The 72,089-nt window shown below is 33.6% G+C and overlaps 4 protein-coding genes and 1 long non-coding RNA gene across 6 annotated transcripts; 3 read left to right on the plus strand and 2 right to left on the minus strand.

Annotated features, from left to right (window-relative positions):
* The first annotated feature begins 11,536 nt into the window (after positions 1 to 11,536).
* Positions 11,537 to 14,532, plus strand: LOC107928653 (glycine cleavage system H protein 2, mitochondrial). The gene is made up of 3 exons (XM_016859912.2): positions 11,537 to 12,096; positions 13,439 to 13,698; positions 14,124 to 14,532. The coding sequence occupies exons 1-3, from the start codon at positions 12,018 to 12,020 to the stop codon at positions 14,250 to 14,252; spliced, it is 468 nt and encodes a 155-aa protein (XP_016715401.1). The 5' UTR covers positions 11,537 to 12,017; the 3' UTR covers positions 14,253 to 14,532.
* Positions 14,533 to 22,794: 8,262 nt separating this feature from the next.
* Positions 22,795 to 26,990, plus strand: LOC107928659 (chaperonin 60 subunit alpha 2, chloroplastic). Of its 2 annotated transcripts, XM_016859919.2 has the most exons (9): positions 22,795 to 23,037; positions 23,115 to 23,289; positions 23,778 to 23,899; positions 23,996 to 24,203; positions 24,299 to 24,444; positions 24,972 to 25,278; positions 25,675 to 25,925; positions 26,039 to 26,239; positions 26,389 to 26,990. In XM_016859919.2, exons 1-9 carry the CDS (start codon positions 22,996 to 22,998, stop codon positions 26,674 to 26,676), a joined length of 1,740 nt encoding a protein of 579 aa, XP_016715408.2. In that variant the 5' UTR covers positions 22,795 to 22,995; the 3' UTR covers positions 26,677 to 26,990. The 2 variants fall into 2 exon arrangements, with proteins under 2 accessions (XP_016715408.2, XP_016715414.2); XM_016859925.2 differs by lacking the exon at positions 22,795 to 23,037 and having other exon boundaries at positions 23,272 to 23,289; positions 23,778 to 23,909.
* Positions 26,991 to 27,224: 234 nt separating this feature from the next.
* On the minus strand, positions 27,225 to 28,731 carry LOC107928688 (sulfiredoxin, chloroplastic/mitochondrial). Its single transcript, XM_016859942.2, has 5 exons — positions 28,592 to 28,731; positions 28,274 to 28,431; positions 27,855 to 27,888; positions 27,543 to 27,636; positions 27,225 to 27,451 (listed from the first exon to the last, which is right to left on the minus strand). Exons 1-5 carry the CDS (start codon positions 28,659 to 28,661, stop codon positions 27,436 to 27,438), a joined length of 372 nt encoding a protein of 123 aa, XP_016715431.1. The 5' UTR covers positions 28,662 to 28,731; the 3' UTR covers positions 27,225 to 27,435.
* On the plus strand, positions 28,694 to 30,680 carry LOC107928675 (14 kDa zinc-binding protein). Its single transcript, XM_016859932.2, has 6 exons — positions 28,694 to 29,005; positions 29,087 to 29,191; positions 29,373 to 29,459; positions 29,775 to 29,922; positions 30,213 to 30,330; positions 30,415 to 30,680. The coding sequence occupies exons 1-6, from the start codon at positions 28,953 to 28,955 to the stop codon at positions 30,480 to 30,482; spliced, it is 579 nt and encodes a 192-aa protein (XP_016715421.1). The 5' UTR covers positions 28,694 to 28,952; the 3' UTR covers positions 30,483 to 30,680.
* A 20,553-nt stretch (positions 30,681 to 51,233) lies between these two features.
* On the minus strand, positions 51,234 to 52,520 carry LOC107928695 (uncharacterized). The gene is made up of 2 exons (XR_001692678.2): positions 51,945 to 52,520; positions 51,234 to 51,607 (listed from the first exon to the last, which is right to left on the minus strand). It is a non-coding gene; the product is annotated as an uncharacterized lncRNA (long non-coding RNA).
* Positions 52,521 to 72,089: the final 19,569 nt, after the last annotated feature.

Here is a 72,089-nt window from a genome sequence, read left to right on the forward strand (position 1 = left end):
AATCCAGCAAAATCTTGTCACCCTATATCTAGGCGTGCAATCAACTCTGCTTAATTATGACAAATTTACTTTTAGACAGGGACTTTTGCTCCTCTGAATAAGCGCATTAACTTGAATCAATATCCTAGGATACTAAAACAAGAATTAAGAACACATAATTAAGAATAAGTCAAATATTTATCATACAATTCAGATAATAATAACAAGATCCATCTTAGGTTTCATTCCCATTAAGTATTTAGGGGGTTTAGTTTATAATTATAAAAGAAAACATCTCAGAAGAATAATGAATACAAAACATAAAGAAAACCCAAAACCCCTTAATGGAAATTGAAGGGAGATCTTCAGTCTTAATGATGAATCCGGCTTCTGAGATGGATCAATCGGCTTTCTTCGAGTAATTCCTTGCCTCCTACTCCGCGTGTGTGTTCTAAGTGCCTCCTCAAGTGTTTAAATAGGCTTTAGAATGCCTAAGAGCCCTTAAAAGTGGCCTTTTCCAAATAAGACTATACTTGGGCTTGACAGGGACACGCCCGTGTGCGATTGCTCCAGACCGTGGTCAAGGCTGTTAAATAGGCACGGGCGTGTAGTCTACCATTGTAAGTCGTGCTTCGATCCTGCCAAATGGACATGGCAGTGTGCTTACCCGTGTGAGGAAGTCCAGGCCGTGTTGATTTCCCATGTGGGTCTATTTTCTTCGTTTTCGGTCCGTTTCTCACTCTTTTTACTCTCCTATACTTACCTAAGTATAAAACATGAAATTAAAGAATTAAGAGCATCGAATTCACCAAATATAAGGAGAAACCATCCATAAATGTGCTAAGCATGAGATAAAAATATGTATAAATTATGGTTTATCATGATGCATATGTTACCAAAAGTCACTTGAGAGTTGACTGAGATCTTACAATGCGATACCTTGTAAATAAATCATAAGCAAATATCAAGGGTGGGAACCTCATCTCTCTTTATTCTTTTGTGCACTAGTATCCCACTAGTTCTCATTTCCCATTTGATTTTTACTTCTATGATTGTGGACGATGATGTGTTCTTTGAGCTTTACTCATTCTGCCATTTACATTGGATTTTATCTTCATCATCTTGGTGTCAAACTAAAATTTTGTTGCAAGAAAATTTTCTTAGCTAAATTTTTAAGAGAAAATAAAGGAAAAGCAACTCTAAGACATTGGATCAAATATATGAGTTTAGCTTTCTTTACTGATAATGAACACGAGAATTATATTTATAAAATGAGAAAAAAATGATAAGAATGTGTATGTTGAGGCAAGTTTTTAAAGTAGCTTCCTATGTGCCAATAGAAGTGACCACTCCGGCTATCATTGTGCTAGACATATAGCTTGCCCTATTTATTGGCATGTTTGATCGAAATATGTTGAGTATTTACTTGCATCTTTTTTGAATTTTGTATAACTAATCTCGTGTTTAGTTTTGGAAAAGAGATTGGATCAAACAAGATTATTTTTCAAAGATTCTTATTGTGATCTACTTCTCTTATATACTGAGATATGCAATCCAAGAAGATATGGGTTGACTTTATGATATTTTATATCCTGAATAATTGATAATTTGATGAGATTTGGAAAAATTAAGATGGATTAAAGGTTACTTTGTGAAGATGAATTTATACTCTAAATATAAAAGGATTGATCAACCTTGAAAGATGTTTTATTATTAAAGAAATTTTTTTAAGCTGCTGTTAAAGTGCCAACGGAAATGGCCATTTTAGCTAACACTTTGATAAGTAGCATAACTCGCATTAGTTGAAGTTGGAAATCTTTTCAACTAAATTAGCTGAGCAATGGCTTAAATATTTTGTGGATGAGTGTGTGCTCATATTTGAATATTCATCTTATAAAGCAACAAGCCTTTGAAGATTGGATCGAATCTGATCAAGAAATAGAATCCTTTCAAATAACAAGTTTAGATTAGAACATCATTGAAAATTTATCTTGGAAATATTTGATTTATTCTAGACTTTATGAGGCTATTTTTATGGTATCTTGATTGTAATTGACCTTTATCTTATCAAGTCTTATACTCTTATATATTAGAGGCTTCTGTAAGTTAGTACTAACTAGAGTTGATAGCACTTATATTTTTATTGAGGAATTCTTATTTAAGAGTGCATTGAGAGTGTAAAACAAATTTGTTGTTTGATTTTATAGCCCAAGTTCTCTACTTAAATGTGAGTTATCTAGCTTTTTAGATGCAAAAGTAAGATTGTTATATCGGGGCGTGATAGGACATATATATTACAACTCATTTTTCGTTTGTGTCAAAAATTTGATTTTAGTTTTGGAATCCGATTGTAGCTAAAAAATAATATTTAAACAAGCATAAAAGTAAACACAACAGAAAATGAAAACATACAGTGAATCAAATTCCACCAAGGATCAGTTTGAACAATTTTATCATGTCTTCATGCAAAAAAAATACAATAGAAGAATCAATACCTTGAATGAGTGTGGTTACCATTCTCATTCAATTATTGCTCCGGTTTCGTATGAACACCGGGCTCGATTTTCAAAAACCAACAGTTGCCCAAATGTCTGGCCTCTAACGGTGATCCACATTAGGAATTTAGAAAACCTTCTAAGATCTAGATTCACTTTGCAAAGATAGTGTTAGCTATTTGATCATGCATATCCAAACCCTTTTTGGTCTTAATCTCAATACTAAAAAGAAAATTAGAAGCAAAAATTCAAAAAAAAAATTATTCTGTTATCTTTTTGTTTTTCCATGAGAAAAATGGGAGACCAAAAGAAAACAACAACTACTAGAGATGTGTGGCTAACTTAGAATTCATAGGCTAGGTTTTTAATCAACTTTTGATTAATAACACTTTGGCCCTTGGACTTTGTTGAACTATTCAATTTAGTCTTTTCTCATTTTAATTTCCAAATTCCGTTATCGTGTGTGACCCATTAGACTTCCTATTATGTTGGCAATAATAATTATATTCGTAAATCATGAATAGGACCTAGTAACCTGTAACGCCCTCAACTCGACCATTCAAACCAAAGCACTTAACCATTTAAATTACCATTCAAACCTCTTATAGTAATTTATTGGCTCATTCGTATTCAACTCGACCCCGAAGGCTCGGTTCTCAATGGATCGCATAATATTTTATATACATTCACATCACATTACATATATGCAACCCCATGGCTTTTTTTTCCAACTTAGATGGTGGAAGAAGATGTTATCATTTTTCCTTCCACTAATGTTTTTTTATATAATTAACCTTTTATTAATCAAATTTAATCAAATTAATTATGTTTTATTATATAATTTTATCTTTTAATCAAAACCAAATTAATATCATCATTACTGTTTACTAGTTACTATTTATTAATGGTCTATTTACTATTTTGGTCTATTAGATAATTTCCCTCTAGGTCCCCAAGTCTTTTTTAATTAAAACTCAATAGCAATTAAAATTTTACAATTTAGTCCCTGAGTTTTAATTAACTGCATTTTAGCTTAATTTCTTAATAGAACTTCAATACATTTTCATAATAACTCTGCAAATATTTTTATTTTATATTTACAGACTTGGTTTACGGAAATAGGGTTCTGATACCGTATTTTTTGACACCACGAAATTCTAGTCGTTACAAAGAAAGTATAACATTAGTTATTTTCATCCTTTTGGTTGCAAATATTTTTTTAAATAATGGAAAAGATAATTTATAAAAATTTGATGTCAAAAGTGATGAAGACATTTTTCTTGGATATTCCACTAATTCTAAAGCTTATAAAGTTTTTAACAAGAGAACCGTGATAGTAGAAGAGTCTATACATGTGAATTATTTTGAATCTAACTCTTTTTTATTAAAGGATTCTATTAGTCTCTATGAGGTAGAGATTTATCAAGCAGGTCCTAACAAAGCATCACTTAAAGAATAAGCACTAGATGAGATGGTTCAAGAACTCAAAATTGATTATCTACAAGAACCAACTCAAGTTGAGAAGGAAACTAACCACCCAAGACAGTTATCACATGTTAAAGATGGTCATATTATTGATGATCCATTTACAGGGGTAACTACAATATTTTCAGTAAGGAATAAGTGTAATTATGTTGCTTTCATTTCTTGCATAGAACCTAAAAATATTAATGACGATTTTTGGATAATAGTTATGCAAGAAGAACTAAATAAATTTGAAAGAAATCAAGTATGGACCCTAGTTGAAAGACCTGGTCATCACCCAACTATAAGAGCAAAATGGGCATTTAGAAACAAACTTGATCAAAATGGAAATATTTTTGGAACTAAGGCTAGGCTAATTGCTCTAGGATATAGCCAAGTGGAATGAATAAACTATGATGAAACTTATGCACCAGTAGCTAGGTTAGAAGCAATTAGAATGTTGTTAACTTTTGCATGCTTTCATAGTTTTAAACTTTTTCAAATGGATGTCAAGAGTGCATTTTTAAATGGTTTTATAAATGAAGAGGTTTAAAACAGGCTCTTAGAGCTTGGTATTAAAAGCTTTCTAAAATTTTGATTGAAAAAGGTTTTAATAGAGGAAAAGTTAACACCACCTTATTTATAAAATCTAAAAGAAAAGATATTCTAGTAGTACAAATTTATGTTGATGATATTGTATTCAGTGCTACTAATGAATAACTTTGTCAAGATTTTTTAAGATTATGCAAGGTGAGTTTGAGATGAGCATGATGGGTGAGCTCAATTTCTTCTTGGGGTTCCAAATTAAGCAAACTAAAAATGACATCTTTATCCACCAAGCTAAGTACATCAAGGAAATGCTCAACAAGTTCAAAATGGAGGACTTAAAACCTTAATGAACACCAATAAGAACCTCAACAAAGCTTGACAAAGATGTCGGGGGTAAATGTATATATACTAAACTTTATAGGTCTATGGTAGGATCATTACTTTATCTTACTGCAAGTAGACCGGATATAATATTTAATGTATACTTGTACTCTAGATATCAATCATTTCCTAAGGGTCATATTTATAAGCCATTACGAGAATATTTAGGTACCTTAAGGACACTCCAAACTTAATACTTTGGTAACAAAATGATTCATCTTTTAGTTTGCATGCTTACTCCGATGAAGATTTGGAGGATGCAAGTTAGATAGAAAAAAACACTTCCAGGACATGTAAATTCTTATGGAATATGCTTGTTTTTTTGTTCTCCAAGAAACAAAATAATGTTGCTTTATTCATCATCGAGGCAGAATATGTTGCCGTCGGTAGTTGTTGTTCCCAAATTCTTTGGTTGAAGCAACAATTAGTAGATTATGGAATTGACATGGATCACATTCCAATCAAATGTGATAACACTAGTGCAATATGGTTGACCAAAAATATCATCCACTCTAGAACAAAGTACATAGAAATTAAAAACCAATTCACCCTTTCTTAGTGATTATCGAGCTTAACACATTATTGTCGAGGAAAAGGTAATAGTGGGTTTAATACTATACTTGACCTTAGTGTCAATTGTGTAACAAACTTAGCCATTTCAAGTGCTTTTACTAGTTTAACCTTTTTTTTTTGGTTTATCTACCATATCTCCTAGTCAATTTTAAAACCCATCTCATACCATAAATGCAAACACTTGCACCTATGTCCCTTCTTCAGCTAACACTTACATTCCCTTTAGCAAATTTTTAGCTCCACCTAACACCATTCAGTTTCCTTGCCCCATGCCACTTATTCCACGATCTAATCCTTCTTTTGTAGCAATTTTGTGTGTTCCTATTGTCTTTGATTAGTCTAATTAATTTTCCCTTTTCATATACACCACCTTAACTTAAATCATCTTTTGATCCTACACATTCAATTTGTAACATCTCGTTTTTTAGTGATATCAGAAATAGTAGTCTCGGGACCACAAATCCAACGAGTAAGTTCGTATAATTAATATTGAATTATGCGAGTAAATGATAATTTTATATTGAATTTTGATTTGATGATTTTAAACAATTGAATTAAAAGTTAGTTTAAATGATTTGGTTCAAAAGTCAAGTGGTTATTGAAAATAAGGTAATAGGACCTCATTTCCATATTTTAAAGTTGTAAATATTTTTATTAAATATTTATAGAGTCGTATTATAGGTGAATTGAAGTTTGGTCCGGTAATTTTGACGATTATTGCTTAATTTAGGCAAAATGACTAAATTGTGAAAGAGGTGAAAGTTGATCGTTATAGATTTAAAATACAAAAAGGATCAAAATGGTAATTAGACCATGGTCAAAAAGTCCAGGTGGTGGTGGATATGATTAATCCACTAGCTTTTGGGCTATTTTCTCTTTTAGTCCTAATTAGTTTAGGGTTAAATTGTAATTAAGTTTATTAAGTTGAAATTTAATTTAATTGAAGGATTAATTGTGCAATTAAACCCTCCTTAAATAGTAATTATACCATTTTTATAGTAGTGGACGGTTTTAGACTTAAAAATGTTAAAGATTTGAATGTAAATTAAAAGGGATATAATTGTAATTAGGTAAATAAATAATTTATAACTAAAATAAAGCCAAATTAAAAGTGATTTTTTCTTTTTTCTTCTTCCTAAAAACCCGAAACACCATGGTTGAAGCTAGGAAAACATTCGGCCAAGCTTAGGCCCTTTGATTTGGTAAGCAAACCTTGCTTGTTTTTAGTAATTTTGATGTTTTTGAGTTCGTATTAGCTTAATTTGGCTAATCTGGTGACTAATTTGTAAAAACATCAAATGCTTTAGATTATTCCATTGATGAATTTGAGTTATTCTTGAAGTTTTGTGATGGATTATTAAGCTTGGTTGTTAAATAGGACTATTTTATAAAGTAGTTTTGTTAATTTTATTGTTTAAGGACTAAAATGTTAATTTGATAAAAGTACAAGGACTTGATGTGAAATAACATGTATTGGTTGTAGAGAAATAGTGAATAATTCGGCTGAAATGATATTAGAATAAAAATGGTTAAATTACATGTTTTGGGGTTGTATAAAAGTAAAATATTTGGGGCAATTTTGTAAAAATGTTAAAAAGGACTTAATTGTATAAAATGAATTAATTTTTCCATTAGAATTAGTGAATTGAATGGAATTATTATTTTAGATCAAGAACGAGTGGAAAATCAAGGATAAGAGAAAATTACCAAATAGCCATTGTACTTTGTCGTTGCTGCAATTCTGTCTGGTAAGTTCATATGGTTTAATTTTAGTACATTTTTTAAATGTATTAAATGAACATAATTGCATAATTTTGGATTATATTGAGGTGTGTAATTGAAAATGGAAATAATGAATTGACTTAGTGTCAATCACTGACTGAGCTACTCTAGACCGTTACTGCAAATCAGTCCTGTAAGTTTGTTCGGTTTAATTCTAATGCATTTAAATGTATATTGAATGAATTAAATTGTTTTGGATTGAACATTTTAATAATGTTATGTCTATGATTAATGAAGTAATGGATCGTTATAGGTGAGCATACATGAGATATTTTGAGCGATGAATGTTTGGTTGATGAACTAATGACTGTATATGGAATATGAGATAGTGAATTATTCATATATTTATTTGTGTTGGAATACTGTGAACTGATGAACATAGGATAAAGTACGGTTGGCATGTCGATGAATGTTTGGCGCGCAGTACAGGTTGATCTGAGTAGTGGAGATAATTTTTGTATTTTCTCTGTTCACTAGATAAACCGAGGTCCTACATTTGTTGCAAAATATCATGTTATATTACAATGTTATCTAGTGTGTTGGCTGGTTTGGCTCACACGACCATTTGGTGTGTTGGTTGGTTGGCTCATACGAGCTTCTGGTGTGCTGAATGGTTAACCTTGTATTCGTATCCATTTATCGTTCATCAAGCTATGTTTTATTGATCTCTAAATGTTACTGAAATGTGGAAACTAATTTGTACTATTGTATTTAGCATTATTCACCTATTGTGAGATGTGATTGATATGAATTCTTTTAATAGTCTCGTGATAGGAACTCTGTTCATTAATCTTTTTATTTGAATTATTATGTTGAATTCAATAAGCTCATTCATTTAATCAAAAAACTTACTAAGCTTTATAAAAGCTTACTTGTGTTTTGTATGCTTCTTGTAGATAATATTTTATGGATAATTGGGTGATTGGATCAAAAGGATCACACTATCTGAGGTTCTCTAGTAGATTACAAATTTGATTAGGCTTCTATGGCATGTAATAGGAAAATTATGTTCTGTAATGTTTTGTAAGTACATGTATTGTGTTTGATGGTGCATTTTGATGTTGTGGTATGATAGATTAAATGTAGTATGTATGTTTAGTTCCATGTTAAAGTATAAGTGAACAATCATGAAAATGGTAAGTGTGGCTTGAATTAGGTATGGTATAAGCGAATTGAAGGTAAGTTAAAATTGAGTATGTTGAAACTTGTGTGATAAAACTAAAGTAGTGAAATGTTGGGTGTTTGGGATGTGGTGTCATTATTGGCCCATTAGTTAGGTCTTAAATGGATTGAATTAGCATGTTTTGGATGTTCTTGAATGTGTTTAAAGCCTTGTGATCACATGTTATGTATTGATTTAGGTACCTATGCAATTGGGTGAAAAATGAGTATGAATTTAGTCATTTTGGAGCACACACGACTTGGGACACGGGCTGTCACACAGCCGTGTGATGTATACAGGCAACCCACACGAGCGTGTGCCCAGAGCGTGTTTAAAAATAGTATGGTGCAGTTTTCACACGGGCAAACACACGGCCTGTAACATGATCGTGTGAGGGTATTTTGAATGTTATACGGGCTAGCACACGGCCTACGACACCCTTGTGTGATCCAAATCAAAGAGTTACATGGTCCATGCACACGGGTGTGTGAGGTTGCACATGGGCGTGTAGGATAGCCACACGAGTTAGGCTCTAGCACACGGCCTGGACACACGGCCGTGTGACCCCTAACTTTAAAATTTTTAAATTTTTCCTGAAAGTTCTAATTTGTTTCGATTTGGTCCTTAAATGTTCATAACTTATTTCTAGAGCTTCAAAAGCTTGATTTAAGACCCAAAATTGAATGATCTCTTTCATATTGAACATTACTTGTAATTATGGAATTGAATTGATTATTGAATGTAAATTGTTATAAAATGTTCTAACTTGTACGATAACACTCCGTAACCCTAATTCCGGTAATAGAACTGGATATGGGTGTTACGCAATTAATATTGTAACAACCTTAGCCACACTAAAAATGGTTAGGATGTAGCTTGGTATCTAGATACAGGGAGCATCAATTACATAACGAGTGACCTTAGTTCTTTGTCCAATAGGTCTTCATATAGGGTTCAGGTATGGTTTAAGTTGGAAATGGTGTTTATATTCCTATGACTCATATAGGGTACATGTATGGTTCAAGTTGGAAATGGTGCTTATATTCCTATTACTCATATAGGCCAATTAGCATTACTCACTACTCGGGTTTTGAATATAAATATCCGATTCATGAACCCAATATTACTAAAAATCTCTTGTTTGTCTCTTAGTTCACAAAGGATAATGGAATTGCTTGATAACAATAACATTTCAATAAAGGAAATCGAGAGGAAAGATGACTAACTCTTTTTTAGATAATTAAAAGTGAGCCACTAAGGATTCAACTAAGGGATGAAACAGGAACTTAGTTGAATGTTAGTATTGGGTTGTGCATGTTTTTTAGGTTGTTATTGGCTGGTTACTGGATTAAGTTTTTTTTTTGGGGGGAGTGGTTTGGGATTGCATTATCTAGAGTAAGAGACCATGCCTACCTATACTATTACGTCATAGTTTTTGCAATGGCTGCTTTGCCCAAAGAATATGGGCATTACTACCTTTCATAAAAGTCATTGAAGATTGTCCAAGTAGGGTTGATACCTTCATTTTTTTGGTGTGCTCAATTGTTTAAATTTTGCAGAGTGTTTTTACTCAAATTTGGATGATTATATCCAAGCATTGTCAACGTATAAAATCACTACTAATGGTTGAGCCTGCAACAAAACACAACCTTTACCTTGGATTGATTCTCATTTGATCATAGAAAACATGTTAAATCGCTTGCCTTTGGGAGATTTTTAGTAGATCATACTTTGTTGTTTCATATGATGTTGGCCTCTATTCTTTTGGTTGTTTTGTTGTAATTACTAATGGTCGTGGATCAATCCTTATTTTGCTAGTTCTTGTTGATTGCTAATTTGGACTGGTTCTAGGTTGTGGCCTTTTTGAATCATTGACATGTTTTTTTGCAGTCTGAGTGACTAATAAATTTATTTCATGATTGGCAAAAAAATGAATTATGCTTTATTGAAGAAGAAATTATTTGTTTCACAATTGTGAAAAAAATGTGAATAAGTTAAGTAAAAATATTTAATTTAATTTTTATTTAGCATGCTTTGAAAAAAAATATTTACTTAACTCTTTAAATAATATGTTAGCTTTCTCTTCTTCTTTTTTCCAAAGGTATTTCAAAAATCTAATAATTTACTGTTCACATTTTATCCAAAAATCAAAATATATTTCAAGTAAATTTAAATTAAATTTTGAGAATGTGAAATTCTAAGTCGGTTTCAGCAAATTAAGAACGAGGCCTATGTCATATAGTTCATTTGAGCTTTCCTGGAACCTAATGATAGATGGACTTAAACTTACACGTTTATAAATAAATCTCCTAGCCCACTGCATTAAAATTTTAATCTATTTGTGGAGTTTTTCTTATTTAATTCCATTTAAGAATCAACAATATAATAATACTTCTTAATTCTTATGATTATTATACTCTTACACCATCTGGACATGTGGCGTCCTGGGAAGTTATTTGAGAAAGACTCTTGAATGGCTCCCCATTCCACAACGCTCGATTGGTCTCCAACCTTGCATTGTCCAACTGGTCACTTAAGGATTAACTACTTGTGCACTCCATTCACCATCAGGTCACCAACTTTTAGCAAAAATGCACTTACCATCAAAAGGGGACAACCAAGGACCACTGAGGCATAACAACTTTGTACTACCCCATCCAAGGAAAAGTCAGAGTAGTACCAAACTTGAGGACAACCGGCCTGCCACCTGGCTGACCATACGAGTGAGCCACCACCCATACTGTCACTGATGTGGCACAACCAAGATGAGACTAGGCATGAGATCTTCCCCTGTAGATACCCTGAAGAACAATGAAGGAATGATTTTTTACTCTCAACAACCTTAAGCATTTATATACAACACTCAGTCTCCCTTGCCTTCAAGGATACTTTACTCTTCTACTTTCTTAATTTTTTTGATTCTTTATCTGTCTAGATGAATTCGCCTCCTCGTCACCAATTTTCTCTTTTATCCCCTTCTTTATTGTACACTTACATAAACTTTCATTAAGAATAAACGCACAAAATAACAAAAGAAATTGGTTGGACATGGACATGGACATGCGTATAATATATAATAACTTAATATGGCCTTGAAATTAGACGAAAGGCAAGCATAAATAAATAAATAAATCAACACGTGAAGCGTTGTATGGCAAAGAGGCAGAACATAAGGCAAAGCCCAAAGGCATCTCTAAATTCTAAAAAAACTAATAAGAGTGTCAAGTCCACCACCAACCTCCATCAAGTGCGGTTTGTTGTTGATACATTGACTTACTACCATCTTTGATACCGAAGCTGAAACTACACCCTTGTATGCTCTCGACGCCCCCTTTCTCTTTTTTTTTTTAAAAAAAAACTTATTTCTTTTTTCTGTTTAATATCGCACGGTCCCCTTTTTATTGATCTCATAAATATATTAATAAAATAATTCTTTATTTTAATTAAAAAAACCACAACAGTGGTACACTACACTCCGGACTCACCAACCCCACCAAAAATATAAACAAAACCCTATTGTATGTAGTTGCACTCCATAATACGAGGTGTCCAACACAGAAGCAAGCAGCTAGCAGTTTGCTTTGAATTATACTACTATAACTCCACCACTTTCCACCAGATTTACATTGCAGATGGCTTCATCAATGCTGTGGGCTTCAAGGGCGGCTTCTTATCTTAGGATCTCTGTCTTCCACAGAGGCTTTTCCACTGGTATTTACTTAACTTTTCTCCTCTCTGTTATTTTCATGGTTTCTTAAATAATCGTGAAGACCCTGTTATCTATAGGATGGTTTTGGGTTTGGATCGAAATCGGGATCTCGTGTCTGGGATTGATCCAAGGCTTTACCTTTCAGAAACAAATAAAAAAAATCAAATCGATTTATGTGACTGGCTTTTTCTTTTCTTTTGCTATACATGGTGTCAAGATGTTTTGGATTTTTGTTTTGTGATCGATATATACATGTCCCAAATTTCCGTAATTTAGGATTGTGTATCTGATCGATCATTTTCATAACTTTTTCTTTCAGTTTGATTTAGAAAAAAAAAATCATAAAGATTAAAGTAGGCTAAAGCCTTTCATTTGTAGGGATTCAAACAACCTTTCATAGTTTGTTCTCCATGTATCACTTGTACGGCTAGAGATATGTTTAATACTTGAGCATTAGAGCATTTGGACTAATGGTGATTACATCAGTGAAACGGTGAAGGGTATAGCGTATAGTGTATAGTGTACGGTGACACCTTACAACTATTGCTGCCGTTGCTTGAAGCAATGGTGGTTCGTTTCTCATCAAAATGATGATGTTAGAGTTTTGACTGAATTGTTTGCCTTATTTGTTAATGAAAAAAAAAAGTGAAGAAATCAGGAAATAGCAGTCAAAATTACAGAAACTGTATGCGCAACTTTTGTTGGTGTATCAAAACAAATAGAACCAAGCACGAGGATTTGGTATTGCTGCAACACCAATATACTGCAACTGATTAATGGGATGTAATGTGCATGCAGAGACATGGAATTGTTTTTTATCCCTGATATTCATTCTGATTCCTTGTACTAATATGCTATGCAGTCCAATTGCCATTAGTTGCAGTTTTTTGTCAAACAGAGATATGGAATTGTCTTGGATTTTTGCCTACTAATAGCAAATTAGCAGACACTGATAGGATTCTTAACATGTTTATGCTTTCAACCTTTGGCGGCTATCTTATATGTGATCTTACAGTTCATGGTGATTTTCTGTATCATTGAGCTTCACATCTGGAGCTAATATTAGCAGTATGCAACTGTTTTCACTATGATATAACTTCATATTTTGCTTTCTGTGGAAGCATGGTTCCTTGTTCCTTAAAAGAACAGGAAAGCACCTAAGAGGCTAAGACCAGTTATATGATGCCTGTATTTAACTGGATATTCAATTGTTTTAATCCCTTAGTCAGCTGCAATTTATGGTTTAATTTGTGTCTAGAGTTGTAAGTACTTTATCCCATTTTCATTGTTATTGCTTATTGTTTGTATTACAGTAGCTAATGCATCTCTTCTGTTTTCTTCCAGTTCTAAAGGATCTGAAATATGCGGATTCTCATGAGTGGGTGAAGGTTGAGGGTAACTCTGCCACTATTGGTATTACTGATCATGCTCAAGATCATTTAGGTGATGTTGTGTATGTTGAATTACCCGAAGTGGGAGCTGCTGTAAAGCAAGGTGAAAGTTTTGGAGCAGTTGAAAGTGTTAAGGCTACTAGTGATGTTAATTCTCCTGTTTCAGGAAAAGTGGTTGAAGTTAATGAAGAGCTCAGTGGCTCTCCTGCTAAGGTTAGCTCTTCCATCCTGTCATAGACTATTCCTTTTGAAATTTCATTAATTCAATTATATTAATTTTGTAATGGTGTCTGCTAAACTGGGTTAAGCTTTTCACCGTGTGAAATATCCTCCACTATGCATGTGCTTGTGTCTTTCCCATGGTGCCCGTGTTCTTCCATACATCAATGTCTGTTTCATAAGGATTTTAGTACCCAACATTTCATTAATATTGATCGTGAATGCTACTAGTGGTCCATCCAATTCTTCATTCTTTTCGCCTTTTGGTTGAGCTTAACTACCTGCAGCTGCCTTATGTTGAGATGTAGCCAGAGTCTTGATTGGATCATTTGAATGTTTTAAGTGTTTCTTTTAATTGCTTTTAGTAATATATCCTTCACTTTTGCTTATGTCTGCAATCTTTGTTCACTGCAATTTAGGTTAACTCAAGTCCATATGAGGATGGATGGATTATAAAGGTTGAGATGAAAGATGCTGGGGAGTTGAGGAACTTGATGGACTCAGAAGAATACTCTAAGTTCTGCGAGGAAGAAGATTCAAAGCACTGAGAGCGGATGCCCTGGCGATGTTGGATGTCGGGTTCTATGCAAAGAGAGATAACCGGGAAGCCGACTGGTTGAGAATTGTAGCTTTCTTCTTGATGTTTCCAAACTATTATCAGACTATGTAGTTTAATGTCCCCGTATTTGGGTTTTGATTTGGTGTCATGTTTTCTTGGAATAAATGATTGGTTTTGGGTTTGGAATTAAGTGATTTACTATCACTAGTGTACCAAATTTGGGTTTTGATAAGGAAATGACGCTGAAAAGTGAAAAGCATTTCAAACAATTCGAGGTTAATGCTGGCTGATATATTTATGTATCCGTTCAAATTACGATGATGGTTAATGGTTGAGGCCTGAAGTTCTTTACTCTTGTTTCCTCAGCATTAGGCCTTTCATCTATTCCTATCCTTCCAAAGGCAGAGTTATCCATTAGACTTTGAGGTCTTTCATTTTCATCTCTTGTTATCCATTTAAACATTATCGATATTTAGAAAAGTTTAGATAAAAATATTAATTAAAAATAAATTTAACTGAAATAGGATTTGAATTATAATATTTAAGACTTCAGTTTTGCTTGATTTGATTTATTATTGATGATAATATTTTACTTTTCCTTTTATTTTTATATACGTATTATGTAATTCATATAGTATGAAAATGAAATATATAATTTTATAATATAATATAAAAGTAAATTGTATCTTTCCAAACTATGACTTTTATATGCAATTATATTGTAACTTTTATATGCAATTATATTGTAATTATGGATTTTAGGTTTTTTTTTGGTGAAAAATAAAATTACAAATAATTAAGTTAAAACACTGGGATAACTAGTAAATAGTTTTAATCCTTCTTCTTTGTCAAAGGCCAATTTAGCCATTTGGTCAGTTACTCTATTTTCTTCTCTTGGGACATATTGTAGTAGCCAATGATCTACTGTCTTCATATTCTAATAAATTCTTCTGATTAGTGCTGAGTTGGAAGTCTTCGAGTTGTATTTCTTTATAGCTTCAATGACTTCCAAGCTATCTGTTTGTAACAAAACTTTGTCACATTGCCTTCCTTGTAGTAGTGATAAGCCATCTAAAATACCCCAAAGTTCTGCCTCGAAAACAGTACATCTCCTCAACCTTTGATTTAAACCCAAATTCCACTTCCCCCGTTCATCCTTCAAAACTCCCCCTATAGCAGCAAATTTCGAATACACCTTAACTGAACCATCAGTTTTCAAACACACCCATTTACTACTCTGATTGTACTTCCCCCCAATCACTAATCCACTATTAGAGTTTACATTGGGGAGAATCCCATATTGCTTGGCCCAAGTAATCGACCCCTTGATAATATCTTCTGCACGCCATGGTGATCCTCGAAAAATGTAGAGATTCCTATTTTTCCAAATACGCCAAAAAGCTAGACCAAAGAAAACTGACCAATCAACCTTTCCAAATGCCAAGTCTTGGCGATTCTACAGATTATTAATAAACCATTCATGCATATTACCAGAAAAGAAAAACACTTGTTCCTCTACAGGGACAACTTGGGTCCAGACTTCTTTAGCTAACCTGCAATCTCTAATAGCATGGATAACACCCTTCGAGCCTGACCTATAGATTGTGCATAGATCACCGTTCCCAATTTTGCGACGACACCTTTCTACTTACATTAGCAAGTGTTGCTTTAATGCCAACCAGATAAAAAGATGAACTCTCTAAAGACTTGAATTTTCCATGATAGCTTCCATAGATCATTCTTTGAATTCCACGTATTCTCCTTGATCACCCTATAGACACTTTTGATAAAGAAGAAACCTAACGAAGTACCCGTCCATGCCATTCTGTCTGGGCCTACATAAGGATCTGGGGGAGGTATGCTTATAATTCGGTCAATAATCCCTTTAGGTAGCCAAATCCGGAAGAAATCTAAATTCCAAGAATCTTTCTCGGTGACCATTTCCTTAAGAAAGTATTCCTTATCTATGTTATTTCGAGCTGGGATAAGATTGATAAGAGGCCCAATTTTAGGCACCCAATTAACAGCCGGTTTAGACCCTAGTCAGAATAGTGGTTTCGGGACCACAAATTCGAGTCAAAAAATATTTTAATATTATTTTATGTGCTTAAAGTATGTGAATTGATATTTTTGAAATTTTCGTATGAAAATTTCATCGTTTGAGTGCCGATTTGTGAAAAAAGACTTAATCGCGTAAATTGTAAAAATGGCTAGCTATTTGTTAAAGTGTAATAATACTATGTTCTTTTAATGTGGAGGCCTTAAAATGAATTTAGGCCATTAATTCATAGCATGGACGGTTATGGGCTTATATTATATGGTTTTCTAATTAAATTATAAAGGGTAAAAAGGTAAATTATGAATAATATGTATTATAATAAAACATAAATTAAAGTGGTCATGCATTTGTTCATTATTTTGACCAAAATTGGCAAAGAATAAGAAAGAAAAGAAGCAAGCTAGGTTCGGCCATGGCTATCTTTGATTAAGGTATGTTAATTGATCGGTTTTTGATAATTTTTACATTTTTGAGATCGTTGCTTCGTGTTTTACCTAGCCCATGCCTCAATTTCAGAATTTGATGATAATTTCTAGTTATGCCATTGTTGATTTTGTGAGTTTTGAAATGTTAATTGATGAAATATGGAAGCTTGATGATAGATAAATATGTTTTGTATTTGAATTTTTGATCAATTTAAGTAATTTGGGCTAAATTGTAAATTTTGTAAATTGAGGGGTTAAAATGTGAAATAAATGAAAGAAATGGACTTCTAGGGACCTTAGTGAAATTCGGCCAAGCATGGGTGTGGTCAAATTTTGAATATTTGTATTTTGTGAAATAAGGACTAAATGGGGAAAAATATAAAATGTTAAGGGCTAAAGTGCAAATTGCCCTTTTATGTGTTTTTGGATGATTTTGAGTAAATATGTGATTAAATAAGTTAAATTTGTATTGAATTAGATCAAGAAATGAGGAAATCAGATTTGGATCGGGGAAAGTAAAAAATTATCGAATAGTTATTCTGGTCCGTTCGTGTTAGTACGAGGTAAGTCCATAAGTAAATAAATATCGTTAAATTTGATTGTATATATATTAATAGTGTTGAATTGAATTATTACTTGTGTATATGTATATGCTGAATTGAATTAAGCATGGGAGCAATATTTACGAGTTTGAATTGATCGAGTTACGATGTCCGAAAGCCCTGTACGAACCTTAGGAATAGTTAGGATACATATGTCATGACATAGGATTCCGATATGTGATTTCGTGTAAGACCACGTTTGGGACGTTGGCATCGATATGTGATTTCATATAAGACCATGTTTGGGACGTTGGCATCGATTTGTGATTTACGTGTAAGACCATGTCTGGGACATTGGTGTTGTATATGGTTTCGTGTAAGACCCTGTCTGGGACAATGGCTTCGATATTTGATTACATGTAAGACCACATCCGGGACGTTGGCGTTGTATGAGTTTATGAGCTATCCGAGTATCCTTATTGATTCCGAATGGTTCAACGGGCATTTCGAGAAATAAATAAGTATATGAATGTGCATCCGAATCAGGTATGTTGCGATGTATATGAAATTAAGTAATGAAAGTGAGTATGATTATGATCAGTTGATATATGATCTATGTGAAAATGAGATGTGGATGCTAGCAAGTGAACTATGATCAAATGAATTATATGAAAAATGTGGTATTGTAATTGTGTTTTGCTATATATGATTCAGGTATATGTGATTTGTATATGAAACTCTAATATGAAATGTGAGTATGATTCAAATGGTAATATGTGAAATATATGATAATGAATGATGTGTTATATATGCTCGTTATATGAAATTGTGGTCCTATGTTTCAAACATGAGAATTATGAAAAATGGAACATGGTTTGAATATGTGATTTATTATGGTTATTCGGGTTTTGAAATGTATAAAAAGAAATTGATATATTTCTATCATGAAATGTAATAAATGACCATGTTTCGGTTGGTTATGTAATGAAATTGTGCAAGCTTAATTTATATGTATGATCTAATGGTTGTTATTTGAAATTGAAAGCATGGTTTATATGTTCACCGATAACTAAGCCTAATGAATTTACTTAATGTGGTGATGTTGGATTATATAACTTAAGTGATTGAATATGTGTATGAAGTTAACTAAATTTGGCTTATTCAAGTTGAATTATATATATGATCATGTGTAGATTTATTTGCTTATGGCTTATTAAGCTCTCGAAGCTTATTCTGTGTGTTTTTCCTATGTTTATAGATTTTCAGAGATTTTCTCGGGTTGGAAGTCGATGGAGACGTCATCACACTATTCGATTATCATTTCGGTAAATAATGTTTTGCGATTTGGTTATGTGGCATGTATAGACTAGAAGTATGTGAATATGTTTGTAGATGTAAATATATGTTTTGGCAAGTGATATGGCCTGATAATGAATGTGAATATGGTTTGGTTTTGTTATGGTTTATGTGATGAGAAAATGGTATGATTTGATGCATATGAATGACTAAATGAAATGGTCAATTTGGTATGTGCTTAATTTTTAAATTTGGTATAGGTTTGGTATGAAGTTGGATAAGAAATTGAGATGTTGCTAAAGTATGATTGAATGAATTTGGCTTATGATTTTGGGTATGCCTTGATATAGAGAATGAGCATGAAATTGGTTGATGATATTATGGAATGATTGATTCATGTTTGAAGTTGAAATTGGCTGAAAATGTTGCATATATGATGCTTGATTTTGAAATTTGTGGGGAGGACCCAAATGGATGGCATATTGGCATTGTAAATGGCCTATTTTTGCCCACACGGGCAGGGACACGGGCGTGTGTCTCTGTCGTGTTGCTCGAGGGCCATTTCGAAATAAGCCTGGGCAGACCACACGGTCATACACACACGGGCGTGTGCCAAGTCGTGTGGCCAAGTCAATTTCGAGCACGAGCTAGACACACGGGTGTGTCTTGTGACTGTGTGGATAAGTCAATATGTATGCTCTGTTTCGCCACGGCCTAGACACATAGGTGTGTCTAATACCGTATGAGGCACACGGTTTGCTCACACGGACGTGTGACCTTTGTAACTTTAAAAAAAATTGTTAAACTTGGGAAAAATTTTGTATGTGTTCAGTTTAGTCCCGATCTATTCCTAATGCATGTTTATGGTCTCATTGACCTAAGAAAGAAACTTAATGTTGATGTTTAATTATGATATAACGATGCATGATTTTTTATTGTGAAATGATTGCGAAATGTTTCGATATGTCCGGTAAAGCCTCTTAACCCTAGTCCAGCGATGGATACGGGTTAGGGGTGTTACAACCCAACTGCCCTTCCAACACTTAATGATATTACCATCTCCTAAGGACCAGAAAATATTCTCATGAAAAATTGGCCAAATCTTAGAAGGGGATCACCATAAGAAAGAATAATTTCCCTTAAAGATACTCATAGGAATACCTTCATTTACCTTTTATTTTGTATGAAGAACCTAAACCCATAGAGAATCAGTGTTTGATAAAATATTATACCCCAATTTTAACATAAAGGAAGTATTTTGGTCTGTCAACTGCCACAATCCAAGCCCTTCACAAGCCTTGGGGACAAACTGGTTGCCAATTAACAAAAGGCAACTTATTACCCCCTCAAGAATTTCCCTATATAAATTTTCTAGCAATGCGTTCAATCTCCTCACAAATACCTTTAAGAATCATCACGTATTGCATAAACTAACTAGAAATTGTGAGAAGTATCTATTGAGCTAATGTGGCTCTGCTAACTAAAAATAATTGCCTAGCGTCCCACCTCTGAAGTTTGGCTTTGACCTTCTCCACCATAAATCTCAAGGAGCTATTAGTGATTCTTTCATGGAATAACAGAACTCCTAAACAGGATCCAAGATTCTAAACCTAACGAAAACCAAGGACACCACAAAGTCTCCCCTAAGAACGTCATCAATGCCTTTAGAAAAAAAAACACATTTATTTTGAGAACATTGATTCGGTGCCCAAGAAAACCACAGAAGTCGTTCATGATTTCCTTAATTATTCTAGCATGTTCCAACTCAACTTTACCAAAAATAACCAAATCATCTGCAAAGAAAAGTTAAGAGAAAGCCGATCTTAATCTTGACAAACATATTCCAACCACATTTCAACTTAACTTACCATTTTCTTCTATATGCAAATCCTAGCGTATATGTATATCATCCACAAATTTAACATCTTTATCTCAATTGCATCAGCCAAAGCTAAACCGTGCATCATTTAGTATATACACCAAGCTGCACATACAATTCAACATTTACCACAACTCAAGTGTACCATTCTAACAAGAAAATGACCATTTCCATTCACTTTATACCTATTTACATGCCACAAATTTGATAACAAAAAAAAATACATTACTACCAATTCGATGATAGTGTTAGCTTCGTGATGATCTAGCTTGATGAGTTCCGCAAGGTGACGGTCTATAAGGGAAAGAAATAACTGGAGTAAGCATTAAGAATTGCTTAGTAAGTTCAAATATAAAATACTATGCTTACCTTGATTTTACATAAGAATTAAAGCTACCTTAGTTTAGCATAACTTTGGCTAGAACATGACACTCAAAACATCAATAATGTAAGCATATATATTTAGGTATGATCATTAGATATTACAAGTAACTTAGCATATCAACTCATTTTACTTTCATATGACTTATCAATATGGTAAATTCAATCAACAAATCATAAGATCATAACAAGTATAAGTGATTCATTTCAATCACCTTTGCTGTCAACAATCATAAATATATATCATTCACAATTCAATCCATTTAATGACTTTTCAATTTGGATATCAAGTCCATTTCCTTACGTTTCAAAATTTTCAATATCATTTATACCGTTTCACTTGATGAACCCTAGTAAATAGACTTGGATACATGGGTAAACTACAACACATCAGTTGCTCGTCTGAGCTAAGTATATACATACATATATATATATATCAAGTTATCTGTCCGAGCTAAACCTATATCATGACACATCAGGTTACTTGTCCAAGTTAAATCTGTGTCACATAATACCCGAGAATCCACAATGAATGTTGGATATCAGTAACATTCGTAATAAATCTCGTACAAGCACGCATAAGACCCTATTGGCATGTCAATTGTATCCTAGCCCTTTAGTAAGTTCACACAAGCATCTTTTACATATATAAGCATTACATATCCATGTAATTATCCATATTTCATATCGTTTCATGTACATGATCACATATTTCATTTACATGTTAGTAATCAATCAAACTTCTGCATTTCAATATTGTACTAATACATAATAACAAATTATCACATAACATTTCAATTCAGTCCATTTCTAGCTTTCCATGCCAATTCACTAATACTCAAATCACACACACACACACTAACTAAATAAAATAGTAAGTTCCATATGGGCTTACCTATTCAAAATATGAAAAGATTGAATACTTCAAGGACTAATCTGTAATTTTCACTTTTCCCTTCTTAGCTCCATTTGGATCAAAATCTTAATCTATACAATTATTTTATATAATCAATCAATACCAAATATTCATACTATGTCATGATATGAATGACTAGAACTCATTTTTTGATATCCCTAAAATTTTATATTTTATTCAATTTAGTCCCTAAACTCGAGATAGCCATAACTTTCAATTCCTATCTTTGAATTAAAATTCGATTTCATAAATTCTCATTAGGGACCTTATACTTTCTAATTCTAACAAAATTTTACGACAAGTTTCACATTTATTCAATTTGGTCCCTAATGTAATAAAGTTAACTAACAAGCTAAATAACTTTAAAATTTGGCCCTTTTCATAATCTAAGCTCAAAATCTATCAATTTCAAATTTAATCCTTCAAGAAATCAACAATGACAACTTTGTAAAACTTTAACAGTTTTATAAATTTGTATTTAGATTATCTAAATCAAGTTCTCATGACCTCAAATATATACAAATTATAAGAAAAGGACTTGAATTCACTTACTAATTGATGGGTGAATGTGTGGAAGAATTTTTGAAAGTTTTCCAAGCTCTCAACTATGGTGGACAATGGAAGGAAAGAAAATGATGATGAAATCCCACTATGTTTTTCTTTTATACTTAATTAATTCTTAATTAATCTAGGTTATTTAACTTAATCTGTTTACTTTAATATAATTCGACTATTAATCAGACTTAATGGTTAGTGTCATCACCACCCACCAATTATGAGAAATTTATGGTTTAATTATTATTTTGTATTTTTGATTACCTGTAATTTAAGTCTCAAGCCTTTTGATAATTAAAATTCTATAACGATTTAACTTTATAATTTAGTACTTGAATCTTAATTCGATTTATGAAAATCGATTTTGAATTAGTATTTTCCAATACCACTAAAAATGACAGTGTTGCAAAAATTATCAAATTATAAAATAAATAAAAAAACCTTAAATAGAAAATCAAATGTTCAACTCAAATAGTGAATTAACCAATTAAAAATATTGGAAAAGCTTGTTCCGAAGGAAAATCTGAAACTGTTGGAAGAAAAGAAAAAGGGGTTGACAGAAACAGTCGTTGGACTCCCCCCATTAAAACCCTTTTAAAGCCCCTCTAAAGTCTCAGCTGAAAGACTAAATAAAAGTTCTGAAACCACTTAACCTTCTCCGTAGCTGAATTGAAGGGATATGTCTGTCTCAATCCCTCAAACTGCTTTCTTCTCTCTAACTGTAAGTCTCTTTTTCTCTGTTTATTATTATGTCTCTTCTCTGTTCTACGTTCAGCGAAGATGTGGGTACCGTTGCAGAACGTTAATGGGAGTAGAAGAGCCAACGGGGTGTTAAGGAAACCGATGATGCTTAGGAGTTTGACGGTGAGAGCTGGTCCAAAGAGGATATCTTTCGGGGGTGATTGCAGAGAGGCGTTTCAGGCTGGGATTGATAAGTTAGCTGATGCCGTTTCTGTCACCTTGGGTCCTAGAGGTATAACTTGCCTGCCTCTTTTTCTTTTTCCTTTTCTTTCCAATTTCGCATTGTTATAGTTGTTTTTCATGAGCATAGCATTCAAAGTTGGATTAGTGTTAATTGCATTATCAGAGAGAATGCTTTGGTTAATGGGTTCTTAAGGAGAGAATCTTTTACCTTCATTATAATACTAGGATACATTTGTTTGCGTGTCTATGTCATATTTACTTGTTAACTTGATCTTAGATGAAACATTGACCCGAGGCTCATCTCATCTGTCCTATAGGCATCTCAAGCTTAGATGCAGGTGTCCATAGTGTTATTTTTCCTTTTAGCTTTAACCCTTAATGCCCTTTGGGAACGTGATATAGTTTACAGTGCCACAGGATTCAGAACCAAGTAAAGATGATTTATTTGTTATTGAATGTGAATGTGTTGTTTTCATTAAGTCGGTGATACTGCATGCTTAATATGAGTTGCTAATCTATTTTAGATGAACCATGCAGGACGAAATGTTGTTCTTTTTGAGTCTGAGAAACTGAAAGTAGTTAATGATGGTGTCACCATTGCTCGGGCTATAGAACTATCAGATGCTATTGAGAATGCAGGAGCAATGCTAATACAAGAGGTCATTCATGGTTGCTAGATCTCCCTTCCTAATCTTTGTATGGTTTATTTCGGAAAAGTGATCAGAGATATTTAAGTTTTATGTGTTTCAATGCAGGTTGCAAGTAAAATGAATGATTTGGCTGGTGATGGTACTACCACTGCTATTATTTTAGCTCGAGCCATGATCAAGTTTGGATTGTTGGCAGTTTCTTTTGGAGCTAATCCTGTTTCTCTGAAAAGGGGAATGGATAAGACTGTGAAAGAATTGGTTAAGGACCTGAAGAAGAAAAGTTTGCCAGTGAAAGCGAGGGAGGAAATAAAAGGTTGTGTTATTTAGATTTCATATGGATTTGCTTGATGAGTTTGATCATTTTGAGAAAAAAAATTGATTATATTAAAGTATAACTTCTTTTCATAGCTGTGGCTTCAATCTCTGCTGGTAATGATGATTTCATTGGGAACTTGATTGCGGAAGCTATAGAAAAGATTGGCCCCGACGGAGTAATTTCTCTTGAGTCATCCTCATCATCTGAAACCTTTGTGATAATTGAAGAAGGCATGAAGGTGGTAAAGCTGACTCATGCATGCCAGTCATTTTAGAAAGTGTCTAAATGAAACAGTTGATTTGTGCATAACATTGCAAATAAGACTTTTGCTAAAATTGAATATCATTTAGGCTCTATTTGGTTGATTCTTTTACTATTTGCCTGTTGAACTGAAAACAAAGAGCAAATAGCATAATGCAAAAGCACAAACACAATGGAGCCTTACTCTTAATTTAGAAAAACTAAGGTTTTGTTTTAGATTTATGTCCATTTTAATCCTTGTCTTGGCGGGATCTCAAAATCATGACATTTATAGATTAAAATGGTTGAATCTGGTTAAATCAAAAGATGGTTTCATTGCTTATATATAAAAAAAAGAAGAAGATAGTTTCATTTTATCCTTCAGTTAACAGCATGTAGCAGAATTTTACTTTATGACCTAAATTCTTTGGATATCGTTCTGAATTTATTAAGATGATTGAACAGTTGCCAATGCCCAGCTATTGGAACATTTTTAATCTTTCTTTTAATATTTCCTCACTGCAGATTGACAAGGGATATATGTCACCCCAGTTCATTACTAATCAAGATAAATCTCTTGTGGAGTTTGACAATGCCAAAGTCCTTGTCACTGATCAGAAGATTTCAAGTGTCAAAGAAATTGTTCCTTTACTAGAAAAGACTACGCAGCTGAGCGTCCCTCTGCTAATCTTTGCGGAGGATATCTCAATGCAAGTGCTAGAAACACTAGTTGTGAACAAAATGCAAGGCGTAATTAATGTTGCTGTTGTCAAATGTCCTGGATTTGGGGAAGGAAAGAAAGCCCTGTTGCAGGACATTGCCCTTATGACAGGTTAAATTGCTTTCATATTGTCTTCATACAAATTAACTGATGATCAGTGATGGCTTCTAAAATCAAAATGTTTTGCATGTCTGCTTTATATAATTCCACTTCAGTTAAAATTTTAATCCAAGAAAGTCTTTTGTGTAAAAGGGCTGTTTCAACTCATCTGGGCGCAATGATGTGTTTTGCATGCTACCTTTTTCTTTTCATCATTATAATGTCTAATTTATATGTTGAATTCCCCTAAATCTCCCTGGTGCCTCATTTTATCATCTGAAATTATGAATGTTTCGTTTCATATGCTTGTGACGATTGTTTTATATACATTGCAATATGACAAGTGTTTCTTCATTGCTGCAATTAGTTTTATGTGCTGGCAAACTGATATAATTTCTGTGTCATTAGGAGCTGATTTTCTTTCTGGTGATTTCGGTATGATGCTTGCTGCTGCAACTTCTGATCAGCTTGGTGTTGCACGGAAAGTGACTATAACAAGCAATTCAACAACCATAGTTGCTGATCCTTCTACTAAAGCTGAAATCCAGGCAAGGATTATGCAGATAAAAAAGGATGTAGCAGAAACTGATAGTGCATACTTGTCAAGAAGGCTCTCAGAAAGAATTGCTAAACTCTCTGGTGGTGTGGCAGTCATTAAGGTTTGCAATCATGACACAGTGTATACTGAAATTGAAATGCATAACTCAATGTTTTACCATACCCACATCTTTTTCTGCTTCAAATTGTTAAATACTTTGCATCACAACTGTAGGTAGGAGCGCATACTGAGATGGAACTTGAAGACCGTAAACTAAGAATTGAAGATGCAAAGAATGCTGCATTTGCTGCCATGGATGAAGGGATAGTACCTGGTGGTGGTGCAACTTATATACACTTGTCAGAGCACATTCACACAATAAAGAATTTAATGGAAGACTCAGATGAACAGATTGGTGCTGATATTGTAGCAAAAGTATGTGACTCCTTGAGATAACTTTATTTTGGAGTCTACCGTCTATTTGTATGTATTGAGAAGTTATTGTCTATTGCTTTTTCATTATATTTTTGGTGTTATTAGATTGATTACTGGATTAAATTTTGAAATTTTTGTCTGGACTGCAGGCACTCCTTGCACCTTCAAAAGTAATTGCAACTAATGCAGGTGTTGACGGAGAAGTTGTAGTGGAGAAGACTAGAAAGCTCGATTGGAAAATTGGCTACAATGCAATGTCAGGAAGATATGAAGATCTAATCAACGCGGGAGTTATAGATCCTTGTCGAGTTTCAAGGTGTGCCTTACAAAGTGCTGTCTCTGTTGCTGGGGTAGTTCTAACCACTCAAGCTATAATGGTAGACAAAATAAAGACACCCAAGCCAGTTGTCCCTCTTGTCCCAGGAATTAGTCCTTGAATAAAAGGGAATAAAAGGGAGTAAAAGAAGATAGTGGTAGGTTAAAGCTGAAGAAGAAGCTAAAATCTGTATTTGCAATGGTTGAAACCAAGCTGTAAACTGGTTGGCTTGGTTCTCGAGAACCAAAATGGATTTTATCATGTGAGCCTCAAATACCACGGTATATGGGTGCCTACTGAATTGCTTCCTTGTAGCTGCTGTACATTGTATTTTTCCTGCATCCCCAGCAGCCAGCAGCTCAATTTATTTAGCTGTTTGTAAATTTTATCATAAAGTAATGTAAAAGAAACGTCCTGAAACGAGATGATTGTGAATGTTCATTCCATTGGCATTGTTGTTATTAAATGCATTGCATGGAACATGAAAAGCATGTGGTTTCCTTGGTCGCCTCTCTCATGCCATTTTTCGTTGTAATGTTTTTTGGTTTTACAGAGCTACGTTTCATTGTCTTAGTGTTAAAAACCATTTCCTGGTATTCAAAGGGTAAATTCAGTTCTTTTAATAGTATAGGCCTATGGACAATAGATTTAATATGATCGTTTGACACATTGCAGGAATGTTCTCTTTACTTCTTTCCACTGAAAGGCAATATTTGTGTATACACACACTGTATATGACTATCGTTTATCGCTTGCTGTGAAGTTGTTTGAAACATTTAACATACAAACTTGATTATAGGTTGAGAATAAACAACTTCCAACCAGCTAAGAAGTGCATAATGAAAGTTGTGAAATGCACTTTAAGAGCATATACTTCCATTCAACGAAGATGATGCCTGCAGAATGAAAGATCATGGTTTTTTAGGTAGAGATTGCAAGTAAAAACAGATTTGATTTTAAACAAAAAAGAACTGAGCAAAGTAGAACCTGAGAGTTTCTTTGGTTCCTCGTCGAACTTTGCAACGGATTGTTGGGAGCCCAAGGCGCTGGTGAGCTTCATACCGATGACAACCAGAGAAACCTGTACAATTATAATACATGTAAGTTCTACTCTCCGTGTAGAACTTTGAAACATATGAAATATTTGATATATAAAGTAGTATCCATGGGATATGTTCCCTTTTATCTCAGTCTTCTTCTATGGTCTTCGTTTTCTTTTGATGATTACTTCCAAAAGCAGCCAACAATCGAGTGGTTTAAAATTTAAGAAATTAAGTACATGAGCATTGGAGCACATACCATAGTAAACTCCATCAACTTCAAGCACATCGATCTGCAATTGCATATAATCAGCAAAAAACAAAAAAGACTTGGATTTCACCAAATAGTAGTTTAGTATTTACATGATAACAGCACACAAGTAATTAGAAAATAAGGAATTAAATTCATAAGGAAAATCCTATTATACATCTACGTACCATTGATGTAAACCAGATCCAGTATCTTATACTTTGTCCAGGTCAAAGTATCCTGGACCTTTGACTCTTATATACTGGGATTCAGACTGAGGTGCGTGTAAAAGGATACTTGGAAAATAGAATCAAGGTGATTATTCGTGATCAGGGAAGTATATGTCCTAGAATTGTTCTTTAAAGCATTCTAACCCATTGCATTTACGTACTGAAAGCAAACAAGAAACCAAAAAGAGAAAGGGTTACAGGCACTTGAAGTCCAATTTGTCGAATGCTGTCCATGAGTTCCTGGACTTTGTTAGGATCATTTGATCTGGTGCGCATTAGGGGTCTCCTAATCTTATCAAGTGGAAGCTCCAAGATCATTGGCCCCCCATTTTGTGAGCCACTACCCGGAGGAGCCCCTTTTTTCATTCAATTCCAACAAACAAGAACCAAATCAAATACTTGTGCAATTGTGAAATGCTCAATACTATTATGCCAACATCAGTAATCCCAAGGCTATTCCTTTCGAAAAGATATGATCTCATTAAAAATGTTGGAAAACAGAGAAAAGTTGAGTACCGTTTGACGAAGCATGAACGGAGAAGCTTCTCAAGTTGCCGGTGGGCAGTCGCAGAACAAAGCTGGCCATTGTTTTTTAGCCTCTCAGTCTCAGTTGTAGGTGTTGCCTTGTTGAAATGCCTTTTAGTCTTTTACCCATCCCAGCAAGAGACCTAGAATTTAATCAGAGCCACACAAAAATGTCCAAAAAAAAATCAGAACCACACCAACTTGTTAAGCTTCCATTATTGGAGTGGCCCAAAAACATTGAATAGCCCAGATCAGGCCTATCATCAGAACCAACCCCAGTTAGCGATTACTTTTTTTAGTTCACTTTCACAGTTTTCCCTTTTTAGTAAAAAACACCTGGGAGAAGCAGAAAATGATATTAGCCCAAAAATCTATGGCTGCTTTCACCTCTTTCTCTTTTCTTCGGTACTCTTTTATCTGTTTATATTTTGTTAATGTTAAGGACAGATTGATAAAGTATTGATTCTGGGTATTTGATTTGGACAGTAATTATGCAGCGACTGGAAGGATTGTTGCAATTGTGAGAGCCTCACCACGACTCTCTTCTTCTCCCACCTCCATCAATTTTCTAACACCAAATCACTCACGCAGGTATTTTTCTTTTCTTTTTAGTTGGCTGATCAATGAAATGGGGGTAAAGAGAAGGTTTAATTAGGTTCTAATTGTAGTTTTTTTGGTAGTCCAGCCAGCCAGAGAAGTGAAGAAAAGCTGTACAGATTATATGTTGAATTTTTATTGGCCTTTCTTGATACCTTCGAATCACTCTTTGTAGATATCTATGTCGTGCTAGTGCTACACATGATGAAGAGGCTGCGGCAAAGGCAGCTGCAATCAATGCTGATAATGGAGCTCCAACCATGTATGTATCATCCTTAACACCCTGCTTTGAATTCACATTCCAGTTCTAGCCCGGAATTTGTTATGTATTATGTCGTTGGACCTATATCCGTTTGGAATTTCATCTCCCTCTTAATAAGAGTTTCAGGAAAAAAAAATCATAACTTTGGGAATAACTTGAGTTTTAAGCAAGCCATTTGTAATTTTGAATTGCTAAAATTTAGACAGAATTGGTTCTGCTGATAACTTCTCTATGAAATATTGAAGAACCGGGTCACATTGATTCTGCTGTTTATAATTATACTGGTTGTTGATTCTTTTTTCCCTTCTCATTCAGATTTGACAAGATCATAGCTAAGGAAATTCCTTCAACCATCGTGTATGAAGATGATAAAGTCTTAGCATTCAAAGACATCAGTCCGCAGGCTCCTGTTCATGTTTTGGTGATTCCAAAGTTTAGGGATGGGTTGACACAGCTTGGAAAGGTGTGTTCTAGGCCTGTTATCTATCTAATTTGTTTTATTTCTGTTGTATAACTTGGCTGGACTGAATGTGAATTTTGCTGTTTTAATTGATTAAGTTTACCTTCGCAATCATATATACAAAAAAAAAAGTTCACCGTTTTCTGCATTTTAACCACGTGTAAATGATTCGGATGAACTTAGAGAAGAACTATCTGCGTACCTGATCCATAAACCTTGCTTCGGTTTTTCTTGAAGCAGTTTCCCTAGATGGAATACTGACCTGGTTTAAATTTCTGGTTACAATTTGTCAGGCTGAACAAAGGCATGGAGAGATACTGGGTCAACTTCTTTATGCTGCTAGAATTGTTGCTGAAAAGGAAGGCATTCTTGATGGGTTTCGGGTTGTTATCAATAATGGTCCTAGTGCCTGTGAGTTATTATCTTAAATCCATAGTTTTGACTTGTTTTGTAGATCAAGCTTCTCACTTGTGTTTATACCTCATTCTCTCTCAGGTCAATCGGTTTATCATCTTCACTTGCATGTCCTAGGTGGGAGACAGATGAAATGGCCACCTGGTTAAAGAGTTGAATTACTTAACGTATGCTTTTATCAAAAAAAAAAGAGAATTACTTAACCTATGCTTGGAACTTTATGCCTTACATTTCATTTGTTCTATCTCTACCCTCTTATATTCTCATTTCTAGAGTTTGAAATGGCCTAATGTACTTTGAACCTAAAACCTTGGAGAGATGATGAGAAGATTCGGTTTGGTGGTGAAGTTAATTCTTCCATTTCTAAAAAATCGGATCAGGTATGGAGCACTTGGCATTGGCCGGCTCCTATGGTTGGAAACTTGTGACAGGGTTAGACTAGGGCCTGAATAAAAAGCTAGAAAGGTAGAAGAGGATGGTATCATGTTAAGGGTGAGAATACAAGTTTGAAAACCCCTTTAAGCAAACCAACTTCAATCTGTGATTGATAACAATTTAGGGTAGAGGGTTATCATATAGCATTGGCTTCAAAATTTCAAATTTAGCAGTCTCCTTGTACATCTTTTTTGATGTCTAAATCAAAAATCAAAAGAATGCAATGAGATTAGACAAAAAAATCATGAAAGGGGAAAAAAAGAAGTAAAATTTGGGTTTAAAAGCCAACCTCCAGATTTGGATCTAACATATTCTTTAACGATAAGCATTTGCTTGACGAGTGAGAGTTTTTCAAATGAAGATTCTATGTTGCATCGCATTGCTGATTATATTCCGATATGACTGGTGCACAGTAGAACAGACTCTGAACTAGACACGGGGTAATTACCTACCAGACCCGATTACTTGCATCGGAATGATCTAAATACAGCCAGGCCCATTTTATTTCCACCTAATTTAACTAACTGCAAATTTGACTCCCAAACAATACTCCTTGTCCTCAAAGGATTAAAAAACTGTTGCAACTTCCCAACTGCCTATTAATCTGTTATTGATTTGCTTTTGCTTATGTATAAATACCCAATCAATGAACTCACCACCATTTATTCATCATATTCAAGTCCTTAGGTTGGGGAAGGTATCGGTCCATCACACTAGTACTTCAGTTACTGCCTGATTACTACGTTTTTTGGTTCTTGCGAGCTAATATTTGAGCAGGCTCTTTAGCCAAAGTTTATCTATTCAGATTACAAGAAGCTGATTTTAAGAGGGACCTGTTCTTTAGTTGGGATACATGACATATAGTATTCACACGGGACCCCACTAGAAGTTGCAAGGTGTATGCAACCTCTCCCACTTCGGCTATGATCTGCTCAGGAACAAAAAGCTTAGGTCACAGCTTAATGCAAGACCTTGTGGCTACTGTTTGCTGCCTGTATGATTGAAGTTTTAAATAAATCCACTCTCCCACATGAAAGAAAGACCGTCAGATCTCCGCTTGTTAGCCAAAATCTTCATTTTTGTTTTGAACCCATTACGAGTAAGCTTAAGCATCCTCAATGCAGCCTCTCTAGCCACTAAGGTTCTGTCTACAATGGCTATCATCAAGTCCTCCCTAGGTAAATAGTGGTACTCAAGTATAAGAGTGAGTAAAACTTAATTCAATTCGAAAAAATAAAATAAAAATTTAAATTTTTAGTCAAACGAATCGAATTATTTGAATTAATCAAATTATTTGAATCAACTCGAAATTTTTTGTTCCAATTGAGTTTGATTTTCGAATTTAAATAGACTAAATACCAAATTATAATATTTTATATTTTTACCTCAAACTCTCAAATCTCTTTATTTCTCCCAAAACTTTTACTTCCATCCCACCCCTTTTCTATCTCAAACCCATCCCCCCTCCCCCCAATATTTTTTGAATATCCCCCCCCCCAATTTTACTATCTCAACCCCCAATGTTTTACTCTCTCAACCCCCAAAACATTTTACTTTCCCCCAAAACTTTTATTTCTCACCTTTTATCTCAAATTAAAAATTAAAATCATCTAAAAAAATCTTTAAACCTAAATAGTTATAAATTTATCTATATCTACTATTTATATTATTAAATTAAATTTCAAATTTTGTACTATTTATATTATTGAATTGTTTAATCATTTTGAATATTTATAAATTTTTGTTAAAATTGAATTATTAATGATGCCATAAAATATTCGTATTAAAATTTTATATTGGTATCAATTTCACATTTTATCTTTAAGATAACTTTTATTAAAAAAATTATATTTTTTACATTTAATATATATTTTAATTTCAAATACATAATGACAAGAATCAGAAGATAACTGAAGCAACTAAGCAAGCAAAGAAGTTAACCCGTATATAACATATTAATAAATAAATTATGGGGGGATGAAAGTTAATAACAAATTTGATTACGGTGGACAAATTTGATTACAGTAGGTGACAGTGATTATAAGGACCTAAAATCATTTTTTTAAATTTAACTCAAACAAATATATTCGATTCGATTAGATTTGAACTCCATCTTACTCGACTTGATTCGAGAAAATTTTAAATCGAATTAAGATGATAAAATAGGATTCGTTAACTCAAAATTTTTTCATTCGATTCGATTCAATCAAACACTCACCCCTAATCAAGTAGGTGGGGACAGGCCATAAACAACCTCATAGGAAAATGTATTAATAGAAAAATAAAAGAATGCTAATTAAGTCGTAACTTGATTGGTAACGATATTATTGTTCATGTAAGAGGACATGGATTCTAATGCGCTCAGGCGTAATTTATCATCTTAGTTAAAAGTTGATAGAGGGTATGATAGTTCTATGCCATTTGTATAAAAAAAATAAGCGAGAGAAAGGATGTGTTATATCAGTATATTAGCTTATGGTAACCACTTAACCCATTGAGTTTTACCAGTCATGCACACCTATTGGCCACCTCAAGTTGGCCATCAATATGAGATTGGTAAGATGTTGACAGCTTCAAAGTAGTCATATATATATATATGTATTAAAATGTTCTTGCCAAAAGCTGATAAGAAACACCTTGTCCTTATCTGAAACTATAATCCAGGGTAAACCATGCAGCTTAAAAATGTGGTGCATAAACATTTGGGTTATAGATAGAGTTATAAAAGAAATGTGCATACTTTGACTGTCTATCCATAACTACTAAAGTCACATTATAACCATCAGATTTTGGCAACCCTTTTATTTAGTCCATAGTGAAGTCTTACCAAATCTTGCTAGGAATTAGTGGGTGCAATAACCGTAGAAAGCCAAGTTATCATACTTTTGCCTCTGACATATGTTGCATTCCTTTACTCTCTTCTTGATGTCCTCACCTATTCCTTTCCAATAAAAGGTAGCAGCAAATCTATTTTAGTACAGTGGACTCCAAAGTGACTCGCAGTAGAACTTGAGTGGAAGTTGTCAGTATGCTCATCCTTAAGTTCTGCCTTGTTGCTTACCACCAGTTTTCCTATACGTTTCAATAATTCGCCCAGCATACAGTATTTTGGATACTTCTCAGCTTGCTTAGGCAGCTCAGGTAGTAGCTATGCATTTTCTCTTCATCCAACCAAAAATCCTGTACTTTTTATAATAAATCAGTTCCGATTATTCCACTACATAATGCAACTTAATATTAGTTAAACATTAGATAATTAATTATTCAATATTTGCTTACATTTTGCTTTGCATTAAAAAACCATTGAGGACATAGAAAAATGATTTCAATGTATAATAAAATTTTATTTAAACCAATCTATTCGAAAAATAACAAGTATAAGTCGACAAATATACTACACTTAAGTCACTAGATCCTAGCAATCATCTCCAGGTGGATCCTAGTGGTCCTTGGAGACAGTGTTCGCACTTGGAGGAGTGTTCACACTAAGAAGCGAGTGAACAAACCATAGAAGCGGGTGGCCAGTTCTAGAATAGCCCGTTAGACGGGAGGTAAAGACTTGTCTTTAGGCATCCACCTGGTGCTTTCTAAGAGTGCCACGTTTCTAGCCAATAGCAACTCAACATGTCTCTTGTGTCACGGACCGCAGTTCAAAGCCCGTGACAAGCGCACCAAATGCATCCAATGGAGGTCTGTTGCTCAGATGGGGATCATTTGGCCTACGAGAACTGGCCCGATTCAAAGAGCTGTTGGACAGGCCTGTCACATTGAAGCCTGATGGGCCCGATAATGAAGATAGGACTAAGTAGTCTTAGAAGTTCTAATTGTACACAACTTCTAATTCTGTAAAGTTAGAGTCCTAATTGAATACAGCTTTTAATTGTAGCCATCGGTTTTGGGGGAGCTCAACTATAAATAGAGAGCCTCCCCCTCATTTGTACTCACTCCTGAATTGTTTCATTATTCTTTGTGAATAAGAATTGAGAGCATTTACTCAAACTTTTCTCTCAAGCGTTCTTGCTTTTGTTCATCTTTCAAAGATCGTTCTTAATTCGTTCTTCCGCTGTTCTTCGTGAAAACTTTAAGGGAATTCTGTTGAATCCTTTATTGTTGCGAGTTGAGCTGACTTAGGCGTTTTTACGGTTGAATCCATTATCGGTGGAAGTTAGGCTGACTTAGGCGTTTTTAAGCCAAGAAACTGCTTAAGGCCGCACGGATGTGTGGGAAAACTCCAGGTCCGTGACAAGTGGTATCCGAGCCAAGGTTTGAACCAAGTAATATTCGAGTTGTTGGTTCAAAGGCACCGTTGGGATGTCGAAAGAAGAGTTTGAACAAAGGTGGGCGAGGAAGTCTTTGAGGGAGACAATATCGGCAGTAGAGGAACGTGTGGGTAAACTCGAGGGATCCATGGCGGATGTAAAGGAGGCACTCGATGGGGTCGAGGATCGCATAATAAACTGGGAGGAGCAGTCCAGAGACTATGTAAAGATGTCTCTTGATTCCACCATAGACAAGGTAAACGAGTTGTTTAATTCACACAGGGATAAGCTGTCGGAAAGGAATGATACTCTCGAGGCCATGATGATGGCTTTGAAGGAGGAAACAATGGCCACGACGAAGGCTTTGAGCACAAGAATAGAGGAGCTCGAGGGAGAGCTGTCCTTGTGTCAAGCAGCCGTGGGGAAAGGAGTGGCAAATGCAGCACTCAGTAATGAGGATGTCCCAAAGCCGAAAGAGTTTGTGGGGACAAGGTCTGCATGTGATGTGGACAATTTCTTGTGGAGGATGGAAAACTACTTCTGTGCCAAAGGCATCATGGAGGATGCGGTTAAGGTAAACACTGCTTCAATGTTTCTTACTGACATTGCGCTTTTATGGTGGCGAGGTAGGACCACAGATAAAAGGCAAGGTGAGATTGGGACGTGGCAAGAGTTCCAATGCGAGTTGAAGGGACAGTTTTACCCAGAATTTGCCGAGGAAGAAGCTCGGGCAAAGTTGCAAGAGATAATGCAACGGGGCAATGTAAGGGAGTATGTTCAAGAGTTCAAGGAACTCATGCTCCAAACTTCAGATGTGACCGATGAAGAAGCATTGCTTGCTTTTCAAAAGGGATTGAAGCCGTGGGTCAGACAGGAGGTGGAACAAAGAGGTGTCCAAAAACTGTCGGAAGCCATGACGGTAGTTGAGTCCGTGGTGAAGCTTGGTCTAGGGAAAGACAAGCTTGGGTCTTCCAAGTCCGATGGAAGGGGCGTATGTGAAATGGATCACAAGGAAGATAGAGTTAATGGCAATGACAACGGCGACAATGGTGGTAATGGGAAACCACGAGTTGGGAAGAAGAAACCCAAGAGGAAAAGGGACAAGCTAAAATGCTTTCTCTGCGACGGTCCACACATGTTGAAAAAATGTTTGAAGAAATCCGCGCTTAAGGAGAAGCCGGTGGGTAAGGCCTTGGTACTTGGTTCGAGCGCAAGGGGTGTCGAAGCCAAGGAGGCCGAAAGCGAGAAGAAGCCAGTGGAGTGCTTCTTGTGTCATGGTCCGCATAGGTTGCAGAAGTGTCCGAAGAAGTCTGTCATCGAGGGGAACGATGGAGCAGACAATGAGCCCAAGAAGCTTGGTTCGAGCAAGGGAAAAGCCAAAGCCAAGAGGGCAAAGAGGAGCAAAAAGAAGCAAGTTAAGTGCTTCTTGTGCCGTGGTCCGCATGAGTTGCGGAACTGTCCAAAGCAAGCCGGAGTCGAAAGAAACGTAACGTCTGAGCTTGGTGAGTCGTCGAAGGGGCTTCCACCCAAGGAAGAGGTGAGTTTGTCATCTAACTTAGCGGATAAAGTTGCGATGAAAACAGTGAAGCTAGGACCAATGAGGCTCAAGTTGAGTGAAGTATCAGAGTTAGCCGAGTCATCGACAAGGCTTCCACCTATGGGAAAGGTAGGTGGTGCATCAGACTTTAAAGGAAAAGAAGCGATGCATGTGGGACAGTTGACCAGAGTAAATGCGATGAGCAGGACGGCTCGAGTTAAGAAGCGACAGAAGCCGAGGCAAGAATCCCAAAGAAAGGGAAAGGCTAAGGCGACGAGACGAGACCGAGGCGAATCAAGTCAGTACCATTCAGAAGTCGCAACGAGGGCGTTGCGAGAATGGGTGGGGGAGAATGTCACGGACCGCAGTTCAAAGCCCGTGACAAGCGCACCAAATGCATCCAATGGAGGTCTGTTGCTCAGATGGGGATCATTTGGCCTACAAGAATTGGCCCGATTCAAAGAGCTGTTGGACAGGCCTGTCACATTGAAGCCTGATGGGCCCGATAATGAAGATAGGACTAAGTAGTCTTAGAAGTTCTAATTGTACACAGCTTCTAATTCTGTAAAGTTAGAGTCCTAATTGAATACAGCTTTTAATTGTAGCCATCGGTTTTGGGGGAGCTCAACTATAAATAGAGAGCCTCCCCCTCATTTGTACTCACTCCTGAATTGTTTCATTATTCTTTGTGAATAAGAATTGAGAGCATTTACTCAAACTTTTCTCTCAAGCGTTCTTGCTTTTGTTCATCTTTCAAAGATCGTTCTTAATTCGTTCTTCCGCTGTTCTTCGTGAAAACTTTAAGGGAATTCTGTTGAATCCTTTATTGTTGCGAGTTGAGCTGACTTAGGCGTTTTTACGGTTGAATCCATTATCGGTGGAAGTTAGGCTGACTTAGGCGTTTTTAAGCCAAGAAACTGCCTAAGGCCGCACGGATGTGTGGGAAAACTCCAGGTCTGTGACACTTGCAAACTGCTGCTCATCATTGCTTCCACTCCCCAAGCGTAGTCGATTCAATCCAACATCTATTGAAAATGTTCTAGAAGCCTTCATGCACCTTTTCACATTAGGCAACATGTTGTAAGTACCTCCTGAGCTATCCATTGTCATACCTCTCGATCATTTCTCCCCTCGCACAACTCGTAAGTAGGAATGTTTCAAGATAGACCACTTTGTAACCTACCTTTCAACTAGAGGGAACAATTGTTATACCCCTACTCAAGTTAAAAATGTGGCATTTCTAGAAGGCACTGAATGGATGCCTGAAGATGATTCTCTTCCTCCCATCTGTTGGGTTGTCCTCGACTACTCAAGATCTCAAACTAGCCACCTGCTTCTTAGTGTGAACACTCTTTTCAAAGACCATTAGAACCCACCTAGGCATAACAACCTCATTATTTCTTAAAAGGAATAATAGAAAGGAGACCATTATGCAAATCCCTCAAGTACTCCTGGATGATAACCACCTTACGTAAACCACTATTAGGCAAGAGGTATCTCCTATAAATACCTTTCTTAGCGATGAAAAAGGGACCTTCTTTCCCATTAGCAACCTTAAGTACTTACTCCCTTAATTATCCTCACAGCCTACTTCCTCCACCTGTTGTCGTCCTTTGGCTCTCCGTCTATTTAGGTAAATCTGTCTTCTTTGTACTACCACCTTCTCCTCTCTAATTCTTCCCTTGTTGAGATTTGTATCGACAAAAATAATAAAATATCTTAATATAATAATTTCAGTCCAAGGGCCATTATTCAATCCCACTTTTCATCCAGATCTAGTGGCTAAAATATTGAAAAAAATTCATGATTTAATAAATATAATAAGTATGACTTATCTTTAATCTAAGGGCTCACATTAATTTACACTCAATCAAGTAATTCAATACACATGTTTAAGGGCATTTTCATAATATTACCAAAAATATTCACTTGGAAAATAACTATTTTGCTCTTTACAATCTTGGATATTCACATTTGAGCCATTTTTCACTTTTAATAAAATTGAAATCTAGTCCCATTGTTTCCCACTAATTCAATTTAATCCAATTATCTTTTAAATTTTACAATTTGACTCCTTCATTTTTCAAAATTTTACAATTTAGTCTATACCTTGGATTAATATCTCACAATATATTATGTGTTTCAAATTTCTCCAGTATCTAATAACCTTCTCTATTAACACTGATGTATCACATTTCATTTACTCGAAAAATATACTATGCATATTCCTGATATAACATCACTTCGATCATGGTAGTTTGTAGAGAATGTTACACGTTTAGAATTGTTAATTTATAACATAACTAAATATATACCTTTTTTTTTCTTCGGAATTTTAGATATTACCTATTTAATTAGATAATAATTACAAAAAATAAATAATTATCTCTAAGTAAAATAAAATTATTATTTGCTAACAACCTATTCCCAAGCAATCCTATTCCCCTCCTCCAATTATCAAAATAAAATAAAATAATTATTTAATTTTAACCATGTATTACGTTGAATTGTTAATCAAACATTAACAGAAATACTTAAAAGTCATTGCACGAAAATGAAATTTGAAAGCCTACATATAAAAAAAAACATAATTTTAATTGTTTTATATTTTAATTTAGTTTTAAATTAAAATTTTTATCCAAGTTTTCAAATTTTTAACTTTGCAAATTATAAACTACTAAATCTTAAATTCTCGTAAAAAGCTTACCTCGAAGTTGACAAAAAATGATTTAATTTATTCGCTTATTAAACATATTTAAATTATTTTAAAAAGAAAGTTTGTTAAAATTTAAAATTTAAAAATTATGTATTTACTTCTCAAATATATATACCAATAGATTAATCATTATAGTTTTTTTATTGTTTTCTAACATAAAACTCTTGTTCTTTTTTAATTATCGACATAATAATAAATTTAGCCCTCAATGTTTATCTATTTTATCATTTTGATCCCTATTTTTTGGGGGCCATTTTGACCCTCAAATTTTAAAATTTAGTCAAATTGCTTACTTTTGGAAAAAAAAACTGACTGAATTGTTAAAATTTTAACGACATTGATGTGGCCACTCGTGTAACAGTCCACAGATAATTCATAACAAATTTTAAAAAAAATACAAAATATTTTAAAAAATCAACAAATTTAAAAAAAGTTTAAAAAAACTTTTAGAAAATTTATCCATATTAGCCGTGAAGTATACGGGAAATGCAATATGAGCTACCATGTTAATGCTATTAAAATTTTTTAATTGTTCAGTCAGTTTTCTATCTAAAAGCAAACAATTTGACTAAAATTGAAAGGTTGAGGACCAAAATCATAAAATGAGTAAATGCTAGTGTAATAGTCTGTTTTTCAGTGGTGTCAGAAACAGTAGTTCTGGGGCCACAAATCTGATGAGTAAGTTTGTAAATATTATTATTTAATATTTACAAGTCAAATGTGATTTTAAAAAGGTTTTTGATTTGATAATTTATGATATATAAGTGATTTATTAAGTTTAAATGGTAAGATTCTAAGGTCAAGTGTTTTTAGAAAATGAGGTATCGGGACCTCGTTTCTATAAGCCGACCCATAAATATTCTTATAAATATTTACAGAGTGTTATTAAGGTTTTATTAAAATTTCGTTAAGAAATTTTAATATTTGGATAGTTAATTAAGGAAAAGGACTAAATTGTAAAAGCTAAAAAAAGTCAATTGCTATTAGTTTAAAGTGTTAATTGATTAAAGAATTTTAATTGGATGGCCTTAATGGGTAGATTAACCATCCTTAAAATAGTGGACGGTAATATTTGTGTTAAATGAATTGTTTTTATGTTAAAATAATTATTAATTTAATATGTTAAATTAACTACAATAAAAACCAAATGTTGTTTTATTTCTTTTATTATTCATCATTTTCCACGAAAAGAGAAGAAATAGCATGAGAAGCCATTTCAAAGGCTTTCAAGGTTCGGCCATGGCTATACCTTTCCATGGTAAGCTATTTTTCACTCATTTCTTTTAGTTTTTATGTTTTTGATATCGTTATAATTAGGTTAAGCTAGTCTGTACCTTCGATTTTGAAATTGTTAAAGATTTTGAATGTTGTCATTGATGAATTTAATAATTTTTATGTTAAATGATGAATTTGAAATATTAGTTATTATTTAAAAGTATTTTGTTAAGTAATTTTTGATGAATTTGTCGATTAGGGACTAAATTATTAAAATGGTAAAAATATAAGGATTTGTTGTGAAATTATTACAAAAATGGGTTTTATTTGATGCCATGAGCATTAGGATAAGCTTGAATTTGGGAAAAAAAGTTAAATTGCATGTTTTAAGCTCAAGGACTAAATTGAATAAAAGTAAAACTTTAGAGGCAATTTTATAAAAATGTCAAAAATAACTAAATTGCATAAAATACATTATTTTACTACCTGAGTTAATAGATTGAATGAAATTATTAATTTAGATCAAGATCGGGTGGAAAATCAAGGAGAATAAAAATTATCAAAATACCCCTGTACTTTGACATTTTTGCAATTTAGTTAGGTAAGTTCGTATGAATTGTATTATGTATAATTTTGATTAAATTTAATGTTAATATATGATTTTATTGAAAATGAATCAATATATATGTTATTATACAAGTTATCATGTTGTAAGACGACGTAAATCTAACGGTGTATTAGCGACCATCGAATATGAAAAGGGATGGTTTTGAATATCTATTATGAAAAGGGATGGTGACGACCATCAACTATGAAAAGGGATGGTGACGACCATCGATTAATGAAAATGGATGGTTTCGACCATCGAATATGAAAAGGGACAGTTACGACCATCATTTAGCACACTTTGTGTGAGCTCTGGTAAGGGTTCCAATTGACTTTACTATGAAAAATATAGAAAGGTATGATGTACCAATGATCAAAGTATGAATATTCATGTTTATGAAAGGTTTGGTATAAGTGATGCTATGTTATGTACCATATCTTACCATGTGATGATTTTGCTAAGTTATGTGTTTAATCACTAGCTTGTGGCTATGGTTAATGTTATGTTTATGTCTCATGTGTATGCAAATGAAATGGTAAGTGTTCAATGAGAACTAAGACATGTTTATATGAAACTCAATGGAATGGTGATACCTGGAAAAACATTATATGTTGTGATGGATGATAAATCCAATTGAATCATATTCAAGTATAATGGTTATCCATGTCAAATTCATATGAACCATGTTTAAATGAACTAACATGTTTTGTTGATGTGTTAAGGCTTATGCCAAGCTTGTGGATATGATTGATGTTTATGATTATACTTGTATTATGGATACAAAACGGATAAGAAAAGAAAATGAAACAGTAGGTACGTAGTTAGGATGTATTGTAACACACCTAACCCGAATCCGTCGCCAGAACAGTGTTACAGAGCATTACCGAAGTTTACAAAACAATTAGACAGAAATTTCACATCATATTATAGTCATCTCAGAAATCAATCAAAATAATACATTTTGTCCTATATATGAGCCTTGGAGGCCCAAAATACACATTAGAAACAAATCAGGACTAAATCGGGTACTCAAAGAATTTTTCAAAAAATATTTAAAATTTTCAAAGATGCAGAGGACACACGCCCGTGTGGCCAGGCCGTGTGACTCACACAGTTGTTGATGACCAAAAATATTTGGTTAGGTTTTTGGCAAATTGGGTGAGAAATGAGGCTTGGAAATAGCCCATTTTTGTCCAAACGGGTAGAGACACGGGCTTGTGTCTCAGCCGTGTGTCACACACGGCTAGGTGACACGATCGTGTGTCCCTTGTATCTTTAATTTGTAGAAAACAAAATGCTCACACGGCATAGCACACGGGTGTGTGGCCAGGCCGTGTGACTCACATGGTCAAGAGACATGCCTATGTCTCAGGCCGTGTGGGTATTCGAAATAGGGGCACACGACCGTGCCCCAACCTGTGTCCATACCCGTGTAAATCTCTGACTTGGGTCACACGATCAAGCCACACGCCCGTGTGCTAGGCCATGTGAGCATTTTGTTTTTTGCAAATTAAAGATACAGGGGACACACGATCGTGTCACCTAGCCGTGTGTCACACACGGCTAAGACACAAGCCCGTGTCTCTGCCCGTTTGAACAAAAATACGTCATTTCCAAGCCACATTTCTCACCCAATTTGCCAACAACCTAACCAAACATTTTTGAACATCAACAATCTATATCAAGGCATTCAACCAAGCCAAAACCAAATTTTATACATGGCATAACACTACAAATATCCAAGAATTCATACTTACCAAATTGACCAAATACTCATATATGCAAATTTATACTAAACATTAAATTTGAAACCAATCATCAACATACATATAATTTCACCATCATTCAACCATATAAACACATATCAAACATGACAAGGCTATATATATATACCAAATACAAGCCATATAAATGACTAATCTCAGCAAAATGTTTATATGCCAACATTGGCCAAATTAACCTATACATGCCATTATAACCAAAATTAGTTTACTATATGTACCGAAAAGGCTGATGGATAGTGTGAAGTAGCTCTGACCAACTTAGAACCAAATCGAGCTTTCGAATTACTATAAAACATGGAAAATAAAACAGAGTAAGCATTTAAGCTTAGTAAGTTTGTATAACATGGAATTTAACTTACCATTTATTCACATTTAAGGTAAGCATTCATAACATATCCAAATCAATTTGGCTAAAAGCCTATACACATATCCTTAACATGTTAGCCATGTGAATTTCATATAATATTCCATAAATATGGGTGAACATAATCACCAAGCAAGTTCCATATACATGTATCATTCCATTTCAAGTTTCAAAATATATCATGTAATATCATTTCTAGTAATAGTTCATGTCATTCTCATATAATCTCGTAACATAACTGTGTCCTTGAACCATTTAAAATATCGTTGGATACATAAGAAGTACACATAAAGTGTACAAAACTATAATCCATCAATTCATATTTAGGAATGCTCATACGAGCATGTAAACTGGAAGCTCTTTCGAGCCATATAACGGGAAGCTCAATCGAGTTGTATATCGAGAAGCTCATGCGAGCCATAAATCGGGAAGCTCAAGAGAGTCATTAATCGGGAAGCTCGTGAGAGCCAAATATTGGGATGCTCATAAATGATGTGGTGTGTCCGCAATACATGCAGGACCACAACCAATCCGGGAACCCTAATGACATGTCATTTGTATCCATCAAATTTTTAAGGTTCAAACGGGACTCTGTACTTGTCGGATATGTGATCAATAATATACAATTTAGTTACACGAACTTACCTCGATAAGTTTTCGTAGATACGAAGGCTACTAGTCTGATACTTTTTCTTTTCCCCGATCCAATTCTGTACTAGGTCTATCCAGATTGTTGCAGGCCAATTTTGGCCTACCACAAATTAAACCCATTTACAACAAAAAAACCAAAACCCACCTAACTTACCCAAACCCCAATCAGCCCACATCCATCTAAATTAACCCACACTTAGCCCACATTTAACCCTAGCCCTAACCTAAAAACAAAAAAAAAATAATAAATGAAGAAACCCTAGCCACCTAGCCACCTTCCCACTTGCGCCGCAACCACCCTCTGACACCACGCCACCGACGTCAGCCCATTTGCACCGGCCACCAACTCTGCAGCACCGCTCAACAGCACCTGCAAGCAATTAAAACGAAAAGACAGAAAGTAGAAAGAGATTTTTGTACAATGGCTATAAAAGTCGATTTAAAACTTTGTAAAAGGGTCGGTTGTTTTTATCAATACAAAGCAGTAAATTTCTAGAGTACAAAAACAGTCTTCACAATATCAAAAAATCAGATTCAAGCACATAAAGAAGACAACAAATAGCAAACACGAAAGGTTGTTGATTTGTTTTATTTCTTTCTTTGAAACTATGCATATACTTATAAATATTTCATTTTTATTTGTGTTCTATGTATATATAAGGTATATTAATAAGTTTTTTTTAAAAAAAAGAAAAAAAGCGAAAAAAATAAAACTTTTACCTTTTCGGCCACCGTGTACGGTGACCGACGGCGGCCGGCGACGTTGGCCGGCGGTGATGACTGGTCGGATCTCACCGGAGTAGAACCCTTCCTGCAGAGAAAAAAATAAAGAGAGGTGAGTTTTTTTGAAACATATGAAAGAATGAATTTTTTAAAAAAAATTTAGCCTTATATAGCCTCCCAAAACGACGTCGTTTTGGGGGCTGTCCTTTAACCCCAAAACGACGTCGTTTTGGCCTATACCCGATCCGTCCGACCCGACCCGCTAGAGGATCCACGTGTTTTTGATTAATGGGTTATTTATGCGCACGGTCCTTCCGCTTTTTCACTCTTTTGCAATTAAGTCATTTTTTATTTTCAATTTGGCCCCATAATTTTTTGCGCTTTTCAATTTAATCTCTGATGATGCGCTGCGTTTGAGGGGAAGGAAATATTGCTGTTTCAGTCCCCTTACGTTTCTCGCGTGTTCAAATAAGCCCTTTCTCTTTCTTTTTATTTCAAATTCGCCCCAAAACTTGATTTTCGCTTCGAATTTAGTCCTTTTTCCAGATTTAATTTGATTTTTATATTATTTTTGCCTTTTTTATATTATTTATTATTGTATTTGTCGTTATATTATTATTATTATTATGTGTTATTATATATATCTTTAATATATATATATGAATATATTTAGGTAATATTATTAACAATTGTATTGTAACATTATTATTATTATTTCTAATATGTATATATTATGTATATTTCTAATACTATATGGTATATTTCTAACACTATTATTATTTATATATATGTACGTATTTATGTAGTGTATGAATATTTTTTTTATTATCATTTATAATATAGGTATATATTGTATATATTGTATATATATTATGTATATATTTTTAATGTCATTAGTTATATATTTCTTATACTATTCCATGTATGTATTTTATATCATTTTATGTATACATTCTTAAATATTATGTTATATATGTATATATTTTTAATACCATATTATGTATATATTTTTGTACATAGTATTATTTTCTAATTACTTTATTTTAATATTCTTATTATATTATGTTTACGTATACATAGCGTTACTAATTTTCTTTTATTATTTTTATTTTCCCCTGTACATATTGTCGTTTATACGTTCTTATTATTACTATAACTATTATTTATTAGTATTTTACTATTACTATTATTAGTATTATTTTTTTTAAATCAATACTTATATGTATATATTATGTTTTTATAATACTATATTTTTTAATACCATATGTATGGTGTATATTCTTAATATTATATATTGTATGTATTTTCTTAATAACTATATTATATGTATATATAGTATGTACATATTTTTAATATTATTATGTATTTTTTAATATATATATGTATATGTGTATATTTATGTAATATTAATAGTTGTTTTTTAACATTATTATTATTTTTAATAGGCGTATACTATGTAAATATTTTAGTACTATAATATATATACATGTTTTTATTATATATATATTACGTATATGTATCTTTTTATTATTATATCTTTATATATGTCATGTATATATTTCTAATGCTATATTACATTTTTTACATATTATCTTATGAATATATATTATTTTTAATAACTACATTATGCACGTATTTTTAACGATATATTATATATATTTTTAATACTATGTATATATTTTTTATTCTTATTATTACTTATATATTTTAATACATACATATATTTATATATCATTATCATTGTTTATTATTATTATTATTATTATTATTGCTTTCAATACATATTGTATATACTTTTAATCTAGTATTGTATATTTTATATATATGTTCATTACTATTTCATGTTTACATTAGTACTATTATTATCATGTTTAGTATCATATGCATTATTTTTGTTTTATACTATTATTATCGTATATACATTGTTAATGTTTTATATATTATTTGCTTCCTATATTCTTAACTTTTTATTATTATTTGTCTGTTCCGAATTTAGCCTATTTGTTCATATCTTATTTCAACATCAATATAGTTTCCTTTTACTTTCTTTATCTAGAAATATTTTCATTCTTGTTTTTAACTAATTTCAATAAATAAGGCAACGCGCCGGTTTAACATTAAGCCATTGATTTCATCGCTATGTTGGGTGAATATCATCGGCTCATGTTAAAAACGGAACGCCCTTCTCAAAAGAAATTGAAATTTTAAAAATTCTCGTGTTTTGATCGGATCATGATTAAAATTTAAACTGAACTCGTATTTTAGAAAATTAAGACAACACATGTTTAATAAAGATACCAATTTTGGGCGTCGCGAGGGTGCTAATACCTTCCTCGTGCGTAACCGACTCCCGAACCCTATTTTTCTCTGGATTTTCGTGTAGACCCAAATTCGGCCTCCATTTTTGTTCAAGAATAAGTTTTCTTTTCTAAAAAGAATGATTTATTAGGTGTCTGATCACACCTAGAAAAAAGATCAATGGCGACTCCTTTTCTCTTTAAAACCGAAATTCTATTTTCAAAATTTTAAATAATCGCCTCAATTAGTGACCCAAAGAAAATTTTTTTACGTCGCTACACAGATCTATACGAATGAATTTAACTCAATTTAATACAATTCATATTCAATTCAATCCAATACACATCTTTGGTAAAATTACTATTTTGCCCCTATACTTTTAATTAATTACAATTTAGTCCGTAGGCTCGGAAAATGAAATTCATACAATTTAATCCTTATTTCAACTCCAACTGATTTTTATAAATATCAATAGTAGCTCATATTTTTCACCCAATTTAGAAGTTTTCCATAAATTTTTTATCTTTTCAATTTAGTCTTTAAATCATAATTTCATCAAAATTCTCTTTACAAAAGTTATTTATCTAACAACCTTTCATTTTCTACCATAAAAATTCAAAATTCAACTATACTCATCCATATAAAAACCCTAATACTTTAACAGTTTTACAAATTAATCCCCGAGATAGCTAGATTAAACGATTATGATATCGGAAACATAAAAACCATTAAAAACAGGACAAGAATACTCACCTAATTAAGCAAAATAAGCTTGTCTATCTTCAAGCTTCCATATCTAGAGTTTCCATGTTTTATTTTAGGACAGATGATGAAAATGATGAAAATTTGTTTTATTTTATTTATTTATCATCATTTTATCATTTACTTTTCAAAATTAACCTTAATAATTTACTAAATTCCAATGATGAATAATCATCCTTATCTACTAACTCCTCTAAATGGTTTATTTGCCACATAAGGACCTCCAATTTTAAACTCCATAGCTATTTGATACCTTTAGCTACTAGAATTTAACTTTTGCACTTTATGCAATTTGGTCCTTTTTATCAAGCTAGACATGTAAACGGTAAAATTTCTTAACAAAATTTTCATACGATATTTCTATCATACTGTAGACCATAAAATAATATTAAAATAAATTTTCTTCAGAATTTGGATTTATGGCCCCTAGACCACTGTTTCGATTTCACTGAAAACGAGCTGTTACATGTATTATGATGTATTATATGTGAGAAAATTGCTAATGCTATGGATGTATACATTGAATCAAGAGTTAATAATGTTGTTTAGGCTTATGATAAGCATTGGGGATGAAATGGAAAGTAAGTAAATAGAAAGATGTAATCTTATAAAAGGGATTGATGATATATATTATGTCTTATGAAATCCTATCATGTTATGAATGGTCAATAAATATGCGACATTAATAAACTTACTTATTTGTGAGTTTATGATCATATCGATTTATGAATCTTATAGCATTGGCACAGATTTATGTTTATTCTATAAATTTTAATATTGAAATGGAATATTATGCTTAAAGTTTATATGAGCTAACTAAGCATTCATTGCTTACGTAGTTTTCTTTTACCCTATAAATTATCGGAAGTTCGATCAGGTTGAAAGCTAGTTGAAGATCCATCACACTATCTATCGATTTAATCGGTAGTTTTTTTAAGCTTTGGTCGAGGTTATAATGGTATGTATAAGTGTTCTGTGCTTGATGACATGACCACTATGTTTGGCTTGTAAATATGGTTTTATGATTGATGAAATTTTGGCATTTTTGGGCTTGATGGTTAATGTTGAAATGGTTTAGTGATGATATGTTTTGAATGGCCAAATTGGTATGTTTGTGTGTGATATTGGCATGTAATGTTGCTTTGAATTTGTGAAACTTATGTTATTTTGATGCCTTGATGGTTGGTGTGCTTTTGGCACTTTGATGCTTAATGGTTGGTGTTATATGATAAAATTGATGCATGATTTTATGCCTAAAGTGGTATGTGTTGGCACGTTTGCAAAGTAATCATTTAATCAAATATGTTTGGTTTAATTATGACCATTTGGACCTAAATTTGATATTTATATATATTGGATGTTGGAACCATTTGGTAATGGCTAGTTTTGTGTCATTTGTATGGTTTTGACACATAAGAGAAGTGGTTCAAATGGTAAAGTTATTTTGTTATGGTGTGAATCTAAATTGGTAAGGTTGGTATATGTCAAAAGTGGTATGTTTTAGTAAGACAAGTTAGTTGCTAAATGGTTAAATATGCACATGTTTAGGTATGTTTAAAGTATGTGTTCGAGGTGCCTTTATGGCACATTGCTTGAATAGAAATTGGTCATTTTATGTATAGTTGAACATGTTTCAATACCTTGGTCATATGTGCAAATGGTTTATTTAGTTATGATTGAATTGGGTGAAAGAAATGGCTTGAATTTGGCTTATTTCTTATCCACACAGCCAGAGGCACGGGCGTGTGTCTCAGCCGTGTGAGTCACACGGCCTGGCTAAATGGTCGTGTGACCCCTGTAGTGTGAATTTTTTCATCTTTTTTCATAAAGTTGTAAATGTTTCAGTTTAGTTCGGAATCATTTCTAAAGTGTTTCTAAGGCCTCGAAGACTCGAATAAAAGATGATATGCATGTGTTTGAATGGAATATGATGTGATTCATGAAATGATTTGGAATGAATGTTTTGATGTTATGGTTTTACGGTAATGCTCTTTAACCCAATTTCGACTACGGATATGGGTTAAGGGTGTTACAGCCAGGGGCTAAATTTATCTTTATTCCTTAACTATTTAGGCTATGTTTGATAAAATGAAAAATTTAAGTGCTAAAAAACTATTGTTAGAAAAATAAGTACCAAAAAATTAAGTGTTGAATTTAAGTTATAAAATATATTTGGTATTTTATTTAAAATTAAATATTGAACATAATTAAATTGTTTGATAAAAGATAATATAATCTTAATTGAAATGAAACAAAAAAAAAACCATTAAATTTGTTTTCTATTAAGTGATAAGTCTTTGTCTACTTATCATTTTCTACAAAAAAAATTATCCAGTAATTTTTTTTGTGAGTTATCAGTCATGTTTTAAAAATTAAATTGTTAAAAATATTAATTTTTAGTTGATTGAATTTTTCTATACTTTATCAAACATGACCTAGTTTAGATAATATTTGATATATTTTGTTTTGAATGGAAAATCGCACTGATAATAAATATTAAAAAGAAGAAACAACTGTTTACAACTCTTGCTCGACATTTAAACCTGCCTTATCCCTATTGGCCAACAATGCCGATGCAATAAATAAAAAAATTCCTAAAAAAAAAAAAGAAAAGAAAACCAAACAGCCAAATCTAAAGAAACCAAAGCTAAACAAAAACTAGAGGGCAATTGAACAATTTCTTCTTCTTCCCTGAATCAATTCATCACCAGTGCAAGATCAAGCAATCTTAAATGCGCAATCTCCCTTTGCATGAACAATTAATAGTCCTGATTGCATTTTTCTGGCTGATCATAACTCATCAGAGCTTTCATAACATATTTCCCTTGATTTCACTCGAAACTTCCCTCATTTTCTTCCAATTGCAGTTGTCTTCTGTCCTCCGAGCCAACTCTTCCACTCTCGGTGAGGCCTTTTCAATATAGTATCTGGCCTATTCAAACCGCTTCCCTTTCTGAGCTAAACCATGGAAGGCTGCATTCACTTCTCGAGGTATATAACGAAACTCTATTTCTTCAAATGTCTCAGCTTTGTCTTTACTAGCTCTAATCACCATACCTATTACTGATTTATCCTCCTTAGTGGATTTTATCTTTCTGATTATCGTTAATGTATCCTCCTCTACCAAAATCTATCAAAAACCCAAGTCCTCGAAAAACTGTAAAGCTTGTAAGCATGCACGTGCTTTTTCCATTGCTGGATCCAATATGTGGTCAATCGGGTAAGTACATGCACCCATAATTAACCCTTCATAATTTCTAACAAGGATTCCTAGTACCGATTTCTTTGTGGTCTGTTGAAAGAGGCATCAAAATTCACTTTCATTATGTGTTGTTATGGTGGCCTCCATAATTTGTCCACATCCTTCTGCATATTTACTATGAAACTTTCCATGCCATTCGCTTCTGCTATATATGCTTAAATGAAAAATGACTCCATAAACATTTTGCCCTATATTCCCATGATACATTTTGTTACGATTATACCATACTGCCCAGAATGTTATTGCTATTGTCTTACATATTGTTATATTTGCCCTTGTAAACTCAATTGCTAACCACATTTTCTATTCTTGTTCATTATTGTTTGTGGAGAAAGCTACCCCCCAGGCCCTACATAATCTGCCTTGTAAAAGAGCAATCGCGAAACACATTGTAGTAGCCAATTTTGGCCCAGGAAAATAAACACAAATAAAATAGTCCAAATTAAAAGTCCATTTACAAACAAAATTACTAACCCAATTACAGCTCAAAAAAATTAAAACCCTAAAAGTCCAACTAGCCCACTATCCTAAAATTTTTCAGCAACCAACCCTAGGTACCAAGACCTTCAGCCGCCGCATACCCCTCAGCCTTGGCCACCACGCCCCACGCATGCCCCTCAGCCTTGGTCACCACGCTCCACGCGTCTGACACTCCTATACCCTGCAAACACAAACAACAAGAAACAGCAGCAACAACAGAGGTCAAGTAGCAGAAGAAACAAGAGCAAAAAGACAAAAAATAGAAAATAAAAGTCTTGTAACTTGGCTTTAAAAGCCAGAACCTGGTCATTGAAATTTCTTCTTCTTTTTTTAGAAAAGCTTTTTACACACACATCAGTAAAAAATCAAGAAAACAAAATCAAGAAAGGTTGATTTTAGTCTCTAGTTGTTCGGTTTCTTTTTGTTCAATTTATATTTTTTTATCTTTTTATTTTCATTACAAATCTATTTTAAATAGAAAAATCAATAAAAAGAAAACAAAAAGAGGAGAACCTTACCCGAACGCCCCGTGGTCGGCCATCAAAATTCTCCTCTCCGTCGCTGAAGTCGATTTCAAGAGAGAAAAAGGGGCCTTTCTTTCATATATCATTTTTTTGAGGGGGGTTTTGAGGAGGCTCGGTTTTCAAACTCTTTAAACGGAGGTGAAAAACCCTCCTTTTCACTTGCCTTCAACCACCGTCCATGGTGGCCTTAATGGCGGTGGCGATGATGGGTATGAAGCCCTAGCCAAAAAGAGAGAAATGGGGGAGAAAAGGGGAAGGAGAGAAAGAAAAAAGCTTTCTATTTTCTTAAAAAAAAAGGGCTGGAAACAAAAAAATAAAAAAGGGGGTTTTAAGTTTTTTTTAAAAAAAAGAAGGCCTCCACTTTAACCCGTTTATCAGGCCTAATATGTGCCTTTTAATTGAAAATGGGGGAATTGTGCATTAGGTCCTTCCCATTTGCGCAAACATTCAATCATGCCTCATTTATTTCATTTCTTTTTAATTTGGCTTTGACACTTATGTATATTAGCATTTCGGTCCCATTTCTTTTTATTTTATTATTTTCGCCCCAAATTTCTGTCTAGAGTTCAAATTAGCCCCTTTTCGTTCTTTTCTTTTATATTTTATTTTATTATTTAACATTATGGTATTATAATTGTATTTTATTTTCTTGCATATTATTTACTATTATTATTATTATCACCTTCATTCCATTATTATTATTGCTATTGCTATTTTTTTTTGTTGTTTATATTTTTATTTATATTATTATTAGTATCATTATTATTATTATTATTATCTCCATTACTATTATTATTATTATTATTCTCTTGTTATATTACTATTATTGTTATATTATCACTATTTTTCTTACTATTATTATTACTACAACTATTATTACTATGATTATATTTTCCTTTTATACCCATTTGCTTAGTACCTCATTGATTTTATATCATTACTATTATAATAATTATTATCATTACTTTTCATCGTTATATATATATTTTTTCTTTTCTCTGTTTTATTACTATTATTAATATCATTATTAATATTATTTTTATTTCTATTTTTATTTTTATTAACATATTTTTTTACCATATTATTATTGCCTTTTTTATACATATCATTATTGATATTAACATATACTATTATTATTAATGTACTATTATTTTCTATTTATTACTATTATATTTATTACTATTATTAATATATATTTTTTTCTTTTCTTTAGTGCTATCACTATTATTATATTATTTGTCTTATTAATGTACTGTTACTATTTCCCACTTAGCTATTATTACTATTATTATTTTTACTATTATAATTATTATTAATCTTTTATTATTCTCTTACATTGCTTGTTTGTCTTACTCCTCTATTTCTGATCTTATCATTCTTATTATGCATTTATTTTTATTCTGTTATGTTCATTGATATCGAAATTCATATTTGTTTGCTCATTTTTTGCTATTCCACTTTACCACGAATTTATATTAATTACCCAACGAAAATAATTCTTTCATAAAAGTAATATTCGGTGTTTGAAATTCAGGGAAACGTGCCCTAACTTATTGGGTTTCGATTTTTCTCGTTCATCCTAATTAACCGAATATCCTTTTAAAAGAAGTTAAAATACATTAATTTTAAATAAAAGGCAAGTTCAGTCCCAAAGTTCGAGATGTTGTGTCCTAACTTACTAGACATGATATTTTATTACCTCGAGATGAGAGAGTCCTTAACATCCGTTTTAATTTATACAATTATTTTTTTTAAATTAGCATTAATACAAAGAGGGATCGTATTTTAAATTCTATCAAGTTTTCAAATTTTCGACACTAAGACACTAATTAATCAATTAGGTACCAATTTTGGGCATATCGAGGGTGCTAACCCTTCCTCATGCGTAACCGACTCCCGAACTCATTTTTTGATTTTCGTAGACCAAAAAGTATCGTTTTAGTAAAGCTTAAATTTTATTAAAATGATTAATTTAAGGTGACCCGATCACACCTCATCAAAAAGGATTGGTGGCGACTCCCGTTTTAATTTTCACTTTCAAAACCAAAGTCGATCCCCGTTTAAAAAAAATGGTTACGACAGTTTGGCGACTCCGCTGGGGACTTTTATAAGAGAGTCAAGCCACAAGTTGATTAACTTTTGTCTTTTTTTCGAAAATTGAGAATTTGGGTTTTGATATACGATCTCTTTATTGCATTTCGCCCGTTTTTCATACTGTTTTCATCATTTTATTCCTATTTTCTTTAATCGCTTCAAGTTTTTATGCATATATCCTCTCACATTGCATTGCATGACCGTTGTGGTCACACCTTTTAAGTGGGAGTGAGAAACTATTCCTTCGTGAGGTTTTCACCTCCGTGCAGGATAGCGGATCGCTTTCGGGATACATCTGTACCTATGTCTTCATGAGATTTTCATCTCCGCATGGTCATAGGGAAATGTATTCCCCTGGACCGAACTCGATCTACATGAGCTTATAATGGGTGAAAATCGAGGAATCTATTGGTTCGGGTACCCTTACTCTAGAACCAAGCCACATATAGAGAGACCTAAGAGCCCACCCTAGGTAGAGCCACTCTGAACCCCTAGTGGTCACCCGAATTGCTTTATTTGTTATTTATTTATCCTGCACTAACGTGTTTTATTTTTGTTTTGTTTGTGATTGCATTGCATTACATCATCCTAGGAAGGAGGTGTTGATTCATATTTGATTGGTAAATAGAACAGTTTGTCATAAGAAAACGAATTTTTTGATAAAGTGGATTATAATACGGTTGTCTAAATATGGTCCAAGTGAACATATGAAAGAAGGCTGATAGTCCGTGAAGAAATACAAGACTTTGCTTCATTGCCTGAGGACAGAAACTGACAAAGATTATTCGAGAGCCGTCACGTCTTGACTTTCTTAAAGGAGCTGACAAGTATCACAGAAATAAGTGAACAACGAGTCGCGGCCTGGATCAAGCAAAAATGAGTTAATATAGACATCTCTTGGGGAATTTGTAAGACTCAACCATAAAATCCGGATGCGAAGAGGAAGATATGTGTCTTCACTTGGAATATGAGAAAGGCCGTATATGTAGTCCGTTTTATGTAAAGGAATTTGTCTTCTAGAAAAGTTGTTCTAATGAAATTGAATTCAGAATCAATGTCTTCCTTTCTTTTGCATACATTTCATGCATTTGCATTGCATTGCATTATTTGCACTAGACTTTCCTTAAAAGAACCCTAATTAGGTAAAATTATTTCAGTTAATCTGGGAACCGATAAAAGTCAAGCAACTAGGCATCTTTACGGTACAAGGAAAAGGATAAAAGATATGGATCAAAGATTGGAAAGACTGGAACAACTTCAAAAAGAGATGCAAGACCAGTTATAACTACAAATGCAAGAGCAACTGGCGAAGATCCAGCAAGATACAAGGGACCAAATACTAGAGTCCCAAAGGAATACGATGAATCAGTTGCCCCAATTACTGGCTAAGGGGCTAGGAAAAGGAAAAAACTCTATGATCAATGCTGGGGAGGACAATGAGGAGCCTCTATACCCTTCGAGTTTCACCCCGATAAACGATCAGACACGTCCGCAAGATGTACCTATTGCTATCAGATCACAACAACATCAGGTCGGTACCTCGGCACCCATGAACTACCCGACGGGCTCAGGTTCCAATCCAAGGAACAATCTAACCAATCATGAAGTTCCTGATCTAGATGAAATGGAAGGAATAGGAAAAGCAAAGGTTGAACTGGCGAGACAACTCGAAGATCGATACAAGTGGTTGGAAGAAAAACTTAGAGTGATGGAGAATGTTGATTACCATCGCGGGATCGATGCCAAGGATCTGAGTTTGGTACCTAATCTAGTACTCTTGGCTAAAATTTAAGACTCCAGAGTTTGAAAAGTATAATGGGACTAGTTGTCCTGAAGCTCACATCACAATGTTCTGTCGAAGGATGACGGGATATGTTAATAATGACCAATTATTAATTCATTGCTTCCAAGACAGTCTAATCGGGCCAGCAACTAAATGGTACAATAAATTAAGTCGTGCTAAAATCAATTCATGGAAAGACTTAGCACGGGCTTTCATGAAGCAGTATGGCCACATGACTGACATGGCACCCGACAGAATTACACTACAGAATATGGAAAAGAAGCAAGGTGAGAGCTTCAGGCAATATGCCCAAAGATGGAGAGAGGTAGCGACGCAAGTCCAACCACCTCTTCTAGAGAAAGAAACTAAACCGCTTTTCATCAACACTCTGAAAGCCCCATTCATTACCCATATGTTGAGAAGCGCTACCCTGAGCTTCTCAAACATAGTAATGTCCAGCGAGATGATTGAAAACGCAATCAGAAGCGGGAAGTAGGTGCAGGAGAAAGCGCCAAGAGGTCAACCCCAAATAGAAATGAAAATGAAGTTAATAGTATGAGCAAATGGTACCCCAAATTGGTCAACATAGGCCAGCCGAGGCAGGAATCCAACTCGAGGCCGAATATAGAAAGGCTCCGGTTTACACCAATCCCAATGTCATATAAGGAGTTGTATCAGAATCTCTTTGATGTACATGTAGTGTCACCGTTCTACTTAGAACCAGTGCAACCTCCATTCCCAAAATGGTATAATGAGAATGCTCAATGTGAGTACCACGCGGGAATAACGGGACACTCAATCGAAAACTGCACTACTTTTAAAAAGTTGGTCGAAAGGTTCATGGAAATGGGAGTTGTAAAGTTTGACGATTCCTCAGAACCAAATCGCTCTGACAATGCATCTTTTTGAGCAAATATTCTTTGATTTCATATTGTACAAATAATCGTTCTTAGATTCATTTGTTCTTTGGACTTTCTTTCAAATATTCATGTATACTTCATCCATGATCATACCATACAAATAATCATCCTTAGAATCATTTATTCTTTGGAATCTGCCTTCAGCGGGTCCCCAGATATCAATGATGTGAGTAATGCTGTCATTGACTCCGAGTCTCCTTTTGAGCAAAATATGGGCCTAAAGGGATCTCAACACTTTGAAGATGACAGGGACGTAGACTACTCTCTGATTTGTTAAGAATGGTAGAGTAAGATGAAAACAGATCCTCTCTTACAAAAAGTTAGTGGACAGTTGGCCTAGGACAAGAGAAAGAGGCAAACATCGGAGTCTGCATTACCACAAAGACAAAGCGAGACGTTATTGAATCATTTTCAAGAATGTAAATATTTTTTTTGCGCGACTGTATCAAGATACGCCTGGCCACTAAGACGTGAGGATATCGCAAGGTTTTGAACGACATATACTAATGACATGTACGATGGCCGAGTTAATCATGAGATTTGGTTTCTACCGATCCACCGTAGAAAGGGATTACATCAGTGCCATAAATGCCAAATGGAGACGAGATTCATGTGCTCCTTCATTTCTCCGTAGACTTTCTCTATGTGAGGGGCATGGAGGTTATGGGCCGATCTCTTTGAAAGCTTTTAACCAATACTGATTCACCTTTGGGGTCGTCGATTACTCCGCGGAAAGGGTAAAAGTTGTTTCATATGCCAATGTCACTAGGTCGACATTCATCAAATTCTAAAAAAAAAAGGGTGCCAACAAAGAGTGCCAGAAAATCATGTCTAACACAGCTGTACAATGTCAAAAGGTTGCAGTCTGTTCAAAGATTAGGCGCTATATGGCAAAGGCAAATGCAAAAAAAAAGAAAAAAAAAGAAAAAGAAAAAGAAAAAGAAAAAGAAAAAGAAACCTAACAACAAATTAAAGATCATGGGGAAGATAACCGAGACTTGTAAAGATTGGCATAAGAAGTCACCATTTACCCTCTATGCTCATCGAACGTTGGCCAAGACCTTCACCGGGGCAGTGTATTTCATCAGTTTATGGGATAAAAACGATTTTAAAGAAGAGATTTCTTGTTTCTGAGTCTTGTCAGACCTGAAGGTGGATAAGGTAATCCTGATACGATCAGTTGAATTCGAAGAAAGGAGGTTGAAAGCCATCCGTCATGGTCCAATGAACGATGTGAGCTTACGATGAAGAGGTTCATCCTAGAGAGTTCCACGAGGAGAACTTGATAATGAAAAGATCCCTCCTATATAAAAGACTTCAGAGAAAAAATGGATGTCGAACTGAGAAGAACTTTATGTAGTAAAGAAGACCTGTTTTGGAGGGGCATCAATGTTGACCGAGAGGGATGGCAAAGATTTGCCCAAGTCGGTGAATTCGGATTTCGTCAAGAAGTATTTCACCTAGAAAATGAGAGGCTAAGGCGAAAACCCGCAAAGGGCGCTTTGAGACCTTCAAAAAAAAAAGAAAGAAAGAAAGAAAAAAAGAAAGAAAGAAAGAAAGAAAGAGAAGAAAAAGGAGAGGCCAAAGCAAAAACCCGCAAAGGGCGTTTTGAGACCAAAGGGGATTTGAGTTGAAAACCCGGAAAGAACGGCTCAAATTTGGATCCAAGTGGGGCATACAACAGTCTTGCTATACCTGAATTAACAATGAAGAAGTATGCTACGTCTTGGGGCATCAACAAAGTGCTTCGAATCTCCTAAACACGTATTGAGCTCAGAAAAGCCCTTAAGAAGTTGGTACAAGAGAAGCTCAAGCTGTGATATCTGGGGCACCTAGTTTTCCATTCTACCCATTTTGAATTTGCTAAATTTGATTAACGCATTCGTTTTGAGTTAATTTCCTTCTTATTGCATTTGCAATCTCTGATTAATTTATCCATTTCGAGCTATGCTCCTAATCAATTTCCTTCTTATTTTGATCTTTTTCAGGCATTTTGCATTGAAATAATGATTAATGGACTAATAACACTTTCACAAAAGAAATTTTGCATATTACTCTGGAAGTTTCTAACTAATACAAGAACCTGAAACATGACTATTGTTTAGAACTTATCAAGCCTAACGGTTGGAAATATTGAAGAAAAGATGATTATCTCTTTGGACTCTTTATTGGTTGAACCAAAAGACAAGACATTTCATCGGTGATACAATCCCGGCAAAGAACAAGCAATGGAATTATTCTCGAGAAAATGAAAATGGTATTCTGTATTCATACAGATATCAGGCATATACATTTGTTCATTACACCTAAGGAATGGTGTAATAGATCAAATTGATTGAAGATGACGCAAATCCTATACCTCTGAGTGGCAGCAGGATGGATAGAAGAAATCAAATGATTATTCCCCTGAAATGCAGTGGGAAGTACAAACTTTATGTCCTCGAAGCTACAGTGGAAGAAACTCTGAAATTACAGCGGGGCAAGCTTGCTAAGCAAAATGTGATTGTTTCTTTGACTTTCCTGTCAAGAATACCAACCGAACAAGATGGCAGCATAATACGTCAATGATAATGTCCTGATGAGCAACGAATGATGATACCTTAAGCCTTTTTAAATGGATCATTTTCATGTCATTCATAACACATCTAGTTAGGAGCATTTGATTCATTTCGATCATAGCATCCTAATTATTTGACATAAGCATCACATTTAGTTAGGAGCATTTGATTCATTTCAATCATTGCATCCTAATTATTTGGCATAAGCATAGATACATGAAACTAATTTTATAGATCATGTTCCTCAGAGGACAGTGCAGTGGAATCGGTGAATCCACAAGCCTTAACCCCCTAAGCAGTAGGGTAACAGGCTAAATTTACAGATCTTAAACCCCTAAGCAGTAGGGTAACAGATCGAATTGCAGATCTTATCTCCCTAAGCAGTAGTGGAGTAGATCGAAGACGAAGGGTCTTGACCCCCTAAGCAGTAGGGTAACAAGCCGAATTTACAGACCTTAAACCCCTAAGCAGTAGGAGAACAGGTTGAATTCATAGATCTTATCACCCTAAGCAGTAGGGAAACAGATCAAAGACGAAGGGCCTTAACCCCCTAAGCAGTAGGGTAACAGGCTAAATTTACAGATCTTGACACCCTAAGCAGTAGGGAAACAGATCAAAGGTGATGGGCTTTAACCCCCTAAGCAGTAGGGTAACAAGCCGAATTTACAGACTTAAACCCCTAAGCAGTAGGGTAACAGGATAAATTCACAGATCTTGTCACCCTAAGCAGTAGGGAAACAGATCAAAGACGAAGGGCCTTAACCCCCTAAGCAGTAGGGTAACAGGCTAAATTTACAAATCTTAACACCCTAAGCAGTAGAGAAACAGATCGAAGGTAATGGGCTTTAACCCCCTAAGCAGTAAGGTAACAAGCCGAATTTACAGACCTTAAACCCCTAAGCAGTAGGGTAACAGGTTGAATTCACAGATCTTATAACCCTAAGCAGTAGGGAAACAGATCGAATGCGATGAGCCTTAACCCCCTAAGTAGTAGGGTAACAGGCTAGAAATCAAATATCCTCTCCCTGAAATAACTTTGGAGCGGCTAAATGCCACAGCAGATCTTCTTGAAGTTTCAGCAGAGTAGATTGAAAATCACATATATTATCTCTCTGAAGTTGCAGTAGAGTGGATCCAAACAAACCTTATCTCCCTGAAGTTGTAGCGGAGCAAGTTGAAATCACAAGTCTCACCTCCCTAAAATTGTAGTGGAGCAGGCTGAAGATAATGGATCTTATTTCCCTGGAGTTGCAGCGGAACAGATCAAAGCTACGAATTACGAGTCCTACACCTCTGAAGTTGTAGTAGGGTCGGATCGAATTCTCTATATTGAGCAGATGAAAGTTACAAGTCTATACCCCTGAAGATGCAGTGGGATGGAACGAGGCTTTTAGAAGAACAGAAGTACCAAAAAGCCAAGACTCAGAGGGACTGGGCAAAATTGGCACCTTTAAAGTCTTTGCTCCATTCTCGTTACACGACAACGAGCAAAGAGGGGCAGCTGTAGTAGCCAATTTTGGCCCAGACAAATAAACACAAATAAAATAGCCCAAATTAAAAGTCCATTTACAAACAAAGTCCATTTACAAACAAAGTTACCAGCCCAATTACAGCTCAAAAAAATTAAAACCCTAAAAGCCCAACTAGCCCACTATCCTAAAATTTTTCTGCAACCAACCCTAGGTACCAAGACCTTCAGCCGCCACATACCCCTCAGCCTTGGTCACCACGCTCCACGCGTCTGACACTCCTATACCCTGCAAACACAAACAACAAGAAACAGCGGCAACAACAGAGGCCAAGTAGCAGAAGAAACAAAAGCAAAAAGACAAAAAATAGAAAATAAAAGTCTTGTAACTTGGCTTTAAAAGCCAGAACCTGGTCATTGAAATTTCTTCTTCTTTTTTTAGAAAAGCTTTTTACACACACATTAGTAAAAAATCAAGAAAACAAAATCAAGAAAGGTTGATTTTAGTCTCTACTTGTTCGGTTTCTTTTTGTTCAATTTATATTTTTTTATCTTTTTATTTTCATTACAAATCTATTTTAAATAGAAAAATCAATAAAAAGAAAACAAAAAGAGGAGAACCTTACCCGAACGCCCCGTGGTCGGCCATCGGAATTCTCCTCTCCGTCGCTGAAGTCGATTTCAAGAGAGAAAAAAGGGGCCTTTCTTTCATATATCATTTTCTTAAGGGGGTTTTGAGGAGGCTCGGTTTTCAAACTCTTTAAACGGAGGTGAAAAACCCTCCTTTTCACTTGCCTTCAACCACCGTCCATGGTGGCCTTAACTGCGGCGGCGATGATGGTATGAAGCCCTAGCCAAAAAGAGAGAAATAGGGGAGAAAAGGGGAAGGAGAGAAAACAAAAAGCTTTCTGTTTTCTTAAAAAAAAGAGGGGCTGGAAACACAAAATAAAAAAAAAGGGGGTTTTAAGTTTTTTTAAAAAAAGAAGGCCTGCACTTTAACCCGTTTATCAGGCCTAATATGTGCCTTTTAATTGAAAATGGGGGAATTGTGCATTAGGTCCTTCCCATTTGCGCAAACATTCAATCATGCCTCATTTATTTCATTTCTTTTTAATTTGGCTTTGACACTTATGTATATTAGCATTTCGGTCCCATTTCTTTTTATTTTATTATTTTCGCCCCAAATTTCTGTCTAGAGTTCAAATTAGCCCCTTTTCGTCCTTTTCTTTTATATTTTATTTTATTATTTAACATTATGGTATTATAATTGTATTTTATTTTCTTGCATATTATTTACTATTATTATTATCACCTTCATTCCATTATTATTATTGCTATTGCTATTTTTTTTTGTTGTTTATATTTTTATTTATATTATTATTAGTATCATTATTATTATTATTATCTCCATTACTATTATTATTATTATTCTCTTGTTATATTACTATTATTGTGATATTATCACTATTTTTCTTACTATTATTATTACTACAACTATTATTACTATGATTATATTTTCTTTTTATACCCGTTTGCTTATTACCTCATTGATTTTATATCATTACTATTATAATAATTATTATCATTACTTTTCATCGTTATATATATATTTTTTCTTTTCTCTGTTTTATTACTATTATTAATATCATTATTACTATTATTTTTATTTCTATTTTTATTTTTATTAACATAATTTTTTACCATATTATTATTTCATTTTTTATACATATCATTATTGATATTAACATATACTATTATTATTAATGTACTATTATTTTCTATTTATTACTATTATATTTATTACTATTATTAATATATATATTTTTCTTTTCTTTAGTGCTATCACTATTATTATATTATTTGTCTTATTAATGTACTGTTACTATTTCCCACTTAGCTATTATTACTATTATTATTTTTACTATTATAATTATTATTAATCTTTTATTATTCTCTTACATTGCTTGTTTGTTTTACTCCTCTATTTCTGATCTCATCATTCTTATTATGCATTTATTTTTATTCTGTTATGTTCATTGATATCGAAATTCATATTTGTTTGTTCATTTTTCGCTATTCCACTTTACCACGAATTTATTTTAATTACCCAACGAAAATAATTCTTTCATAAAGGCAATATTCGATTTTTGAAATTCGGGGAAACGTGCCCTAACTTACTGGGTTTCGATTTTCCTCGTTCATCCTAATTAACCGAATATCCTTTTAAAAGAAGTTAAAATACATTAATTTTAAATAAAAGGCAAGCTCAGTCCCAAAGTTCGAGATGTCATGTCTTAACTTACTGGACATGATATTTTATTACCTTGAGATGAGAGAGTCCTTAACATCCGTTTTAATTTATTCAATCATTTTTTTAAATTAGCATTAATACAAAGAGGGATCGTATTTTAAATTCTATCAAGTTTTCAAATTTTCGACACTAAGACACTAATTAATCAACTAGGTACCAATTTTGGACGTATCGATGATGCTAACCCTTCCTCATGCGTAACCGACTCCCGAACTCGTTTTTTGATTTTCGTAGACCAAAAATTATCGTTTTAGTAAAGCTTAAATTTTATTAAAATGATTAATTTAAGGTGACCCGATCACACCTCATCAAAAAGGATTGGTGGCGACTCCCGTTTTAATTTTCACTTTCAAAACCAAAGTCGATCCCTGTTTAAAAAAAATGGTTACGACACACATGCTTGACTATTTCTTCCCTTAGTTCACAAATAAGACATTGGCTCACCATTACAATCCTTTTGTTTTGTAATACCTTTAAAATAGGCATGTAACTATTTGCTATTCTCCACAATGTAATTTTTATTTTGGTAACATATAAATTCCAAAGCTTAGTGTAGAAAGATTTGGGAAGTGTATTTTGTAATGCTCTATCATAATTTAGAATGTCTGTATCCTCAGCCATAATCCACTTATACCCACTTTTCACTGTATATACCCCACTATTGTCACCTTGCCATACCTGTTCATATACTTGTACACTATTGGATAACGAAATTAGCAAGATCGTCTGCACATCATCTTTTTCAAACTGACTACGAACTATGTCTACTTTCCAGATACTCTCACTTGCATTGATTAGATATGATATTTTGTATAACCAGTATTAATTATTTTCACTTGTACCCTCCCTTGGCCAAGTATTGGAAACCAAACATCATTCCGGATGTTAATTTCAGTTCAATCCCTACTCCAGCAACATCCGTGAGCTTTAAGTACTCCTCTAGGTAAAAGAAGGGTAAAAACCCAAATTAGCCGTCATGAAGTCCCCATTTGGATAATGCTTTTCTTTCATCACTCTTGCTAACAAACTGTTTGGATTCGTGATTAACCTCCAACCCTGTTTTGCTAATAAAGCCATAATAAATTTGGCTAAATCCCTAAATCCCAATCCACCGTGTATCTTTGGCCTACATACTAGTTTTGATTGACACTAATGAATCCCTTTATTGGTATTAACATTACACCACCAAAATTTGCAAATTAAGTTCTCAAACTCACGATATATATAACTTGGTAATAAAAAACCAATGCATTGCATAGATCGGTATTGCCTGCAAAATGGACTTAATAAACACTTCTTTCCTTCAGTCGAGAGTTGTCTTGTACTCCAAGCCTCCATTCTCCTAAACAATTTCTCTTTAAGCCCTACAAAAGCATTTCTCTTCCGACATCCCACCATAGTTGGCAACCTAAGATATTTTGCAAGGTTGTTAGAAATCCTTACTCCAAGTAGCCTACCAATTTGATCTCGCATCTCAACCAACACATTTCCATTAAAATAAATAGGGGACTTATCAAAATTAACAAGTTAGACTAGCACCATTTCATACTCTTTCACAATCCTCTTAATTGCATTTACCTCTTCTTCATTTGCGTTGGCAAACATTATATGTTCATCTACAAAAAATAAGTGTGTTACCTCCAATTTGCTTCATCCCACCTTTGCCTCCTAAACAAACCATCATTCTTTGCTAAATTAAGAATAGGTATGGGCTTAACGAATCTCTTTATCTCAACCTCTTAGAAGGCTGAAACACCTCTTCTTGAACCCTATTGGGCACCACAAAATAAGAAACCAATGTAACACACCTCATTACCAAATTAATTCGCTCCATACAAAATCCCATCTGTGTCATCATTCTCTCTAGAAAAACTCATTTCACTCGATCATAAGCCTTAATCATGTCTGACTTTAGAGCAAAAGACCCTTTAGATTCCATATGCAATCAAAATATTATTTTTATTTTTTCTTCTCGACACAAAAGCACATTAGACTTCACCAATACAAACGTCTAACACACGTCAAAATCTATTGACCACCATTTTAGAGATTAACTTATATAGAATGTTATAAAGACTAATTGGGCGAAATTAAGTCATATTAGATGGCATATTACCTTTGGTATAAGAAGAATATTCGTATGATTAATCTTACCCAAATCTTCTCTATTATTCAAAACATCAATGCAAAATTTTGAAATATCCCTTTCAATGATACGCTAATACTTTTGATAAAAAAGAACCAAAAAAACATTCTCACCTGAAGCTTTCAATGGAGCCATACACTTAATTGCATTCAAGACTTCCTTAGCCTTGAACTCTACTATTAGATATTTATTCATGCTTTCCATAACACATTGTCGGACCCTCGTTAAAATGTGATCACAGTCCTATACCTCACTAGCCGTAAACAAATTCTTAAAGTAAGAGGTTGCCACTCCCATCACCCTCTTTTCATCTTTAACCCATTCTCCATTCCTATTGTACAAACCTTTGATAGTATTCCTCTTTTTTTTTATAAGAAGAAAAGCTATAAAAATAAGAGGTATTTTGATCCCCAAACCGAAGCCAATTCACTCTAGCTCATTGTTCCCAAAAAGCCTCCTCCTTATCAGCTTCCATATTTAGTGCTAGCTTGATCTTAGTCAACTTTCCCAGCGCTTCTTCATCAAATTTTCATTATTAAGTTCAATTAACCGATCATTCAACATGGACGTCGAACATTTCTTGTTCATTTTATTCATTTTCGCTCACCCACCAATTGCGGACCCAAGGTTGTCCAACTTCAACGGAACCTCCACACTACTTGTCTCCTACACCCTCTTTACTTCCTCCTAAAAATCTTCCTTCAAAACCCAATTTGCGTTAAACCAAAATTGAGGTTGCTTTGTCACCTACCTATTTTTTCTCATGTCATCGGTATCTACCACTATCTGGTAATGATCCAATATGGAGTGAGTAAGATGTTTAACGTAATAACTAGGAGAGATACGCTACCATTTTGGATTAGTCACTCCCTAATCCAACGTTTCCCTATATTATTCTTTATAAGACGACCTCTCTCCCATTTAAACCACTGACCAGAAAGACCTAAATCAACAAGCTAACAATCCTTTAATACCATCCGAAAAGCCAACATATTATTCTCATTTCAAACATGTCACCATCTATTCTCAAAAGAGAATATTATCTCACTAAAATCCCCTATAACTAACCACGACAATGAGTTATTACCATTTAACAGACGAATCAAATTCTACGACTCCTTTCGACACCTTTCATCGTATGCACCATAAAAACCATTCAGTCTCCTCAGAATCATCCCCTCACCCTCACATGTTTCTACATCAATGTGTGACTTCGAGTAGCTCATTAGTTGAACACTATAGTCCTTTGTCCAACCTAATGACAAACCTCCTCATGATCTGATGGCTTCAACCTTAATCCCATTCATAAACCTACATTTCTTTCTAAACCTTTCCATTCTCTTTGCACTTAACTTTGTCTCTATAAGAAACAAGAGATGGGGCTTGATATGTCTCAGCTTGATTTTTAGATGATTAACTGCCCATGGCTGTCGTAACCCACGAACATTCTAATTGATGGTCTTTATTGTACTCGACCAATTTGCTTAACAACGATCGTCGATATCTCAGAAGGAATTCCCAAATTCGTTGATTCAATATTACTAGAAACAACAAGATTTACTTATTTTTTTTTTTGCCTTTTCTTGCTGTCAACTACTTCAATTGGACTATCCTCCATATCCGAGCCCAAGTCCATCTGCCCATCTCTATCTAACCTAGATGTTGACCCAGACTTTTTAGCATATCTAAAACACTCATTATCAAATTGCAGCTATTCCCCAACTTTTGTATTCGGATAAAGTCCACTTTTCTCGCCCCTTATCTGATAAGACCAATGTGTTTGGATATCTCCAAATTTCTTCCCTTCTTTATCAACATTCACTTCTACTCCTGTCGGAACATTTCCATGGCTATTGCCCCTCAACCACTTACTGACCTTTGACGAGGCCCTCCTAGGCATTGCCCTTAATGAAATATCCCAACTGAGATCCACCTCTTGTGATTTTAATGTTAATCTAACCAAGCAAAAACCTTCACCATGCCCCAACTTCTCACATAGAAAACAAGATAGTGATAGTTTTTCATATTGAAAAACTCTTTCTCTTATCTTTGTGTCTCACTTGAGTTCCATAGAATATTTCGTCCATCAATTTAATCACTTATGGTTCTCGATCTATTGGATGAACCGCTTCTAATCTCATCACTATCAACAAATTCCAATTTAAAATAATTGGAAGAGTGGAACTTATTTAAAACAACTATCCCATAAAACAAAGGAAAAACAACTATTCCATAAAGGAAGAACATCATAAACACTAGACAAATTTACACTTTAAGCCAATACAATTTATGTTATTTAATTATATTAAAAACACTACAACTTTCTTTTATCTGCTCATAAAAATCATCACACGCAAAAGATATAGTATTTATTATATGTTTTATCTTCACGTGCAAGTCATGTGTTTTGAACTAGTTGCTAAAACAAGGTATCAATGGTGAATCTGGCCGTAGATTTCTATACAACTTGACGAATTTAGAATTGCCAAAAAATGTTCCAGAATCTATTAAGCATCAATAGGATGGCATAAATAATAATATGTTATTATTTAAAATATCATCATCAAAGTCAAAACTAAATAGGTTAAATTTTAAGTATTTTGATAAATTTTAAGATTTCGGCCTTCTACCTAAAAAGCTAGAAATTAAGTTCTTCAATTATTTTGACTTAAAATTTTCAGTTCAATCATTAAAATCACAAGTATTTTCAATCAAAAATTTTTAATTTAACATGTTAATTAAGTTGTCTTCATGTGACGTGTCATATGATTGATGACAAATAAATATGTTAAGTCAACAAAATCTAACAAAAGTCATCAATGATTAGATTAAGATTTTTTAAATTGAAAAATAAAAAGATTAGATTTTTTTACTCAAATTTTATAAAAGTACAAGGAGTAATATCATATTTTAAGGAATGAAATATGTCAAATTAGGGACTTGAGTGGCCTTTCTCTCATCTGCAGGCGGTGGTTGGGTTTTGACTTATATATGTACACATATTTAAAAAGTAAATAGCGCGTGTGGAAGATTGAATAGGAAGACCAAACATTTGATATATTCTATACAAAGTACTAAGGACAGGAACTTATATGATATAATATTATAATTTATAGTGATAGGAAAATTAATATAAAGCAAAGTTGGTTTTAAGTAACTAACAAAAATTATAAAATAAAAGGAAAACAAGGCAAAGTTTGGGGGAAGTAAGATGCAAGGAAATTGATCTTTTATTTCAACTAACTGTTTACTGATTCAAAGTTTGATATACCATTTGGTAAACAATTATTAATGTCGTTTTTTGAGTGGCTTGTTAGGTATGCTGAGACTGCTATAAAAACCGATCTAATTGCGGCTACTTCCTCATTATCGAATTATCAGCCCCTTGAAAGGTTAATGTACGGTACGTACCGTTTGGAAACATGAAGGTAAGTCGCAAAACGTGCAGCATGCAGGGGCAATCATGATATTTGTAATAAAGTTGATTTAATGGTTAATTTGTTGTGCAGCAAAAGATAGTTATTAAGATACAAACGAGGGGAGGACCCAAAGCGTGTCTTTTGGGGTGCATTTGGAGGAAGCTTGGTGATGAGGGAGAGGGGTTTCAGACCAAAGTAATGAAGAAAGTAGCTGAAACACATGGTTCTTTTTCTGATATTAAACTATCTACTATTTTTAAACTATGCATGTTCGTTTGTTGATGTTAATGTGCATGTATGTGTGTATAAATAGGTGTGATATCAGTGGGTATAGAAGGAGATGACAAAGATAAATTAGTGGTGACTGGAGATGGAATTGATTCAGCTAAGCTGATCCAGTGTTTGAGAAAGATTGGTGAGGCCAATATACAGAGTTTGGAGGCAATAAAAGAAAAAGACAACAAAGATACACCAATTGAATGTACTTCAGCCTACTGCTACCCACCTGGGTATCCATATCCATTGTATATATGTTACTAACTCACCATGTTTGATTATAGTTTATCATCTTCCCAAGCACTATCATTTACCCCTTTTCTTTGCTTCCCTACATATGTCACAAGCAATATAAAAATATATTTATAAAACTTTTATATGGTGATGTGTTACAAATTCAAATTCTATTATAGTATTATTTTATTAAAAATATGAATATACTCATATTAAATTTTATTAAACTCATTTTTAAATTAAGTTGATATATTCATCACATCTATTTAATTAAAAGTTTAATATATAGTTTATATATACTCAGTTGTAAAAAAAATTTAAAATAATACCATAAGATATAAATAATTAAATTTGATATTTTTAGATAGGAATCTAATATTCTTATGTATGACAACAATCAATTCCATCTATGGTTAAACTCTACGATGGATTTTGACCACCTTATATAACTAAAAACAATACAAAAGTAATTTAATAATTTTAAATTGTATTAGAAATCCTATCACACACGAAGATGCGTGTGGAAATCAAATATTTAAAATACAGATGCTTATTTAAAAGTAGCATACAATAATTAATGAAATGTATGGTTCGAAACTAATTAATCATAATAACACATGAAATATTTACGATATTAAAATTAAAAAAATTAGATTAAATTATGAGACAAACGAAATTTAAACACATAAATATATTAAATACTACTAAATGCACTACATTTGTTTATCATGGTTTTGTCATCAATTATGAGTTAGTGTCGAATTGAATTGTGACACTAACTCAATAAACAACATTATTAACATATACAAATTATAGAGATAATAAGTTATATATATTAAAAAAATGTAAAAAAATATTTAGTGCATGTTCAAATCGTACAATATGTATATTTTAATTAGTTTTTTTTATTAAAATCGTAATTTTTTGATTGAATTGATGATCCGATTGAATGTTACACTAACTCAATAAGGATTTTGATAAATATTCTAGATGTTGAAGATTAAAAAAAAATTAAGGTAAATTGAATAAAAATATATCCATTCCTTGTAACCGGCCACTATTTTCTCAACATGATTTTTTAACTAATTTTTCTATTTTGAAATATAATATACATTATAAAAAAATATTAACACATAAAATTCATAACAATTTTACAAAAAGAAAAAAAAAATAGTTTGAAAAATAAATTAATTTCTTTAACTTTATATGAAACAAAGTTTCTAAACTAAAAGTAGTATTTCGTTTATATTTTTAAGGCTTAATATACAATTTGATATATAAGTTTGACATTTTTTTCTAATGTAGTACTTGTGTTATTTTTTGAGTTTACTTTTTCAAATACGTCATATAGATGAGATTTAATTTGATTATTTAAAGAATACATAATATCTAAAGAATACAACTTTTTATGTAATCAAATCATTCAATAAGAAGAGAAATTTATTTTGATTTTCTATTTATACTTATAGATAGAGCACAACCTGACTTTGATACTAATTGTTGGAAAAACAAGTTTGGAAAACGTAGTGAAAAATAAATTTAGGGAAAAACCAAAGTTCAAAAAAAATAATCCAAAACAAGAACTTGGTTATGATATCTAAAGTAATAAACAGTTAATCAAAATTGTATCTTTTCAATTCGTCTAGGATGAACGTTTCGACCAAATAGTTTTCTCCGCTATTTTCAAGCTCACGTCTGCTAAGTATAGGATCGCTTCGAATCAGAAACATTTTCACAAAAATTACCAGTGGGGTAAACTCACAATTTCTCTAAACTTTTCAGCTAAGTTGTAAATAAGAAAAATATCTTTAAAAATTTTCTAAAATAATTTCTTCAAAGCATTTTCTTTTTATGGCTTTCTCTTGATTTCAAGTGTGTGTAAATAATGACTCAATGCTCTCTTTATGTAAAGAGAGTTTAGAGAGTTTAATTATAATTAAATTTAATCACTTTAATATTAGATTAATAGAATATTTATCTCCAAGATAAACATTAAATTAAATTTAATATTAAGATAATCACTTTAATATTAAATTAATAAAATATTATTAAGATAAGTATTAAATTAAACTCAACATTAAATCTATTAAAATAATATTATTTTTGGAATAGTTAATTTGAAATTAAATTCTTTGGTAGAGTCCCAACAAGTATGTAATTCTTCCGCTACTCAATTATTGAAGACTCACTGCCACCGACCATTTTTCGGCCACTAGAATGCCACCGTCACAGTTGCCGGCACCCTGAGCTGGTTCAGTTTCTGTCAATTTGGTCTAAGCCAGTGACGGCCCAACTAGTCCGGTCCAGCCAACAGTTGGACCGTCGGCCCGATTTCACATACCAAACTTGGTTTGACCAATTCTTGGGTCTTGGTCTCGATTTTAGGCTCCCGAACTCAATTTATGAACTCTAATCCAATTTTCAAGTACAATTGCCCATTGGGCCAATTGTTTGACTTGAAAATTAATTTTCAAAAATATCATATTAATTTTAATTAATTTGATTAATTTAATTTTACTTAATCAAAATTAATTTTCTCAAAAATTACTTAGATTTTCCAAATTAATTTTTCAAGAAAATTCTTTAATCAAATTCTCTAGTTGAACAATTCTTACGACTGCCCAATTTAATTCCATATCGAATAAATCGACTCAATTAAATTATTTCTAAAGTCATAGAATTTTCTTCTGATTAAAATGCAGTTCGATTGAGCTTTGTTGAGTTAGTGAAAGGATCAATCTGACATATACAATTAGGCTCTAGTAATTGCAATTATGTCCAGAATCATAATTTGCATTTACTTAATTATGGAGTTAGTCCACAAAAATTACCATAATTGAAAACTCCTTATTGTATACTCTTTACAAAAGAAATTCATCCAACTGCTTTGTCTAATGACCTTGTCATGTGTGTGTTACCTTTATATGGTA

The sequence above is a fragment of the Gossypium hirsutum genome, chromosome A12, assembly GCF_007990345.1.
Source record: "Gossypium hirsutum isolate 1008001.06 chromosome A12, Gossypium_hirsutum_v2.1, whole genome shotgun sequence".
Classification (NCBI taxonomy): Eukaryota; Viridiplantae; Streptophyta; class Magnoliopsida; order Malvales; family Malvaceae; genus Gossypium; species Gossypium hirsutum.

Bases quoted from the DNA above. Each gene is read 5' to 3' on its own strand.
- LOC107928675 (XM_016859932.2), top strand. From the start codon at position 28,953: ATGATATTAGCCCAAAAATCTATGGCTGCTTTCACCTCTTTCTCTTTT. The intron at 29,192-29,372 runs GTATTTTTCTTT...CACTCTTTGTAG, and splicing joins ACACCAAATCACTCACGCAG to ATATCTATGTCGTGCTAGTG. The intron at 29,923-30,212 runs GTGTGTTCTAGG...ACAATTTGTCAG, and splicing joins GGTTGACACAGCTTGGAAAG to GCTGAACAAAGGCATGGAGA.
- LOC107928659 (XM_016859919.2), top strand. From the start codon at position 22,996: ATGTCTGTCTCAATCCCTCAAACTGCTTTCTTCTCTCTAACT. The intron at 24,204-24,298 runs GTTGTGTTATTT...TTCTTTTCATAG, and splicing joins AGCGAGGGAGGAAATAAAAG to CTGTGGCTTCAATCTCTGCT. The intron at 25,926-26,038 runs GTTTGCAATCAT...TCACAACTGTAG, and splicing joins GTGGTGTGGCAGTCATTAAG to GTAGGAGCGCATACTGAGAT.
- LOC107928653 (XM_016859912.2), top strand. From the start codon at position 12,018: ATGGCTTCATCAATGCTGTGGGCTTCAAGGGCGGCTTCTTATCTTAGG. The intron at 12,097-13,438 runs GTATTTACTTAA...GTTTTCTTCCAG, and splicing joins CCACAGAGGCTTTTCCACTG to TTCTAAAGGATCTGAAATAT. The intron at 13,699-14,123 runs GTTAGCTCTTCC...ACTGCAATTTAG, and splicing joins TCAGTGGCTCTCCTGCTAAG to GTTAACTCAAGTCCATATGA.
- LOC107928688 (XM_016859942.2), bottom strand. From the start codon at position 28,661: ATGGCCAGCTTTGTTCTGCGACTGCCCACCGGCAACTTGAGAAGCTTC. The intron at 28,432-28,591 runs GTACTCAACTTT...GAATGAAAAAAG, and splicing joins CGTTCATGCTTCGTCAAACG to GGGCTCCTCCGGGTAGTGGC. The intron at 27,637-27,854 runs GTATGTGCTCCA...ATAATTGTACAG, and splicing joins AGTTGATGGAGTTTACTATG to GTTTCTCTGGTTGTCATCGG.